The sequence below is a fragment of the Chanodichthys erythropterus genome, chromosome 13 (assembly GCF_024489055.1).
Source record: "Chanodichthys erythropterus isolate Z2021 chromosome 13, ASM2448905v1, whole genome shotgun sequence".
NCBI classification, from domain to species: domain Eukaryota; kingdom Metazoa; phylum Chordata; class Actinopteri; order Cypriniformes; family Xenocyprididae; genus Chanodichthys; species Chanodichthys erythropterus.
In genome coordinates this window covers 37,973,586-38,045,674 of record NC_090233.1, presented here as the reverse complement: position 1 = coordinate 38,045,674, position 72,089 = coordinate 37,973,586, and the positions used below count along the sequence as shown (strand labels likewise).

At 38.0% G+C, this 72,089-nt stretch overlaps 4 protein-coding genes across 6 annotated transcripts; all 4 read right to left on the bottom strand.

Moving 5' to 3' along the window:
- Positions 1 to 2,221: 2,221 nt before the first annotated feature.
- capns1a (calpain, small subunit 1 a) lies at positions 2,222 to 9,901 on the bottom strand. Its single transcript, XM_067406402.1, has 11 exons — positions 9,773 to 9,901; positions 8,989 to 9,059; positions 8,372 to 8,408; positions 6,849 to 6,941; positions 6,702 to 6,759; positions 6,307 to 6,371; positions 5,746 to 5,814; positions 5,402 to 5,480; positions 4,109 to 4,225; positions 2,861 to 2,919; positions 2,222 to 2,741 (listed from the first exon to the last, which is right to left on the bottom strand). Exons 2-11 carry the CDS (start codon positions 9,033 to 9,035, stop codon positions 2,715 to 2,717), a joined length of 651 nt encoding a protein of 216 aa, XP_067262503.1. The 5' UTR covers positions 9,036 to 9,059; positions 9,773 to 9,901; the 3' UTR covers positions 2,222 to 2,714.
- Positions 9,902 to 10,104: 203 nt separating this feature from the next.
- On the bottom strand, positions 10,105 to 13,584 carry alkbh6 (alkB homolog 6). The gene is made up of 6 exons (XM_067407813.1): positions 13,297 to 13,584; positions 13,144 to 13,212; positions 12,986 to 13,046; positions 10,912 to 11,063; positions 10,728 to 10,826; positions 10,105 to 10,653 (listed from the first exon to the last, which is right to left on the bottom strand). The coding sequence occupies exons 1-6, from the start codon at positions 13,348 to 13,350 to the stop codon at positions 10,384 to 10,386; spliced, it is 705 nt and encodes a 234-aa protein (XP_067263914.1). The 5' UTR covers positions 13,351 to 13,584; the 3' UTR covers positions 10,105 to 10,383.
- A 25,286-nt stretch (positions 13,585 to 38,870) lies between these two features.
- nova1 (NOVA alternative splicing regulator 1) lies at positions 38,871 to 58,286 on the bottom strand. 2 transcript variants are annotated; one of them, XM_067407292.1, is made up of 4 exons: positions 57,554 to 58,286; positions 50,177 to 50,320; positions 42,925 to 43,144; positions 38,871 to 42,128 (listed from the first exon to the last, which is right to left on the bottom strand). In XM_067407292.1, exons 1-4 carry the CDS (start codon positions 57,708 to 57,710, stop codon positions 41,087 to 41,089), a joined length of 1,563 nt encoding a protein of 520 aa, XP_067263393.1. In that variant the 5' UTR covers positions 57,711 to 58,286; the 3' UTR covers positions 38,871 to 41,086. The 2 variants fall into 2 exon arrangements, with proteins under 2 accessions (XP_067263393.1, XP_067263394.1); XM_067407293.1 differs by having other exon boundaries at positions 38,871 to 42,106; positions 42,978 to 43,144.
- Positions 58,287 to 58,750: 464 nt separating this feature from the next.
- On the bottom strand, positions 58,751 to 71,074 carry micu2 (mitochondrial calcium uptake 2). Of its 2 annotated transcripts, XM_067407135.1 has the most exons (13): positions 70,817 to 71,074; positions 68,460 to 68,595; positions 67,935 to 67,966; positions 67,695 to 67,770; positions 67,455 to 67,502; positions 65,800 to 65,882; positions 65,190 to 65,243; positions 64,905 to 64,999; positions 64,294 to 64,465; positions 61,364 to 61,465; positions 60,377 to 60,485; positions 60,080 to 60,237; positions 58,751 to 59,777 (listed from the first exon to the last, which is right to left on the bottom strand). In XM_067407135.1, the coding sequence occupies exons 1-13, from the start codon at positions 71,012 to 71,014 to the stop codon at positions 59,676 to 59,678; spliced, it is 1,365 nt and encodes a 454-aa protein (XP_067263236.1). In that variant the 5' UTR covers positions 71,015 to 71,074; the 3' UTR covers positions 58,751 to 59,675. The 2 variants fall into 2 exon arrangements, with proteins under 2 accessions (XP_067263236.1, XP_067263237.1); XM_067407136.1 differs by lacking the exon at positions 61,364 to 61,465 and having other exon boundaries at positions 70,817 to 71,073.
- Between the last annotated feature and the right edge of the window lie 1,015 nt (positions 71,075 to 72,089).

Genomic DNA, 72,089 nt, shown 5'->3' with positions numbered 1-72,089 from the left:
GCACCAAGGGACTGTTAGATTAACCCGTTCACACAGACATTTGGGTGAAATCTCTTTCGCTTTCATTTTCTCACAAAATGTGTAGTTCTTTGTCACTCAATATGAAGCAACCATTAGAAACAAAAATATTTTTATTATAAATATGGACAAATGTTGCATTAATTTCAATGAATGAAAGAGTTATGAATACAGAGTGGTTTCAAACTGATTTGAAGAGCAGCTATGCTAATTATTCTTTTTTGGTTTCCTGTTTCCACCTCAGGATATTACTGCCATATGGACATCACTTTGACACACTCACCTCTGGATGGTAACAGAATATATTTTCAAATTGTAACATTGAACAAGCATTTTCTGTAAAGCTGCTTTGAAACAATATATTGTGAATTTTTACCTCTATATATTAATATTAATTGTCAGATAAACAAGTGTTGAAATAACCACATATTTTTGCATATCAAAAATGTATTAATTGCAATTTATAGGGCCTGCTTAAAAAGTGAGAAATAATCTATTCTACAACCTCTTAACATTTTCTTTACAATTTGTGTGACAAAGTTGACATAACATGGCCATGACACTGAAAACATTAACTTGGGTAAAGTTGGTTTTATATTCGCACATTCAGACATCCGTATTCAATAGCCTTGTTAATCACACTACATTGGACATTCACAAGTAGATATGCCATTAAAACAATACTTGCCTATTTTGAACTACTGTTGTAATGTTGTAAGTTGACAATCGTTGGTTGTCAATATCATGTCGCTGCTTAAAATTCGCAAACATTAATTTATTGCACATTTATTGGAAAGTCTGAATTTATCAGAAGTCCGAATGTGTGAATATAAAACCAACTTTACCCAAGTAAAACATTAGTGATTGTTAAAGTACACAACACTATAAAACTCAGAATTTATGGCAAATTAAATATGAAAAGAGGCCTCAGCTTTTTATTTCTTTCAGTTAGGAAATAGTAGCAATGCTTCTTTAAAGATAGAAATTTGTGTTTTTCTTAAGATTAACACATTTTAATTAATATCAGATATTGAGTTATGTGGTCATAAGAGAGGTGGCTTTAGGGATAATTTTTGGGATGACTGCGTAATTTTGCAAAATTAAATTGTACATTCATGTTAAAGCATTCTGTTGATCACCTCTGATTAATGTCAAAGTGGAAATGTTGTAATTTTAAAAAACTAATGGCAGGTAAAGTTATGAGATAGGGGACAAACCGTGTCTCACAAGTCAGCGACCGTCACCGTGAGTGAGAAATGTTTTACATTAATTGCTCGTATCCTTAATTCACTTGATATTTTAACTACAATATGATCTTATTCTTAACACATGATTAATGTGCCGGAAGGAAGAGCAACACCGGCTCATTCATTCATTCACCCACTCGCTCCAGTCCCCGCGCACGAGCCCATGTTTCCATCGAGGTGTAGTTAGATCTGTAGTTACATAAATACATTACGATCACGCGTTCTCTCTTTGTGACGCGCGGAAGCGCCATCCTGGTAAAGCAAATGGACTAAACCAAACAAAAACATCCCCAAGCAGCACACAACTCCTGTCGAGCAAACATAATTCATGTTCCTCTACATATAATCTTATTTTTATCACAAAGAGAAACAAAACGCTTGGATGCGGAAGGACATTTCGCCCCCATTTTCTTATTACCTACATCATCACTGTCTAGCTATTCAAGCTAGCTCACGTTAGCTATTTTACACGATATGTGGGATCACGTTCACGTTATCGGTCAGTTTGTAAACTCTTTAAACGCCGTAAGCATATAAAAGTACTTTAAGACAGCAAAAGCGTGAAAAATACCTCAGACTGGTCAAACGTAATCAATATTTTGCGTTGCGCCCAGATATCCAGAAACTTCGTAGAAAGCAGCGTATGCGCTGCGCATGCGTATTTGCTAGCCTGCTCTCCGTGGCGTAGAGGGGTGGGTGCAGTTACCTGGTCTGACCACTGCTATATCAGTGGCGCTGGTGCTCACCACCTAACCCCAGCCAGTACAGTACACACGCTTTAGATAAAGCTGACGACAATGTCCCATTAGCTAAAATTTTCGCGTTTATATGAATACGTTTATGTTTTATTTATAGCAATTGGAGTTAACACGTTGGTCAGATATATAGAAACATACAAAATATTACTGCATCAAAACACATCAATAATCAAATTAATCAATAAACAAACAAACTGCTGATAAAACACAAAGGTATCACTTTCATTTTTTATTCAATATAAAATTGTATTTGACACCAGATTTTCATGATAAATTCGTGGCAATATTTTTATCCATTCGATCCCCCATTGGCTTCATGCAAAATTGGCAACTGACAACACTTAATATGCAAAACAGTTGTGCATATTTGTAACTGAAACTAGACTCTTCATAAAGGCATATTTGTTAATTTTGACACATTTTAATTTTCTTTCTTTGGTTAGTTTTCTGTTGAACAATGCTACTATTGGACTAAATGCACTAAAATGATAAAAATAAAAAACGCACAGAGAAAGAGAATGGCATAGTCGAGTGACCCACATAACCCCAGTGGTTGAAAAGCTCCATGCTGGTGTTTCTCTAGAATTAGTGCTATACTGTGTGAAAAACAAGAGATGGAGCTGTGTAAAGCATAAAGTCATTATTGCATATAATTGATAGTTTTTAGCATCATCGCAGACCTTCACATCACTCAGGAGTACATTGTCAGCTGCAGCCACTGTGAAGAGACAGAATTTCATTTATAATTATATATTACAGCAACTTTTATCCTCAGTAAATTTGATACTCTTTGTAACTTTGTGTTATTAAGTTGTAAAGATATTAAAAATCTCTTACCTCCTGAACATTGACCTTGATTGTGCCATCATTGTCTTTGTCAAGAGTCTTGAAGGCGCCTGTTGTGAACAAATATGACACAAATAAGTATCTTTAACACTTCATTAACTAAAGAATCATTTCATTTATTCTGTATAAAATACACACAGCTTAAAGGGGTCCTATAATAAAAAAAATACACAAAACCACTGTAACTTTTAGATCCAGAGTCCCAAAAAAAAAATCAAAATTGTTAGCTCTGAGACATCATATATACATACTGAAGCAATTAACAAAATGTCTGAATTTTCCAATAGCCTACAGGGGGAGCAACAAGTAACTGAACTGAGTAAATTTGATAAAATACCTTTAATCCCCCAAAAGCTGCTCATTAAGATTGCATTAAATGGACTGACGAAGAAAGTTCCCACCCTGCAAAAACTCATTCCCAGAATTTATTATATTATATCCTTTCACAAAAGCTGAGTAACATGGGTTTACAGGTTAATAAGAGAGGAAGGTCTCAGTGAAAACAGAACGCAAGTGGTCACAGGAGATGCATTTGAAACGCATCTTAGTACAAGGTGAAAACAGTAACTGACAACACTAATATGCAAAACAACTGTAGTTTTGCATCTTGATACTTGGTGGAAACAGGCCTTCTCTCTTGCTTGCTCGATTTCCGGGATATTGTGAATAATTTGCAGGTGTCAGGTAGCTGCTATCAAAATGCTGGGAGACTTCCAGAACTTCCAGGAGAGGTTGGATGTCTGTTATTGTGCTGACATGTTCCAGTCGCCTTCAGGTTACATCCCACTCATGCTATGATATTTGCTATTGCTAGTTATAGACGTGGTATTGGGGGAGGGGGAATTCTTATTATAGAAAGCATTTTATTGGACAAACATTTGTAGTGCCTGTGTGTAAGCCGAGTCATCATCCAACTCAAGCAGTACACTAGCACATGGCTTCAAAGCAGACATGGACTAAAGGACACGAAACCTATATAAAGTACCTTAAGAGTAAACATCAAATTTGCCTCATAGTGGCCATTTTAATTAACGGCTACTAAACAAGCCATCTTTCAAAATAGGAAAAACAAGGCAAAGTCAGTGTTTACATTTTCAGACCATGTTACTCCCTTGTTTCCTCCTCATTTCCTGTATTCGCTCTACTCTGTGTACTATTAGAGCTATTAAACACTGAAATAAACTATTTCACTCAGCTAAACCTATTTAAAAAGTATTTTTTCCTTTATTATCAACTTACGGCACATGGCATCAAGTCTCACAAGGCATCCGATGTAATTGTCAAAATCCATGTTTCCGCTCTCATCGCTATATCTGCGAATAATCATCTGAAAGAGTTGATCATTCAATGGGAAACCTGACAGGGGCACAAGAGAGAGAAGATGATACAGAGGATGAACATACAGTTCAAATGTGATCACCACAAGTTTGCTCATTTTTAACCAGCTTCGTATTGTTACAATGCCAGTAGTATATGTAACTGAACAATGTATACTCTTTCTCAATGTTAGCTGCAACCTACTCTCCTGGTTTATTTGTCAGCAAAAAAAGACTTTTGACAGCTCCAGGGCTATTGTTAAAATTTCAGGTCCACATTTTGTATTACCGCTCACTGATGTTCAGATCGAATTCAGTGCATTATTGGTGTACACCACTAGCCTGACGTGGTCACACTCAATTCTAGTTCGAATATGAGTCTGATACTGCTCCATTGGGCTAGATTGGATAGACCTACAACCAATCAGAGCTACAAAGTAAGTGATGTATGTTGAGCGACGCATAGTTGTCAACAGAACTCAACTGCACACATGCTGGAACTAGTAGAAGATGAGCGTAAACAATCTTTGCCGGTGTTGTAAAAAGAATAAGTATACACGGAGTACTTGCCAATTAATGTGCTGTCGATATCTTCTACAACGGACGCGATGGCAGAATCTACACATCTCAGTTCTTCAACAACAGCCATCATTGTTGTCAACTAATTCAACCCAAGCGCTCTTTGATGACGTGGCTGATTACGTTTCTGGTGATAATCTGTCAATCATCGCCCTGACAAATGTGATTGGTCCGAACAGTTTCTGTTCGGGCATAATTACTCCTCTACGGATTGAGTCCAGACCGAACTCCCCGACCTCAAAATGTTGTGGGCGGGGCTAAGTTCAGCTGGCATCCAGGCTAGTACACCACAGCCCTATTCTGTTTTCTATAGTCATGAAGCACCAGGTTTTTTTTAATTGCCTTTCTACCTGCTAGACAGCCAAGTTTTATTAAAAACCCATCTTGTCAGTGGTTAATTACCCCTTTAACATAATTGAAAACTATTGTGCTAGCCTTGTTCAGGTACCAGCTCTCACTGGACTGAAACTAGAACATGACTAATATTGTCCAAGATGATTTCTCCTCCAAACAATTCCATGCAGTGTTATAATCAATATAATATATATATCCTAAACCCCTAAAGAATCCATTAACTGGGGTTTGTTTATGATATCATTACAGATGGGGATGATGTAAATCCACAATGGGTGTTTACCTGCAGCTCTGAAGGCAGCTGGAAGCTCATCTGCTCCAATAGTTCCTGAGTGATCCCTGTCATAACTCTTATAAACTGCCTATAAGACAAACAGTGGCTTATGTTAACTTGGATCTCTTGTTTGTTTGTTTTTGTTAACTGTCTCACTGTTTCAGTATTAAGTCTATTTACTTTTAATGCAGAGTTCCGTTTCTGTACAATCATAACAAAACATGTAAATCTTGAATCGGCAACATGAATAGATCAAACACAACAATGTACAAATACACAGCTTAGTTAAACCAAATCTCTAGTTTAAAATCACAAAGACAAATCTTCAAGCTATTGTTACATCCTCTACTCACCTGCCATTTTTTGATGTTGTTCCAGAGGTGTTTAAACTCATGGAAGCCCAGTTTACCTGTGCTGTCACTCTGGATCACATTGTCAAGATCAAACACCGTCAAAAATCTCAACATTTGCCTCAAAGATTTTTTATACATTTTTGGTATTGGTTGTCAGAGTTTGAGTCCCGGCTCGTGGACCCTTCCCGCTTTCTCTGTACTCTATACTACCCTATTGCAATAACAAAACGTATTGGTTGATATTAGATATTTAGTTGCTAATTGCTTATTTTCACATTCATATTACCTTTGATGTCATCTAACGATCATTCAATCAAAATTAATATCTATCTTTCATACTGTACATTATAATGTTGTGATGCCTTAATTCACTTGTAGCATCTATGCATTTTGTGTTTTATTTTTAGTTAAGACAAAATTGTGTATCCATTTACAGCCATTATAATCATTATCATCTTATCAGTATCGGTTAGAATTATTGTAATAGATTTTCCACTCAAATCAGCGCAAAAACTTGGTTTGTATGAAAGCAAGTGTTCAGGGTCAAATGAGGAAGGATACATCCATGACAGCCACCATACTTCTACATGACTCAATAGTAAAGCCATCTGTCTTCAGATCACCATCTGCAAGAACATACAGGGCAGAGAGAATCAGCATTACACAGCAGCAGACATCAGACACACACACACACACACACACACAGGTTTGTTTTGCTATCTTAGTGGGGACTCTCCATAGGCGTAATGGTTTTTATGCTGTACAAACTGTATATTCTATCCCCCTACACTACCCCTATCCCTAAACCTAACCATCACAAGAAACATTCTGCATTTTTACATTTTCAAAAAAACATCATTTAGTATGTTTATTAATCCATTTCCCGATGTAGGTGATCTCAGGTTTTTATTACATCGTGGGGAATATAAACAAGAACACACACACACACCACTCACGTTTTGAGATGATTCTGTTAAGGATGTTCATCAGTTCATTGGGACTTACTTCCATGTCCTGAAACAAAAATACATGTTTATGACAGCCAGTGTTTATTGTACGAATCCGTGTGTATATATATGAATATTTGTTTGTGTAATACTAACATCGCCAGCGAGCTGCTGGAACACTCTACGGAACTGCTTCTCTTCCTCAGACTCATTGGCCTCAGCATAAGCCAGTGGTCTGCGGGGTGGGGGCTGGAGAGGGATGTCAATAGTATCAGCATCTCAAATACTCACACTTCCATTTTTTCTCCACAACTTACTTTATAGACACATTAACAATGCAAATGTGCTTAATATTGAACTGTCAATCATTCTTATTTTTAATAAGCTATCAGAGACATGGTGTACAGTGTCTTTATGATACAGACAATACTTTGAAGCATTTGGCAAAGAATAAATTACAGTAGATATAGCTCTTCAAAAGTCTAAATGGTGTTTCTATAGCCCAGTTTTTCAGCAAGCAATGTAAATAGGTGACACTCCATAATCTTTTGGGAAATTGATACATTAATAAATCAAGAAAATCAACAGAGAATTAAGCAGTCAACTTGTGGATAAACAGATCTTTTGATTCACAGATTTTTATTCAATTTGATATTCAAACATAATCAAAAAATGATCAAATTAAATCATACTATGAATACCAAAAATATGAATGATATGAATAATATAGAAAAAAATTAAAACAAGTAATAGCTATTTTTAATATGCGATTACAAAGTGAATGAAAAATCAATTTTCTCAATTTGTCTATTGCCCAATTATTGGTTTTTCAACAAAACATTGCATTATTTAATAATTATTTCAAAATCAGTAATTGCCAGACTGAATATATGTAATATTAATATATGTATTCTAGTATGTACTTTAAATTTTGTATCTACATTTTTTATTAAAGCTGCTGTCCGCGATTTTTGGCCCTCTAGCGGTTAATAAACAGAACTGCACGCGTCTTGCGGAGGAACATTCTAGCCGGAGCTACTTTTCTCTGTGTATGTCTATGGTGAGTCATGCAGTTACTGTGATACTCTGCGGCGAGTCCTACCAGTCTGGTCTGAAATAGTCTGAATATAAACACTTATTATAAGTGTACCATAATGATTCAGGATAAGACAAAAACACGGTTTGGAAAATGGATTCATGTTGTATATTCTTATTATATTTTTTTTTTTTGTAAATTTTTAACAAAAAAAGTTGCGGACTGCAGCTTTAACTGTTTTTTTTTTTATTATTATTTATCAGATTGCAATTTTTTAAATCTATTTATCCACATGTTGACAATTGATTGATTGATTTACTGATTTTCAATTAATTGATCTTCTTAGTTGACTGATTTATTAAATATTGATTTATTAAACTGATTTATTAATTACCCAAATGATTATTGAGTGCCACAATTGAGCCCCAAATTTAGTACTGCTTTCCATTCATAATTCAATTTTCAAAGATTTCTGTAGAAATAAAAAATATATTTTTTATTATCGGGTGTACACATCAAAAATATGGGCACTACACTACTCAACGCTGCAGGATTCTTTCCAGTGGCTTATTATTGAAACAGGTCAGAGATGACTGACAACAACCACTTCAGAATAACATCACTGAAAGCTCCTGTTACTCACAGGATCTGAAGGCACAAACTGGCCGGGGTCGATGTTGCTGTGGAAACAGGAAGAGAAGGCATAATTATGTTTTCAATTATGACGACACATACGCAAGAAATCACAGCTGTACAAGTACATGTTGTATTAGTATTTCAATCTTATTAATAAACAAATATTACTACCACCAAAGCAGTACTACTAATCCAAATTCTCAATAAATAAGATAACAGAAGCAGAACAGTCTGCGTTTATTGAATGTATATATTTTTTTCTCCCCCCGCAAGTACCTTTGATTTGAATCAAAAAGCACTAGAAAATCAGAGAAAGACAAAGTTACAAGACTTTGACCTTAAAATTTTTTATAAAAGAATGAACTACAATCCCACAAAGCACTTAAATGAATTAAAATGGCAGTGAATATAAAACCTTTGAATTATAGTCATTAGATATGTTAAACAATAATATATTTTAAGAAAGGTCAGAAACATTTAGTCTCTCTTCCATTTTTAAACATTAATGCCCTGTTTCACAGACAAGGCTTAAGCCTAATCCCAAACTAAAAGTTTCCAAAGTACTAATAGGAAAGCCTATGTACAGATGAAAGAGAGCAGTTTTGTAGTGAAATATTGTCTCACCTGACCACATCAATAATGCCTCCAAGGAGTTTCTTGGCTAGGAACATCTTGTGGCACAAATGGTTCACTCACTTTCGGAGAGGAAGAAGATATAATGTAGAATAACGTCTCTAAATTGTTATACAACATATAGTCACTAGTATAGTCATTAGTATACACATTATTAATAGCAACACAAACTACATTAAAACACGTTTGTTGAAAGGTTTAATACAGAAATATGAGCACACGGGGTTTTGTTAATGTCAATCACATAACATTGAAACAACTGCAGACACACCCACAACAAGTATGTCCCCCATCCATCCAACACCCAAACTAACTAAACCGCAAGAAAGAAAAAAACTCATACGTTTACCAAGCGAAGTTTGTATAAAGTGACGTTTAAATACTCAAAAGTTTGCAACAGAGAGAGTTTAGATACAATTCAGGGGCGTTTTCAACTTGGCAAAGCGCTTTAAATTAGGAGGATCCGGGTTTTTTTTTTCGTCAGCAGATATCTTCTCCTGGTAACAGTATTTGTAGTAACTTACTCTTTAAAAACATAATAATGCTTGGCCATTAAATAATAATCTGGGCATCAAAGCATGAGTGTGTTTTTAGATGCTCAGCTAAATTCGGAAAACATGCTAGCACGCTAAACAAGCTATCCGACATGAATCCGCATTAACAAAGTAAAACCAGCAAGCAACTTAAATTTACTGGACAATATTTTTGCTAGTACGTGTGTAAGAATATTTATAATTAACGTTAGCTGTTAAACACGTAGAAATAATACACTCACCAGTAAAGAGAGTAACGTTAGGAGGTAAATGTAAATTGTCGTTTGTCACACAGCAGTACAGTGCGTATCTGACAGGATACGCGGATTCTAAAATAAGTTACGCAACCGGCGTAGTGTCAGAGTGAAAACCACAACCCACATTCAAAAAGAGCGACACGCAAACATCGTAAAGAAAGACCATCCCATATTTCCAAGTATTTTAGGAGGGGAAGACGCAAAACCTGAGCGACTAGTTCTAGTTTGCATGGCAGACCAGTAAAGGATTATACAAAGAGTAATAAATAAATAACACAACACAACTACAACAGTCAGCAAATACAGCAATACTCTTTTATTTAGTTGTAAAATAGCTATTTATTTAACTTTTCACTGAAAATGGTCAATGTAGATGCTTTTGTACAAGATTAGGCAACACTGTAGACCTTTCAGCCTTCAGAGGACAAATATTTCAAAGGCTGCTGCATAAACGCCACCCAGTAAGGTATCCTTATAGAAATGTACAATAATATATTGTAGACACGTTTGTGCATTACATTTACACACTTTGCTTTGGGGGTGTAAACATGTATAACCTGTTTGTCTAGTTCAAAGTTCAGTCAAGTCTGAATGTGTCACTTCTTGCCAAGCAACAGATTGGCCCGGATGACTTTGGGAACGAGGCGGATGGTAAGGGAGACTCTGGTGCTGCGGGGCAGGGCGTCGCCCACTTGAGCACCCGTTGATGAGAGATTTACCACTTGCTCTGACAAAATATCCTCAGAAACCCCTTGAATACCGTGCAGATAACACTTGTACATATCATCCTGGAGAATCAGTAGACTTTTTCGTTGTACCAACAGCGATAGCATGTAGCGGCTTTCTTCTGTTTGAGGAACTTCGGACTGCAGGGAGAGGAGAACATTAAGAGACTGCTGTTTGATAGTTAGATTGTTTGTGTGAGTCTGTCTGCTGCTACCTGAGTCTGACAAACAGGCTTGTAGAAATCTAGAACTGTATGAGAACCCAAACTGATAGTCGTTACTGTGGGGTGATACAGTGGTCCATCCACATGAGGCTGAGGGAGAGAAGGTTGAAAGGGAAAGAAGGTGGTTTAAAAATGAAAACTACAGGAAATTAAAAGGAAAGGCACTTCTCCTCACCATAATTCCCTCCCCAGGCTTGTATTCATTTACAAGAACATGATTAGCCGTCTTTCCAGCAAAAGCTCCAAGAGCAGATATTTTCTCTGTGTACTTTAGCAGCCAATCAGGGAGTTTCTCAGCAAGCATTCCTTTGGGATTTGGCAATCCACCTGTAAAAGAAAAAAAAAAGAAATCAATCAATATTTTTTTTCAAATGTCCCATAATCTTTTTTAAATGTCATCAAACAGAAATAAGATAAAGTATATCTGACTATAGTGATTAACCCTATAAAGTTTATTGTATCATATTTGATACATGAATTTCTAAGGTGGTCTCTAAATTATTAAAAGGTTAATTCACCCAAAAATGAAAATAATGTCATTTATTACTCACTCTCATGTCGTTCTACACCCATCTTCGGAACACAAATTAAGATATTTTGATTAAATCCGATGGCTCAGTGAGACCTCCATAATCAGCAATGGTACTTCCTCTCTCAAGATCTATAAATGTACTAAAAACATATTTAAATCAGTTCATGTGAGTTCAGTGGTTCTACCTTAATATTATAAAGTGACGAGAATACTTTTTGTGCACCCAAAAAAAAAAAAAAAAACTGAAGCGTTATGAATCTTTTGAGTCGAATCAGGGATTCGGATCACATATAAAAAACTGCTGAAATCACTTGACTCTGGCGTTCCGATCCACTGATTTGATTAGTAAAGCTCCGAAGCTTCAAGAAGCAGTGTTATGAAGTCAGCCATCACTAGATACTGTTAAAAAGTTATTTTGGTTTTTTGGCACACAAAAAGTATTCGACACTTTATAATATTAAGATTGAACCACTGTAGTTACATGAACTGATTTAAATATGTTGTTAGTACCTTTATGGATCTTGAGAGAGGAAGTACCATTGCTGTCTATGCAGGCCTCACTGAGCCATCGGATTTAATCAAAAATATCTCAATTTGTGTTCTGAAGATGAACAAAGGCCTTACGGGTGTAGAACGACATAAGGGTGAGTAATAAATGACATTATTTTCATTTTCGGGTGAACTAACCCTTTAACATGATCAAAGCTTTGCTGAAAATGCTGGTGCGCACAATGTACTACATGCCTTCTGCCCTCTGATTGATACTTCATACTTTTTATAAAGTAAAAAGCCTATTAGTATAATTATTAAAATTTTCACTTCTAGTTCATGGTACGTGCCTTTTTGCTGTAAAATCTGCAATGATTTTGAAGTAAACATAAGAATAACGTTTATATTGTTAGTAACATTTCAAAGTGAACATTTACTAGACTGAAGCAACTTGTGTATTTGAGTGTCCATACATACTTTTTTAGAAAAATGTTAAAATGTATCAAATAGGATACAACAGGTTTTTGAGAAATGTTTGTTTGTACATCTCTCAATCATGTATTGTATTGTATTCTAGGTTTTGTCCCCAACAATTTAAACTACAGATATTTGATAATAAAAATAAGCATTTAAATATCATCTTACTAAGACATATTATTGAGAGATATTTATATGTATTTTATGTATTAGTCTATTATTCTGTTGTAAAAATCTCATTGATTTACATCACAATCAGATTTTTTTCAATATCACTTTACAATAAGGCTCATTAGTTAATTTATTAACTAAAATGAACTAACCATGAGCAATACATTTGTTACTGTATTTACTAATCTTAGTTAAAGTTAGTTAATGAAAATACAGCTGTTCATTATTTGTTCATGTTAGTTCAACGTGCATTAACTAATGTTAACAAGATTTAAATAATGTATTAGTAAATGTTGAAATAAACATCAACAAAGATTAATAAATGCTGTATAAGTGCAGTTCATTATTAGTTCATGTTAACTAATGTAGTTAACAAATGTTAAGTAATGAACCTTATTGAACCTATATTCCATTAGGGTCATAAAAGCCTGATGTATCAAATATGATACAAAACATTAAACACATAAGCACTTTTTGTTTGTTTAATATATATATATATATTAATCTCCAGGTTTAATAATAAACTGTTCCATTTTTAAGTGCTTATGTAGCGTGTCAAACATAGCCTGTTAGTACTGACCCCAGTTCTGTAGCCTCCTTCCTGACAATTGTGTCCACTTGGGCTTAGGAGCTCTGTATACCTTACAAAAGAGACACAAGCCGGAGTGTAGATTACTGATGACATGTTATGTGTAGATAGTAGGATTGCATGCAGTCCTAGCCATTTAAAAGTCCTACCTGTTGCACCAGATACTCCTCCTCAGTCTCCGTAATAAAATCTGGGATGTAATAAATAGTTGGAGGAGCCTAAGTATTAACATTAAGTACATTAGAATTAAAACAATAACATGCGTTTATTCAAACAATAAAGTGACAAATCTCAACGCTTACCTCTTTCACAATGTATTTTTCCAGGTCAGTAGCAATGTTACATGGATTTGCCATCGTTCATGTGAATATTTAACCATCACAGATTTATTGGCAATGCAAGAAACTGACTGTCATAACACTCACGAGTCTCGAAACAAACATTATTTAAAAGCAACTACGTCTATAAGATGACAAACATTAAATAAATAAATAAATAACGTAATTTATGTATACAGTGGCATCTAAGTTTTTAAATCTCTGAACTGTTGTTGAATGAGCAGGAAGGATTGTTCATTGATGTTTAGTATGCGTGAAGTGTTCCTCGTGTACCGTCTGGTAAAACACATTGAATTACCGTCGCCGTCTAGAGGTTCGGAGCGGTAGTGCGCATAACAGAGGGCGCTATGACTACTGAAACGAGTTATCAGGAATGTACGCATAAGCATAAATATCAATAGAAGACCATGATGTTTTAGTGCGGGAAGTATACGAACGCCTCCAAAACAATAAAGACGAAAAAATAATAATTTACAAAAACAAATACATTTGTTTATAAAATTAGATAGCCAAAGATGGTTTGCTTGTAAGTGGTAAAAGAATAATAAAACACTTGAATCTGTCTTTATAACTACAGGGACTACCTTTCTTCCTCATTCCAGCTGAAATACCCCCTCCTTCTCTATGTCTTTTTTTCTCTCTTTTCCATCTTTTTCTTCCAACTCCCAATTTGAGCCTGCAGCGCTGCAGCTCTGGTTTCCATAGCAACGGCAGAGCAAGAGCCACATCTTGAATCAGCCATGGTTTCCTTCATTAATAGTTATTGATCAGGTGTGATAATGCTAACAACATCAACTCCAGGAGCACAGTGCGGGACTGCATAAGCCTTCATCACTCTTGACCACTGGAAGCAGAGAGAGAAATAGAGCAGCATGTAAATGTGGAAACTGGCCACTGCAGTGTTTGTTGCATAAACTGAGCAAGACCAACAACTGTGAAACACATCATGTAAATTTGAAGCATAATAAATATCATGTACTCCTTGTCTTTAACCCATAGTCCACAGTGGATTGTGTTGCTCAGAGCTTCATGCAGCATTAGAAATGCTTACGGTACACAACTGTTCTGATGTTATGAATCATTCTGACAAAGCAGTATGATTGGGTGTTCGTGTTGTAATATGCATTTACCAGGTTGTAGTATTGCGGTTTTTAGGGAGTTTGGGTTGCCAGGGTTACGCAGAAATAGTGATGAAATCGTGACAGGAATACGCCTGTTTTCTGACACACTCTCCTCAAAGCCACGCTCCACACAAAGTTGTCGCCTTGACAACATGATTTAATGATGAGATCCTCCCCTACAACTATCTTCGAAAAACAGACACATCTATAGGAGAAAGCAGCAAACAGAGCTACAGTAATCTCACAGATTACTTCAGTATGATCAGACAAGACACTGTTCTGCCATTTGAAAAGGGGAAGAAGGCTTGATTGTATTGCGCATAACGGTCTGTTTTCATGCATTTCTGATGTCCTTGAATGTCGATGAAGGTGACAGAGCATCTCATTTGTTTAAAGAAGTCAGCCGAGCTCTCCAGATGAAACTGGACTGCTAATGGCACTAATGTTACAAATAATTTATTTCCTACGATTGTGATCACACTGCGCTTTAAATGCCAATAATCGGTGTTGCATAAGTAATGTTTTATTATTCAGATATTTAGTACTAGTAATAATGAAGTCTTTGAGATCTGAAGATGCCGTAATGCTGCACTGTGCTTTCCTGGGTTGCTGCTACAACGCACACGCTCGATATGTGTCTAATGAAGTACTGTGTGACATAATGTGACATGTTGGGTATTGACTGAGATGTGTAAGAAAAAATGTATAAATGTTTTGTACTGCCAATAATTATGTCTTATCTGCAATGCTGCCAATATTCTGAGCCCTCTGTATTTGTGTCTGTGTAAGCGTATAAAATGTGGGACAGTAGTAAATTTTAAAAACTGACACAATGCAGACAGACAAAACACTGAATTAAGGCGAGAGTGTGAGTGCATGGAAAAGTGATCATCCCTATGCTGTATAGTTTCAAAGGCTTTACCCAACAGAGCTTTGGAGGGTTAAAGTCATAAGTTGCGTCCCAAATGACGATTGTTCATGATTCCAAGATTGTTCTCCCTTTAAAAAAATGCCCTACGAAGGAATCATTTATGCTGTTTAGAATGGCTGCACAGCTCATATCTCTGGCGCTGTAAGTTACCGAAAGCGAAACCACACACAAAACACCTTAGAAAAGCTTCTCTGTATGACTTGACAGACAACTAGTTGTCCAGTCCGGTTCCGTTCACAGAGCGAGAATATTCAGAGAATGCGGTTGTGAGTCCTGAAAATGTACGGGTGTGAGTTCGGTTATAAATTGCGGTTGTCACACCCATAAATAACCGTACTGTGTGTGAATGTAACCGTATTAAGGACTCAAATACAGGACTGACAACCGTATTCTGCTGCTGTGTGAACGTAGCCTCAGTCTCAGAGTGACACAAGTACCAAAATGAGTGACTTACTGCACTTAAAAGGTCAAATACATACAAAATTATGTCAAAATGCCAGTCTTGGCAATTATTCAGATAAACACAGTCAGTTTTGAATCATTAAATAGCTAAGAAAGAGAATGCATGTTGTGTAACAGGAGTCCGTCCATAAACTCTTAAAGGGGACCTATTATGCAAAATTCACTTTTGCATGGTGTTTGGACACAAATGTGTGTTGGCAGTGTGTGTACACAATCACCCCATAGTGATAAACATCCACCCACTCCTTTTTTTTAATCCCCATAAATCATAAGCAGTGTTTAAGAACAAGCCGTTTCCAGATCCCTGGCAGTGTGGCGTCACAAAAGCCACAGGCTCCGCCCACAGTGTTTACTGACACTGATGTTTGAACATAGAACCGCCCTGAGCGCGTTCACAGCGAGTCCGCCATTGCTGCACTGACGAGAATGTGTCCAAACGTTTTAGGTGTTCTGTAGCTAGTTGGATTAATCCATATAGCGCTCTCCATTTACTCCCTAAATCCGAGCTGCTGAAAACGAGGTGGATTAACTTGGTTTTCCAGGAAAATGCTCCTCAGTTCTGTCGAAATTCGTGTATGTCTGCGCGAATCATTTCACACCGGACTGCTTTGTGAACGAATATCAGTAACTTACAAAGGGACAATACAAAACAGAAACTGTGCTAAAAATGTGCTACTCAAGGATATACAAGTGACGTAAAAACTGTTTGTGATCCAGCTTACAGTCTCCAGAATGATACTGGATACGGCAGGAAGGTAAGAGGGCACTTTATTACAGTTCATCTGAGTTTATTTACTGGTATAAAGCTTATTAAGCACCACCCGAAAGGCATAAGGTCTTTATATATTTGTTTACTGTTAACGTTAGTTGTAATGAGTGTTTCTGTGTACTTCACTATGTTGGTGATGATAATACAAGGGAAAGAGAGAGAGAGTTTATGGATAATATTTTAATGCACACTTGCAGTGTTTTATTAAGCGCTTACAGGAATTTTCTAGAGTGAAAACGGACGCTTCATCTGTATAGTTTTGGCCATCATTCGGACGGTACAATAGGCTTGTACTAATGTAGTGGATAAAAACAAGAAGACAATATAAGTTATAGCCATAATTGAACTAAACTATACCTGTTACATCTCCATGCAGCACATATTCGCGCGTCCTGACTGAATCCTGATAGGGAAGAACGAGCTCTCGAAACTCTTTCACGGCAGCTTATTTGAATTTAAAGGGACCGCACTGAAACGGCTCGCTTTTGCTTAACCACAAAAAGTGGCATATTTGACATGCTATGAAAAATATCTGTGAGGTATTTTGAGATAAAACTTCACATACACACTCTGGGGACATCAGAGACTTATTTTACATCTTGTAAAATGGGGCATAATCGATCTTTGTCAGACACGTGATTTTGTTGTGTGTGACGTCACCGCGGCGCCATATTTGTGGTATCCCTGCTGACTGTGAGAATGAAAGAGGTTACGCGAGTTGAGATAACAAGCAAATAACTCGCGAAAATGAAGAAGCACAAGAAAAAAGTTAAAATGTCATATCGCGATAAACTCACCAAAGATGCCAGGGACCGTTATTTGGAGAAATTTTCATCCATTCCTAACATAGATCAGTACGAACTGACTGCAGTAAGTTGGACTGCTGCTGACCCCGCATTGCTACCTAAATCATCATACTTAAATATTGTAAACTATCTTGTTTATGGTATAAACGCATATACTAGTGAACAATTTAAAAACTATAAATATTTCGAAACCCACAACATTTTACTAATGGCTGGGTGCAGGATTTATTTATATTCTGAAGGAAGGACTGCGATAACACAGTAGTAAACGATAATGATGATGATGTCGTGTTAACTGTATATCATAAGTGCCTGATTAAGGATGGTTTAGTGTTGTCATCAGGAAGAATTTTGAACTAATACTACCCCTTTTTTCATGCATTTTTTTCTTTATTGCATTAAGTACATAAACCAATGTATAACACGTTAAACATTGTTCCAATAAACAAGGCATCATCAGAGATGTATGTAGAATTTAAGTGTATTTTATTATAGTACATTCTGATATAGTATACCTTTTAGTGCCAAAATAATTGGTAAATTATTGTCCTCCATCTACCTCTGTGCTGTCTGGGTCAATGACATTATGGGTCTTTTTTTTTTTTTTTTTCAAAAGGCCTTCATAATAATAAAAACAAAGATATGTCGTGCAAGTTAAATATCTGGTTTACAGATTGTGTATATTAGTAATTATCCTGTTAATACTATAAGTGCATATACCTGTGAACTCGTAAAATAAATCTACAAATCAGCATGAAAAATTTAATTATGCATGCTTTATTGTTCATGCAAGACTGGATAAAGCATAAGTACATTTTTACACTACAATTCTACAAAAGATTCAAACATGCGCTGTCAGATTGGATGGTTTCTCTGTGAAAATCTCAAAGCAATCAATAATCTCTGCTACTCTGTATTTAAACAAAGGAGACATATTTCTGTGCAAATCATCTGTCTGCCCATACAGCTGAAAGCTTCAGGTTTGCATATAGATATGACACATATGAAACAACAGTTTCATTGAATGTTCTGTATACTGTCTCAGGGGAAACATGAGAAGTGTTGTGCAGGCAGATCAAATCTGAGGTACATTAAGGTTCACAGAAGCATTTGAAATTTGTATTTGTTGCATCTGGAATCAGAGGCACCAAAAAAAATAAAAAAATAACGCCATAAAGGATCCCAGGTTTGGCAGACACGTATAGTACATTAACATCATCATCTCCAAAACAAACATCAGACATCCTGTACATATCAAGTCGGTTTACTTCTGCACATGCAGATCACCATCTCCTCCAGCCTCCTGCATCTTCTCAGTGTGAAGATGATCACTTTCTCCAGCCTGATGGACCATAGTGTCAGCTGACTGACTTGGGTAAAGTTGGTTTTATATTCGCACATTCGGACATCCGTATTCAATAGCCTTGTTAATCACACTACATTGGACATTCACAAGTAAATATGCCATTAAACAATACTTGCCTATTTTGATCGACTGTGAAAAATGTTGTAAGTTGACAATCGTCGGTTGTCAATATCATGTCGCTGCTTAAAATTCGCAAACGTTAATTTATTGCATATTTATTGGAAAGTCTGAATTTATCAGAAGTCTGAATGTGCGAATATAAAACCAACTTTATCCAAGTAGCTGACTGCATTGTTTTTCCTTACTTAGTGTCTGTGTGTGCATCTCAATCAGCTCTGAGCTCTCCTGATCAGTGCCCTAACTACTGAACTAGGGAGCTGATTGAGACACAGCCTGTGTTTAATGCTGATGTGGCCTTAATGTAGGGAGGGATGGTGTCCAGTTGGGTCAGTCTCCATAATCTTTAAGCAGGCTGATCTGCTATGAAATCAGAAGGTTTTTAGCTGCATAACATAAGACCACAGCTGTAAAAAGTAGTCAGAAAATTAGAATCAGCATATGGATACAGAGCAAAAATGTCGTACCTTAAGTATATCAAATAAAAATGCCTTAGCAAAATTAAGAATAAAAAAAAAAAAATGTAGACATATTCAAGGGATTCAGTTTAAATTGACTATTGTTTCATAGCACATACAATCCAAAACAATGCATTGCTATAACGTTTGCTACTTTAGAAAACAGAAATCTCTAACTCACCTTTGTGAAAATGTAGAGAGCAAGCATACGTGAATGGAGATATCTTGACGAAAGTGATGTTTTGCATCTCACCGCGGCAACCCATGCGATCCGGCGCCTCTGTTACTGCCTCTACATACTCTCCGTACAGCCTTTTTCAAGTAGGAAACCGACTAAATCTAATCTCGTAGTAAAGTTTTTGACATTTTCTATTGTGGGACATATTATTGCAGCTTTTCACACAACAAAAGTGTGCCATTTTTACAATGAAAAGAAGCCAAAGAAGAAACAACTCTGCACTGATACAGAGATTGTTTGGATACCTCACAAATGGCGGCGACACCCATAATGCACTTCGGTTTTCACGAGTGTGACGTCACCTGACAAAGACCGATAGGTCCCCTTTAAAGGGACAGCAGTCCAATATTCCTGTTGCTGTCTGTCATGTTATTTAAAGAACAAAAGACAAAGAAAATCACTTTCTGCTCTTGACTGAATATGTTTTATAACTTTATGGTAAAAATAAATTTGTATTTAATATTTACAATAAAGAATACAGAAATTAAGGTAACCAATGTAAAATAACACTGGATATGTTATTTTCCATTTGATTACTTTAATTTCTGTAGTATTTCTTACCTGAATAAAAACTTACTTAACCTGAAAAACTTAGTTTCATAGCTCTCTATTCTATTGCATTTATTTTTGCTGTTTGCCATTTTTTTTATTTTACTTATTTTATTACTGAGTTTTACTTTTTTTTATGAAAATAAAACCTTTGCATTGAAGAAAAGTAGATTTTTGTTTGTATATGCTGTCAATTATAGTTCTAAGAAAGAAAATCGGAATCGGTAAAAATAGGTATCGGCAGATCACACTATAAAAAAATCGGAAATCTGCGCATCTCTAGTTCCAACGAAAGCCCCAGCAGAACTGCGACTCATATCAATGTTTTGTGAACGAATCTGTGGCTGTGAAAAAACCATGAGAGTCAATTATCCAATTACCCTTTCAAAAATACATCCACTTGCTTCGCTATGAATAAATGAATGACTCGATGACTCACTCATTAAGACTTACCGGCACTTACTGGTGGTTTTTTTATAAGTATCACTCGTTTTATGACATCATTGCTTATTCCTCTTTAGGACATTTCTAATTTAAAATATTATAATTTAAATATATTTAATAATTGAATTATTATTTAATTTATATTATTTATTTTATAAAGATATATATAAAGGTAAATAAAAAGCACTTTAATGCACAGTCAGTTTAATGGGGAAAATATTGTCCCTTAATGGAAAAGGTGTGACTGCAGCAGTCTAAGTGGAACAGAGAATGTTAAATACCTCAGGGGGTACGCAACTGTAAAATGTTTGGGAACCACAGCTTAAGTGAATTTAAAAACAAGCAGGCAGGTAATATGCACACTTAATTATTAGTTTATTTATCGCAAGTCATCGTCATTGCAAAAAAAAAAACACTGGTTTATTGTTTTAGTTACTTTGTAGGCCTACTATGGATTCTTTAAGACAAGTAAGAAGTTCAAGAATGGGAACGTCTTTTTTTTTAGTGACACCTGTGTTGCTTGTTATTTTTTTACATTTTCCATATAGCCCAAAATGTGATTATGATTTTCAGTTTCCCATTTTACCTATGTGGTGGTGGTAATTTTCTTACTGTGGTGGTCCACCAGTTGAAGGAATATAGAAGAAAAACTCTAGTACTTGCTATGCTGTCACACAATATGTGTGTGTATGCCAGTTAACCTTATTTGAGTGTGGACCATGTATGGCACTAAATAGAGAGTCTGAGAGACATAAAAATACTGTATATGACAGATGGTTCTGGAATCAACATATATAATGATTATTTTCTGCTGTTTCCAGTTTCCAAAAATCATCTTTACAAAAAAATAAAATATAATATCTAATACAGATATGCAGAATGTAAAGAATTAGTCTTTAAAAAAACACAGAATGAAAAGAATTAATCTTCTTTTGAAAAACAAAACATCACCACCTTGAGACCTAACCAATTAACCATCTTCCAATACAAAAGGTGTTGAAATATCATCAAGTTTAAAAATTCATGTCTGCGAAACATTACACTCTCTATTAGGCCACTTTTCTGCCACAGATAGCAGATGCCTGATTTATCGGGTGAGTAAGACATGCTTTTAATGAGGGGTTGTGTGCAGAGAAAAGATGTACTTGTCTGCTGTGGGATCTGTGAAGTCATTGTACGAGACATAGTAAAATAACACATCGGCATATGTGAGTTTTGAGCTCTCACACTTTGGCACTAGGCTACCAACCTTTTACATTCATTTTGTCTTCGTGGACATTTCTCCATATAGAAAAAGAATGACTTAACAGTGCATGTCTTATCACAAAATACATGCTACTATGAGACGAAATCCAAAAGTATTAATGAATGAAGTCTAAATTCCTGAAGTTCTAAAGGACTGGAAACACTGGGATCCTTAACTAGATTTCATCATAATAAAAGAATCCCCTCTGATCTTTTATTTTCATCATACTTTGGAATTAATAAGTTGTCATGAGCCTTGTGCAGAGAAAATGAGCCCTTGGGTCTGTTATAATGAATGTTACGCTACTAAACACCAACAAAAAAACAATTGATTTTATGACCCACAGAGTTGAGACCACTGGGCCTCTAAATTAATTTTAGTTGTCCAGAGATGTCCCACTAGATGACACCTAGGCCTATTTGGCTAGTATAACCATGAATAATAATAATTATTAAAAAATTACAGAGTTAAAGAACAGCAAAACAAACGCTAGTATAATATGTAAGTGTTTAATTATAGTACAGTAGGCCTATACTACAATATGTTTGTTTAAGCTATACAGCGTAGGCCTACCTGTGTTAGGGAGTAATTTAGTGCTAAGACTAGCAACGCTACTAAAATAAGTAGCCTAACGTTACATTTTTAAAGACTTTTTTTAATAGGCCTACGTCTGAGCTCAGGGAACAGTGAAATGCGCTCACCTTGACGGTCCTTTTCTGTAGGCTATCTCATGATGAAGTGATAGAAAGTCCGATCCTAAACGATCAACTTTCTTATATATTTTTGGGAAATCAGGTTTATTATAGTGAATCGATTTATCCTAAATGTGCCGCTTTATTGTTTCATTGTTCATTCCTCACACCCTCGCAAGTTGAACAAAGCCGGATGCATTCTATAAAAAGCGATTCCCTAATCCGAGTCCCTGAATACAGTGTACCAATTTCACCTCAGTTATGTAAATTAGGTTGTTTTTGTTGTATTTAGTGTAAGTGCAATAGCTACTCTTTATTTTTCATACATTGAATTTGTTTTGTGCCAGAAATAGGCTACTGTTTAGATTATTTTAGATAATAATTATAATTTATTAATTATATCATTGGGTATAGTTTTATTTTTTAAAAAGAGAAGATGCATTTTTTTGAGAAGAGGCTCCTCTGCTACAGGTAACAATTCTTTCAGTAGTTTAGTGGGTATTGGATCTGATAAACATGTTGTTGGTTTAGACCTAACGGCTCTGGTTTAGACGCAGTGATAAGTTTATTTAGCTCTTCCTGTCTTATAGTTGTAAAGCACTGCAACTTCTTGAGGGGTGATAATTGAGGCTGAATCATAAAACTCTGTTAAAGGTTGTACATTTACAATTGTATTTCTGATACTTTCGATTTTCTCAGTAAAGAAATTCATAAAGTCATCACTACTAAACTGCAATGAAATGTTTTGTTCTGGTGATGTCTGTTTATTTGTTAATCTAGCCACTGTACTAAACAAGAACCTTGGAACACTGGCTTCAGTGTTCTTCTACGTCAGAACTTTGATTTATTATTGGCCAGCTCCTGCATCAGCATCACTCACATGTACAGGCCAATACTGAGCCAGCGTTCAGATTTCATAAAAAAATATCTTAATTTGTGTTCCGAAGATGAACGAAGGTCTTACGGGTTTGGGACAACATGAGGGTGAGTAATTAATGACAGAAATGTCATTTTTGGGTGAACTAACCCTTTAAAGTTAGGGTAGGCAATTGCAGAAAAGCTAGTTTTGAAAGCATGAGATCCCACCCTCCCTTCAGAGCACTCTCTAAAGCCATGCATCCTTCAAAACACATGAACGCGCACAGCAGAGTCTGCAAAGCATCATGAAAGAGAGCGTTAAACGATGTCATCTCTCAAACCACATAACATTACAGTAAAAATGAATGTAAACAACTTACAGAGCTCTACTTGTACCTAGGGCTGTCACGATTATGAAATTTGGCTGACGGTTAATTGTCTAATAAATCATGGCGATTATGACGATTAATTGCCTGTTTTAGGGCTTTGACGATTATGATGATTAATTGCCTGTTTTAGGGCTATGACAATTAATTGTCTGTTTTATTGCTTTGACATTTAATTCTCATACATTTTTTGTTTGTTCATGAAATAATTTTCACACATTGTTGTGATTATTTAAATTAAATTTGATTAAATTTTAAAGTTTTTCCTAGCAGTAAATATTAATACACAATACACATAACACATATTTAAAAGTATTTTTAATGAATATATGTTATATGCGTCAGAGCACTGTATTGCGTGCAGCCAGAGATGTAGGGATGCTGCAGGTACTGCAGCGCCCTCTTGTGTTTTTTAGAGAGAGATGTGTGCATCATCTCAGACTAAAATCACCGCGATGAGGTCAAACAATCGCGGTGAGATGATTATTTAATTATTGTGACAGCCCTACTTGTACCACCTGACTGCAACAGATTCATTTCAGCATTTATAGTGTTGACATAGAAACGCATAAAATCCGAGTCTGAAGACGTGAACAGCTCCGGCTAGAACGTCACGGGATGCCATCTTGTAATAACGGTTATGACACGGTGTGAACGCAGCATAACCTCCTTGTTTTGGTTCAGGAGTAACAGTAAAAGGTGGCTGCTGTTTGTTTTTGGTGCTCGGTTTATGTCTGTCTTCAACTCTGATGCAGTGTATGCGCTGTTCTTCTTCTGCTCTTTTTACTGTTGTGGCAGTTAGTAAATAGTGTTGTATTGCCGCACACGCCCCCTTCTGGATTACAGCGCGAATCGCCCGTGAATGTATTCGTCGTCTGATCGCATGCACTGAACCATGATGTCCATATGGTGATGGTTCGGGATGAATATGTTTACCATTACATCCCTTTTATATATATATATATATATATAGCTATGGAAAAAATTAAGAGACCACTCCAAGTTCAGAAATCAATGTTAAGTGGTCTCTTAACTTTTTCCATAGCTGTATATATTAGGGGTGTAACGATACGCGTATTTGTATCGAACCGTTCGGTACGCGGTACGCATTATGTACCGAACGGTTCATTGGACTAATTAATTACATTTGGAAAATAAAAAAGTTTGTGAAATATAATGTTATGCGTTCAACAAGGTAGCCCAATAACCCAAACGACGTAACAGGCAACGCCCCTGACACCCCCGAAGAAAAAAAAACACCAACTTATACGTTTATGTTATGCTGCGTTCAAACCGAACGCGTCTGGGGCGTCTGGAGCGTCTGATTTAACGTTACATGTGGCTACTCAGGCAGGCGCTCGCTCACTCAGTACGCGCTGAAGGCTCTTTGCAAAATGGCTAATGTGTTTAACACAGACTGTAAAGGTTTAACAGACCAGAAATAGAAGATCGTCCAAATAACCAACAGGTCTGGTGTTTGGGTGCCCTTTGGATTCCATGTAAGCTATATAACATTTTCATTTTTTTATAAGGAGCTGTTTTTGTTTTATCTCTTTCGAGCGTGAGTTTAAAATATTCTAACTCTCCCCCCAGAGTGAGTTTTTTTTTAATGCAACCATTATTTTAGAACGTTTGCATTTAATGTTTCCATAGCGACGCGTCTTGCATGTCACTAGCGCTGAGCGCAGCAACAATAACACTGTATGACAGATGGATCGCTATTATTTTGTTTTTCCTTGTTTATTTAAAATATTCACAAACTTGCTTACCACGTTATCAATTATCTGATATTCCAATCCTCAAATATGTGTAAGTGAGTGTGTTTTGTCGTTTAAAAGCCTTTATAAATGATCTTTATCTTGATCTATAATGCGAGATAGGCGCCGCCATCTTAGTTTGCACTGCAGTTCACAGAGTTCTGTCAGTCGGATTTACAGCAGGTGAATTCATCATTTTCTCCCGAAATATATGCAAGTAAGTGGCTGGTGAACTGGAAGAATAATAGAGTAAACTTTATAGTTACTTAGGCCCATTATGTGTGTCTGATATGAATAAATATCGGCAAATTGTATATGAATGGATTGTTATTGCTCCTTCCACTGATGTCTGACATCAGTGTGCATTTTATAAACTCTAAATATATTGTTTTAATGGTGCTTATGCGTATATAAATGTCTGAAATCTTAAAAGAATGAACGTTAAAGAACGTTATGTGGCTGAAAACACTGCATAGCTGTGATAAAACGTACCGAACCAAACCGTGACACCAGTGTATCGTATCGAACCGAACCGTGAATTTTGTGAACCGTTACACCCCTATATATATATATATATATATATATATATATATATATATATATATATATATATATATATATATATATATATATTGTGGCAAGCTCCCAAAGCACTCGTCAGCATTGTCATGGAAATGGAGTGGATCCAATTGCCAGGAGGCGGAGTTGGGGAATGAGAGCCACCTGAGAGCCATCAGTAGAGGAGGAGGATATAAGCACAGCAGAAAGAAGCTTATGTGGAGACGAGATCTCCCAAGACCAGACCAACCCTTTCTCTGGTTCCTGCAGGCTCCAGTGACTGTTAAGAAACCCGGCTGCAGTTCGTCAGCAAATTGCCACACATTCACTTCTGCACTGAAGCACCAGTTTCCCGGCATCTGGGAAAACCTGCACTAATTTCAATCTTTGTCACTCAATAAAGGCCCCTTCGGGGTAATTTCACCACACATTGAGTCTGGCCCTCTTTTCTCCCGCAACAACTGGTGGAGAATCCGGGCAAGTGAGAATTGAGGACAGATTCTGATTAAAATTTTACCCTCTCTCTCTCGTCTTCCTACAGATCCGGCTCTCTCTCATTCTCTCCCTGATACAACGTGGAAGACATCTTGCGCCGACTGGCTGAAGTCTCACTCCACCAGCAGAGGTTTTCAGAGGAGTTAGCTGCACGTCAGGAAAGGGCAGAGAATGTGTTTGAACAGCTCTGCCTCGGGGCGGCCATGCAAACTCCACTACCCAGTCCACGAGCCACAGCTAGCCAACTACTCACCAAACTGACAGATCTTGATGATGTAAAGGCCTACCTCCACACATTTGAAGTTGTAGCCGAGCGGGAGGGATGGGACGAGACAGAGTGGGCTGGCATTGTTGCGCCCTTTCTAACTGGGGAAGTGCAGCGTGCCTATTATTCATTATCGCCCGCTTCGGCCACTGATTATGCAGCTTTAAAGCAGGAGAAATTGGCTTGTGTGGGGCTTTCAACTGTGTGGGCAGATCAACGTTTCTTTGAGTGGGCATACGACCCTCATGTCCCGGTTCGAGTACAGGCAGCCCAACTCTCCAGGTTAGCCCATCTATGGCTTCATTACCAGCCAGCCCACTGCATTGCATGTTGCTGAGAAAGTGGTGGTAGACAAGCTGCTCCGATCAATTTCCCGAGTACACCGGAAGGCTGTGGGGATGTGGAATCCAGAATCACTGGGTGAGTTGGTGCAAGCGGTGGAATTAGCAGAGGTGGCTCAAGCTCGGGACATTAGAGAGAGAGCCGGAGGATTTCCCCGGAGGAGGCCCAGTGACTGACGACCACTAGAGGGCACCTCTAGGCCAGTGAGCAGACCAGTCATGACAGGGCCCCGTGATGAGCCCATGCCCACCGATCCCAACCCAGCAGAAGTGCGGGCGTGGCTGTCAGGTTGCATTGTGCACCGTGCTATACCTTCTGGGGCACCAGAAAGGAGAGTGAGGATTAATGGATGCCCAGTGATGGCATTATTGGATTCTGGCAGTTCAGTGAGCCTGGCCGCCCAGATGTGGTACAAACGAAAAACGGAGGTAGAACAGTGATGCCCATCACTTGTGTGCATGGGGACACCCAATACGTGCCAGCCCGTATGGTTACCGTTGCCGCAGACCCTGGAAGCTGGAGGATAGATGTGGGAGTAGTACCCACACTGGCCCACACTTTGGCAGGGCATCTGGGTCCTGAGAATACCCTCCAGCGGATCAGGGATCAGTTTCACTGGCCAGGAATAAATGCAGAGGTGAGTCTGTCAACGCACATCCCCACAGAAACCACCCCCCAGCCCCCTGATCCCACTGCCCATCATAGAGGTGCCCTTTGAACGCATCGGAATGGACCTTGTGGGGCCGTTGCCGAAATCAGCTCGGGGTCATGAACACATCTTGGTCATAATGGATTATGCCACCCGGTACCCTGAGGCAGTTCCACTCTGGAAAGCCACCTCCAAGAACATTGCCAAGGAGTTGTTCCTTCTGTTTAGCTGAGTGGGCATCCCCAAGGAAATATTGACCGACCAGGGTACTCCATTTGTCTCCCGGCTTATGGTGGACTTGTGCAAGTTGTTAAAGGTAAAACGACTCCATACCTCAGTCTATCACCCCCAGACAGATGGGTTGGTTGAACGTCTCAATCAGACTCTCAAAAGAATGCTGAAACGAGTGGTAGCTGAAGATGGGCGCGATTGGGACCTCATGATTCCCTATGTGCTGTTTGGGGTCCGCGAGGTACCACAGGCCTCTACCGGATTCACCCCCTTTGAACTACTTTTTGGGCGACAACCACGAGGGCTGTTAGATGTGGCCAAAGAAGCCTGGGAGGGCCAACCATCCCCACATCAAACTCTGATTGAACATGTACAGGAGATGAAGGAGAGGATAGACAGAGTGATGCCCCTGGTAAAAGAGCATCTAACAGAGTCCCAACGCACCCAGCAGCAAGTGTACAACCGCCCCACTCAAGCTCGTGAGTTTCATCCAGGTGACAAAGTATTGTTGCTAATCCCTGGTAAATTATCGAGTTCGCCAGCCAGGACAACGACGTGGTGAACACATCTACCACATTAACCTGCTGAAGAGGTGGGTTGAGTCAGCCAACCAAGTGGTGGCACTGGTCGTAAAGGAACGGGCTGTGGTGGATCTGGGAACCCAGCTTTCAGCTGCCCAGAAGAAAGAACTGGAGGCCCTGGTAAGCAGCTTTTCAGATGTGTTTTCAGAGACCCCGGGCTGGACCAACATCCTATGCTATGAGATTCGCACCCCACCTGGAACCATCATTAGGCAGCGGCCTTACCGGGTACCAGAAGCAAGCCGACAGGCTATAGAGGAGGAAGTACAGAGGATGCTTCATTTGGGGGTTATTGAGGAATCCCGAAGTCCGTGGTCCAGCCCTATAGTTATGGTGCCCAAGAAAGATGGGACCCATCGGTTCTCTAACAACTTTCGAAAACTGAACGAGGTGTCCCAATTCGATAGCTACCCCATGCCCCGAGTGGACGAGCTGGTCGAACGACTTGGCAGAGCCCGCTACATTTCAACACTCGACCTCACTAAAGGTTATTGGCAAGTGCCATTGTCTAAGGATGCCAGAGAAAAGACTGCCTTTAGCACCCCTGGGAGGCACTGGCATTACCGGGTTCTACCCTTTGGCCTGCATGGGGCCGCAGCAACGTTCCAAAGGCTCATGGACATCGTACTACGGCCACACCGGGCTTATGCTGCAGCCTACATCGACGATGTGGTAATTCACTCGGAGCGTTGGGAGGACCGCCTTGAACGGCTAGAGAAAGTCTTAAGGGAACTACGGAAAGCGGGGCTTACCGCTAACCCAAAGAAATGTCACCTGGGCCTATCAGAGGCACAGTACCTGGGATACAGGATCGGCAGAGGCCTTATCAAGCCACAAGAACAGAAAGTTGAAGCGGTAAGGCAATACAAACCACCTACTACCAAGACCCAGGTGCATGCTTTTCTCGGGTTGGCGGGCTATTAACGGTACTTCATTCCTAACTTCTCCTCTATAGCCTGTCCTCTCACAGACCTGTCGAAGAAGGGGAAGCCAGAGAAGGTACAATGGATAAAAGAGGCAGAACAAGCATTCCAGGAACTCAAGACAGCACTCACCGCTTCGCCAGTGCTGCATGCCCCGGACTACAGCTGCCCCTTTATCTTACAGAGAGACGCATCCGACATAGGAGTGGGTGCAGTACTGTCTCAAGTCCAGGACGGAGAGGAGCATCCCATCGTTTACATCAGCCGTAAACTCTCCCCTGCTGAGTCCCGGTATGCTGCAGTGGAGAAGGAAGCCCTGGCCATAAAGTGGGCAGTCCTGGAGCTGAGGTATTACTTGGCGGGTCGTAGTTTCACTTTGGCCACAGATCATGCTCCGCTGCAGTGGATGGCTCGTGCTAAAGATTCCAATGGATTCCAAGAAACATGTTCGATAACATGTTTGTGTGTAAACAAGTGAAAAGAAGTTAGTTTATAAAGTACAGCTGTTATAAGAGATATAGATAACTTGTTTATGGGTAAACAGTGAAACAATGTGAGCGATAACTTGTATAAAAACAAACTGTTGATAAATTGGAAATTGATGTGTAAAGAGAAAGATTGTGAGTGATAACTTTTGTATAAAAACAAACTGTTGATAAATTGGAAATTGATGTGTAAAGAGAAAGATTGTGAGTGATAACTTTTGTATAAAAACAAACTGTTGATAAATTGGAAATTGATGTGTAAAGAGAAAGATTGTGAGTGATAACTTTTGTATAAAAACAAACTGTTGATAAATTGGAAATTGATGTTTAAAAAGAAAGATTGTGAGTGATAACTTTTGTATAAAAACAAACTGTTGATAAATTGGAATTTGATGTGTGGAAAAAGGAAAAGAAACCCCAACAACAGATGTTCGTATTGAAGAATGACAGACAACTGGTATTGTAACTCCTTTATTAAAGCATATATTAATTGCTTATTGAACAATGACAGACAACTGGTATTGTAAAGCCTTTATTAAAGCATGTATTAATCACTTATTAAAGAATGAAAAACAACTGCAATATCCCCATGACTTGAGTAACAAGCTGAAGTATTCAAATTTGATTTTACCCAATAACAGAGAATTTTACATATAAAGAACCAATCATATTACAGCAAAACAATGTAATGAATCATGTCACATTTGCCATGTAATTATTCTACATAAACTGTTGTACTCTTTTGGTTGGCGGATGCTCTCTGAACTTGGTCTGAGATCCTCCCGGCTGTGATTAAAGCACATTCAAAGGTATTGTTTGGAGTCCGTCAAATTACTGCTGCACAGCAGGCTAGACACTAGAGATCTTACTTCCATTCCCAAGTGATAGTGCTTAAGTGGAACACTAGAGACCTTATTCCCAAGTGATAGTATTCAAAAGGGGCGAGACATCATCTGACTTGAAGCAGGTGTCGAAGAGGAGACGCCTAGTAGAGTACAAATTTGTAAGTGTCAATTAGGAGATGCTTGAGTGTCGATTAGGAGACACCCAGGTTAACTTAAGTCAGGTCAGTTATGTAGGGGAAATCTACCACAGCATATAGATACTATCCCAAAAATTTGACATTAAGTCTGAGGATCCTAATGTGCACTTTTTTCTCAGTTTCATCTCTGTTTTATACCTTTTTACCTTTTCTTGAACAGTTGTGGATCATTACATAATTTCTTTATGACAACATAAGCACATTCTTCCAAATCAATGACAAGAACTAAGTTAAATAATTAACAAAAGTTTCCATCTTTTTAAAAAGACCTTAGGGGTTTTCACAGGGTTTATGAAACCCTGCTTTTGTGGTGTTAAACCCGCATTTCAGTGCCAAACTTGTACAATGTGAAACGATGCAGTGTCAGAATGTTACAGCTAGACACTTAGCACCTAGACTCGTGTAGCCAGACCTTTAGACTGACAGCAGAAGGTCTGGACTCTATCGCAGTTTTCATTGGCCAAAGACTGCCCAAGAGGATGTTTGACTAACATGTAACAAAACCAATCACAGTTCTCTTTGTTCCGCGTCGTTTAGGGGCATGAAAATATAATGTCGATGTCCCTACAATAACAGATCAGTGTGCTTTTTAATAAATTATTCATTCAAGGATGCTGTGCAAGTTTACTGCAACAATGGAGCTGCTAACATCACATACTTTTAAATCCAGCATTTATTTGATCCTGATAAACATTCATTGTCACAGTTGTAAACACAATGGAGTTCTTCTTCCATGAGGGGTTTGGCATCACGGCATTTGTCCCCAGGCGGACTGATAAAGAACGCGACACACATGTCTCCCGGACATCCTGTAGAATTCAACCAACCAGATGACGACTTCAAAACTCCTGAAGTGTTTTCAGTTAAGTGTGCCATATGCATCAGACGTTCATCCAGCAGTCCATGGGTGTGACGTCTGAGGTTGAGACTGCTTGGCACCAGACAACCAATCGTGTAAAAATGTCAAATGCTGACAGAAAATGCAACAATTTGTGTGAAGAAGAGAATGTTTCATTCCTGCAATTATAGTCCAAAATGTCCATTCAGTATAAACTCAATAGTACAGTCAGCAATACGAGGATGCCAGAGCCTTTATAAAACAGGCTGCATGCTGCGTTCATCCAAACATTGACACCTACACCGCAAATATGCAAATAAGAAAGTTAACCCAGGGTTTAGGAATGTACAGTGTGAAACATCAGCTTATGAATACCCAGGATTAATTGTGAACCCCTGGTAAATTATGAGCAGTGTGAAACATGAAGCAAGTTTACCAAGGATTCCATTTACCCAGGGTTTAGAATGACCGGGGTAAACTATTTCATGTGTGAAAAGCCCTCTTCTTTGCCACTCTTTTAAAGAAAACATTTCATTCTCTATCAAAAGTTTTCCACAACACTTGCGAGTTGCAAAGTGTCAAACAGTTGGAATGTACAGAGCCCCGCACATGACATGCAAGAAAAAAAATTGAATTATGCGCACGATTTACTAATTTGTTCCCATTTTAAGAGATTGCTAGCGATGTATGTTTGCACATGATGGTATGCATTCATTTATTTTATATGTGGAAACAAATAAGAGAACTCTTGGCCTATTTTTAGGGCCCTAGCACAAATGGTGCAAGGACCCTTTTGAAATTGCTTTGTTTATGTGATTATGAAATACTTTTGCCTGAAAATGTCTCTCTTTTTTTCTTTTTCTTTTTTTTTTTGCAGTTTTGTTTGCATTTTGCAAACACATTGCACGTTCTGAGCTTTTAAATGCCATACGAACTGAACAGACCAATTGTCTGCACAATATGACAAGGAATAAAAGTGTGATGAGATTTGCACGTGCTGTTCTTATCGCGACACTGATGATAAAATGTGCAAACCATTTGAATTCTATTGAGAATTCCCTTGTGAAAAAGAATTATGCTAAATTGTATTGAATGTGTAAGCTACTTAAGGTGTACTGAAAGAAAGAAGTACCCTTATTTTGTAGTGTATTGACTAATATACTAAAGCGCATGTTAAATAATTTTACATTTTAATTTCAACTTAAGTGTGTTGTCGAAAATTGCATTTGTTATATATATGTGTGTGTGTATATGTTTGTCTGTTTGTGTGTGTGTTTGTTTGCTTTTTTAATTATTTATTTGCCTCCATATTTCATTTTCAGGGTTGTGGTTCCCAGCACGTCACAAGCCATGGGTGAGCGTACAGTAAAAGATCTGTTGTTGACTCTTGCAGATGAAGTTGCCAATCAAAACACTGACTATGACATAATTTTAATATTAGTAGAAAATATCTGGGAGATGCTGGCTGAAATCAATGCTGTCAATGACAGTAATGTTGGCTTAGGTGTGTGGTGCATCCTTGATAGAATTGAGTACTATGTAGCCCAAAAAAAGCCCAATGACCGCAGATTTGTTTTACCTGCGGAAACGGTAAAAAGTGGTAAAAAGGACCATCGTATCATTAAATTTGGAACAAATGCAATTATTGGATGAACATTTTTTGGTCCTGAGACTTCCACAGAAGATATATGTACGTTTTAATATTTAGACTATTATTGATTGCTATCAGGATGTGAAGAGAGTTTCAACCAGTATAACAAAAAGTGTTTATAAAACAAATTGCCTAACCTACCTTTAAATTCAGCTAGCTCCTTTTTGTTTATAGCTTGTAGTCTATCTAACCACGTTTGCAAAACAGTAGCTTGACTGAACTGCAACTAATACAAATTGTAAGTTTGGCAAGATAGCCTACAGTTTCAACACTGCAGAATGTGCACAATCAGTATCTGAGTATCTGAGATGTGTGTTCAACATAGGCCTCTATAAGCCTTTATAGCTATCTGGCACACTTCAATACACTTTACAATCTAGGCTATAAGCACTGAGGTCTAGAATTAATGGCATTCTGGGAAACATTATTTTGATTAGTTGTTTACAGGCATAATCAAGGAAACATACCACGTATGAAGAAGATTCATACAGAACACAATTTACAGCAGTCTCACTGCCATGGCAACTGCTGGGCCAGTCGAGAACAAGAGATCACCTTAAATTCTTAACTTACGGATATCTCTTTATTGTATTAAAGATTTGGTAAAGCTCAAATAGACAAGAAAATCTAATAATAATAATAGAGAAAGGGAGGGACATGTTTAACTGGTTTATTTTGATTATCATTATATTATGTATAAAATAGAAAATCCTTTTACAAACCTAAATTTTGATATAATTTATTTTCAATATCTTACTATATATTTACTATTCAGTGTCAATAACAAGTGAGAAGATCTAGAAATAGTTAGGTTTGGCATTCAGGAGATGTGTGTGTGCTGAAGAGAAGCATTTGTTAGAGCAGGAAACAGGACATTTAAGGTATGGCTGTAAGTGGTATCCAAGGCAACCAGGTAGCCACTTCAGCTCAGCAGTACCAAAGATATATAAACACTTAAATCATTCACATAGTACCTCCTGCTACTGCGTATTGCCTAAATGTATTAAACTCAGTCTTTAACAGCCATACAGTTGTTTTCTGGGCTATAATTTGTTTGTTAGTTCATTACATAAATGTTGTTTATGCATTTCTTATTCTTTATGAGTCTCAAACACACACACTTTTTGGCTTTTAGCGACCTAACAGCATCACAGGCAGGCGTTATGATTCATACTGATCTTGCCATTCATCATAATGACACTTCAACCAAGCCGTCAAACTGCAGCACTGCAGGACCATACTGCTTCCACACAGCATCACCATTCAAACAACTGTGTGTGTGTGTGAGAGAGAGAGAGACAGAGAGAGAGGGAGAGGGAGTGGGAGAGAAGAGAGCTTCAAAATCAGTTTGTGTTGGCTCTGCTGCACATGCAATATGCTATGTGAGATTTGAATGGATAAATTATTTGTGTGTGCACTGTACAATATATTGGTGAAATATACACCCATCCTTAACACCAAAGATAATTAATACTGCTACAAAAATTCAAAATACTATATATATATATATATATATATATATATATATATATATATATATATATATATATATATATATATATATATATACAATTAAATTAAGAAACAAATCACAACTGGTAAAATTGCAAAAAATTTAAAAAAAAAACAATTTATTTAGAACAAGTATAAAATCATCTTCCTATTTTCATGAATGAAAACAAGTTTTTAAAATTTAAATATGTTACTTGGAATGGTGAGTCTATTTTTCACCCATTAATTGTTCCTTTTTTGCTTTAATAATATTAGTGACCTTAGTAAAAGGATAGTTCACCCAAAACTCTGAGGAAACGTTGACAGAGTTTACAGAGTTACATTCCAAACCTGTATTCTTTCCTCTGCAGAACACAAAGAGAAGATATTTTGAAGAATGTTTTGAAGAATTTTGGCACACTTTTGTGTTCCATAGAAGAAAGTCATTCAGGTTTGGACTGACATGAGGCATAATTTACATTTGTAGACTATACCTTTAATGATAATACTAAATGAAATCAATGATGGGGTACTTAAATCTGTGGAGTACCTGAGACAGAAAATGTTGGGAAACACCATTTTAATGAATTGAGAAGACAAACTTTTCAGAGGTTTCTGCAATTTATTTTCCATTCCTCTAAACTGAACAGAACGTACAGTTTTGAAAATCAAAAATAACACCTTTCACTTTCAAAGCAGTTCAGCTTCACACAGTTGGCAATTACAATGGTAACGAGAGTGTCTGCGTGTCATTATCTAGACACTCACAAACAAACACCCATGCAAACGCTCTCACTCGCGCTCACACACACACACACACACTCTGAAGGGAATGTAGTAGGAGAGACAGTGGAATGCAGGACAGATATCACACACACACTCTCCTTCTGACCTCTCCTCCCCAAAATGAACAGAAATACAAAAATAAACACACTTTAAAAAATTACAACTCATTTACAAACACCGAAGAAGGAAAAGAATAAAAACACAACAACAGGTAAAACAACAATATATCTGTCAAAGTTTTCCATGTTAAAAACAGGTTGCTTGGTTCAGTTTTGCATCCAGTAGAAGGTTACACTGTGTGTGTTTGTGATGGGACCTAATGCTCAGTAAAGTGCATTTGATGCATCAGCAGACAGGAAGAGAGAGAAATGAATTTGGGTGCTAATGTGGCTCTGGGCCTTCCTAACACTGACAGATATGATAGAGCTACATGAACTTTACAACCTCCGCCGTAAACATCACACCTAAAAGACATTTAACATTGAAATAACATTTTGTTTCAGTTTATGCAAATGTAAATACATTCATAAATTACATGTGGGGTTAGGAGAATCAAGCTGAGAAACTAGAGAAGTCTGAAACCGATGAACGCAACTCCTCGTATGAATAAACACGACCGTAGCCAAAAAACTCAACTCAAATGACGTTTCCATGCATTAGAGGCAGAGAGATGGAGTCTCACACGTAAGTACGTACACATTCCGCCGTCGTAAACTGGAATCCTCTCGCTTTTATGAATTCCTGATTGACTCCAGTTCCCGTGGTTATGCTGCAGTTCTTAGGCCTTTAGAAGACCACACCCATCTGACCGAGAAAAACAGAAGCGGTACAAACCAGAGAAACACAAATGAAGTGGTAGAAAGAAAAAGCGCTCTTTTGTGACACATGCAGAAGTGTGTCTCAGAGCGACGCAAGTCGTTAATTTTTTTAAAATGTTTGTCTGTTTTGATTTCCCACCCCTCAATAATTCACTTGGATATCATGCAATAGAGACGTGCAAAAAGATAACACCTAAATCCACAAAACACACTTTCATAAATGGCTGTGTTATGAATGCGTATAACATGTGTATGCCTACTCCATGCCGACCTACAGAGACAATATGACTTAAAAGCAGTGCGGAAGCCACAGGTCAAACGAATGCACAGGATGCCCCTACTGAGGGCATTAAAACCATATGGATGCATAAAACAATTCTTCTCTTAGTCTATGCAGCTATGGGGTCAAAACAATGCTAACGTTGCGCTGTCTTTTTTTTTTTTTTTTTTTTTTTGTTCCTTCGCTGATTATCTTTTCATTGGAACTAAAAGATATTGATTAATTGGCACTTGTTCAATGCTTCTAAATAAGTTATCGATATCTAATGTTTCATCACACACCTACATGTCGAGAAGCTGTGAAGGTCTAGTTTGGCACAGGTTGACTATTATTACTGCGTCTATGTAATTAATATTGATACACCTCGTTTATACCCCTGTCAAAAAAACGAGCACAATCCTAATCAACAGACCAGACGTTTTTTTCTCAACTAAAATATTTCTGTATATTTCACTTATCAAATAGCAGCATTTTTTAATTTTTTTAAACTTACGGTATTACAAAAAAGTACATGTAAACCTATTCATTCAAAATTTGTAGTAAATCCAAAGGCTCATACAACAGACATAACAAAACACAAAACTTGACAACATGCTACAATATTGCTTCCAATAGTTCTTTACATTTTAAGTCGATCTAAAATTATCAATGACGTAGATATGGACACCAGCACTCCAAAGAGAGCAACTCTAATGCACAAACAAATTGCAAAGCTAATCTTAACCAGGCTTGATTGGCACTTTCATCATCCACACGAGTATAACGGATAATCACACACTGAAACCAACAGCGCAAGACTGCATTTAGACCACAAACTAGAGGAACTACATCAAAATACACAAAGAACATGAGACGCGACGGATTCCACAGTTTCATTTTTAAAAAAAAATGAAGGAAAATGCAGAAATGATCTTCGATAGTTCTCAGAGAGAGGAAAGAGAACACAGAGCACAAACGATGATGACGTCATCGTTTGAGTTTGAGGTGGCTATCACATCCATCTCCCTTAGGTTATTGTTTTTTTTTTTGTTTGTTTGTTTTTTTTTTTTAACCAGAGTTCTTTGCTCTGGGTTTACACACCTCTACGTTCTCTCAGAGCACAGATTTAAGGTAGAATACGGAATCAATCAGGCAGAGAGCACGAGAATCTAATCACATGTATTAATGTTAGACTACTGTATGTGGTGTATTAGTCCAGAGGTATGGTGTTCACGATGCGGCAGAATACCCATCAGCCCCTGTGGAGACACGCACACCCTCTGTGATAAACACACACACACACACACAACACATCCGTGGCGACCGGCAGCCTGGAGGGGAAGAAAGTGAAAGGAGAGACAACAGAACGTGGGAAAAGTGGTAGCAGAGCAAGACATGAGGGGGTCTAAGAAAGTGGAAGAAAAAGAGGTAGTGCAAAGACAGGGAGGACACAGAGAGAGAGTGAGAGACAGAATTAACCCTAATATCATGAGCATCAACAAATTTGAACTTTTTTACTACAAATATAAATGACATCTTTGTCTGTAATCATATTACCCTCATATTGCTGCACCAAGTGCTTGTGCTTCTGAAATCAGGTACAGTTTGATCTCCAAACAGTATTGAACAACAATTTATACTTGGAGAACCTGATATCTCACGGCTGGTACTGAAATACAGTAACTAGTTTGGAAGTACATTAAGTGAGTGTATGGCATGTTATACTTTGAATGGTATTTAAACAGCAATCATGAGATATGTGGAAATGTTAATATTCCTAACAATTATGCAATGGATATAAATAGGTTACTCTCTCATCCTCTCTCTCTCCATCTCTCTCCCCCTCTCTCTCTTCCCTTCTTTTTCTACGTTTCCGCTTCGCCTCTAGCGAGTAGATTAGAGGGTTGGTAGTTGGAGGGAGATGATGAATGACTTTTAGAGTGTGTATGTAGGTCAGCAGTAGATTGGGCTGTGCAGTGTTGTTATATATAGAAGTCCAGGGTTCAAATGGAGATCTGCTAATTAATGACAGGTCTGGGTGCCGCGGGGGGAATCGGACCCTCGGCGACCTCTGCTTTTGCGAGAGAGCAAGGTAAACTACAGGTAGACGTTCCTACAGCGGAGCCTCGTGGCCCGTGTTCTTGTGCTCGCTTGGTTTCATTGCTTTATTCCATCACGCCGTGTCTCAGTGGACGCACTCTCGATGGTGTGAAATATGTACAGTACATTCCATAGTTGTGATGGCGTCAGGCCGCTGGATTCACAGTGTGGTTCAGAGACGATTGCTCGCCCTGTACGGGAGCTCCTGCTCACTCTCCATGCAAGAGCCAATTGCTGGCAAGACCGAAAATGCTGTTAGCAGCAAACGTTTTGATGCAGTGTACAACTGTGGAATTAACTAATGAGTAACTATCACCACCATTCTGTGCAACTGATGACCTGTTGATCAGTGAAAAAGGTGGAGGGCTCATGAAACTCTCCTGCAATGCTTTAGAAATGTTGGGCAAACGGAGCTGTGCGTCTGACGCTACGGCCTGCAGTTTGGTTTCTCAAAGGAAGCAGAATTACGATCAGTTAGCCTGCAAGAGTTCACCTCGCAGTGACGCCGCTTTACAGAAGAAGGCTGAAGGTCGACAGTAGTATCCTCCGGCCTTCGAATAAGTTCAGACAGGGTACAAAAGCTGTGTGTCATTTTATTCTCTCGTTCACTACCTCAACCACACCTCTGCTGCCATCCTGCCAAACGGCGACGTGAACGAGGTGGCATCTGTAATGCACCCAAGAATTTGCTGCACTGCATACAAACTGGAAATCTTTCTCCTTCTTCGCAAACATGAGGTATGACAACCTGAGCTCCTTTCAAACGAAACAGGCACGGACATTGCCTGGCTCCTCCAATCAGAGGAAGAGGAGGAGTTAAGAGGTACATCTGTCTAAACAGGTCCAATTATTTTTCAAGTTCAGGATTCTAAGGACTTCAATTCCTTGGTAGTGTGTCCAAAGGTTTTCTGTAGTAAGAGTTAAAAGTCAGTGAGACAAAACAGACGGTTTTTAAGATCCTACTGTTGTGTCTCTGCTCTAGCAGGATCTTTTGAATATCCACTCGCTCTCAGTCTCATGAGTAAATCGCAAAATGCCCCCTAATAATTCATGAGGGCTCTCGAGACACTCTCCCATAAATACTAAAATCAGTAGATATGACAACAAAATCTCTTCAAATGTGTTTTCTTATAGCACCAAAGTGGGATCCTGTGACTAAACTGCACTTGTATGTACGTGTTACATTCCAGTTCTCTAATGCCGAGTATCTGAACTTTGACAAATGATGTCTGTCTCTGTCTGTCTGTGGCTGAAGATTAGCTATCTACTTTTGACAGCATCTCAATTTGATACTCTATTTACATATAAAAAAACCCCAACAATATCAGGAAGTCTTTATACATTCAGGTCAACCTGGAATCACAGGTTTAAGTAAATCTAAAAGAGACTGAGTGTGAACTGACCATAATGGAGAATAATCACAGAGATATTAGTAATGTAATGCAGATCAAAAGCTTTCACCAGGTGTTTTGGATTAAGTCTCAGTTGAAAACAATAAGGGGGAAACCAAGAGTACCTATGGAAATGTTTCATAGGTATCTTCATTTTCATTTCAGGCCTACACTTGTGGAGACTGAATTTACTGATATCAAAAGGGGGGCCGTTTCAAACTCCCATTCTCCTTGCTCAGGGTATGGATCAGGTATGAACTAAACTGTGAGGGTTTTGCAATGGAAGCCAAAAAACAGAACATAGAATTCAAAAGACCCTGGCTAAGAGAGAGAAAGTGAAGTCTGAGCTCCTCCTCCTCTGAGTGCCTCGGGGCACGATACTCTGACCTACACAACGTAACAACTTTAAAAATACAGCAGAATTTCAATCACAAAATATCATATTTCTTCCCAAACAGGTTATCTATCCACAGTTCCATCAGATCTTTTTTTTCATTTGTTTTGTAGTTGTCCTTATTTTGTGTTTAAATATTTGGACATGTTTCTCGCTCCAACCCATCCCGTTTTTCCATCGATTTCATTCAGTCATCTATCAATTCTCTCTGGTTTCCTTCGCTTTCGTTGTTCCCCTCCCCGCTCCTGTCCATCCCTAGCCCACCTTCTGAGGGTTTGTGGCACGGACGCCTTGCTCGTACGTGATTCGCTGGCTGATGAGATACTGGGCGGCCTGCGTCGCTGCTGGCGACCCCGTAATGGTCACCTTGCGATTGCGTGTGCCTGGAATGAACTCTCCCTTTTTGGAGATCTGAATTCGAGCGCCTGTCAGCTCCTGATACTCCACCAGAGTCTTGCCGCCTTTTCCCAAGATGGCACCGACCAAGTTTTCTGGCACAGCGATCTCCACCACCTCTTTTCCACCTTCTGCCAGCTTCTCTGTGCCCAGCAGAGACGATGCCACCAGTGGTGATGAGGGATTAAGGTACCCATTAGAAGCCCCTGTGGCAGCTGCTAGAGAGCCCAGCGAGAAGCCCCCTAAACTAGGTGCGGCAGGGTGACCGCCCCCTCCAGAGGCCTCGCTGGCATATGTAGCAAGCAAATTGGCTGCTGCTGCAGCCGCTGGATTGGCGCTAGCCGCAACGGCAGCAAGCACCCCAGATGCGGCGGCCGGGTTAAGGCCAAGCCCCAGTGTATTGGTATTGTAGCCATAACTGGCCAGAGTGTTCAGGGCAGACGTAATGGCAAGCAGATCATTACCGGAAAGACTTGACATGGCCGTAGGGAACCCACCCATGCCTGCGAGACCCGCCTGGCCAAGGAGCGTGGAAGCTGTAGCTGCTGCGGCAGCATTGGGTAACACCTCTGTAGAGTTGGCGAAGGGAGATCCTGTCGGGTTGGAGTTGGCCACAGGGCCGGTGATGTTGGAGTAACTGATATTCAGACAGCTGCTGCTCTGTGGGTCCTCCTGGATCTTCTGGACAATGATCTCTACTGCCTTGCGGTTCTGCTCCGGCTCCCCGCTCACCGTCACAACGCGCTCCTGCAGATTGATGCCCTCAGGCTTCTGAGAAAGCTGTACCCAGGCTCCTGACTGCTCCATCACAGCCTTAACTGTTGCCCCACCCTTACCGATGATAAGTCCTGCTGTGCTGTTGGGCACGATCAGTTTAGCCTGTGGAGGAGGGGAAGTGTCACTTTGATTGAGGAACAGAATTACATGCATGACACTGCACACAGCCCCAAAAATAGATGCTGCAATAAGCTCAAATGTGTCTGTGCTGGTTATGTAGATGTTTGTTTTCTGTCCACACTTACATAGTAAAAAATGTTTGCATATGTTTAAAGAAAGTTGTAGCTACAATATGTAACCCTGAATGCACGTATACGTTTAAGAGTGTATAATAGTGTATGTGTGTGTGTGTGACTGTGTAAGGTCTGGCTCTTAAGTCAGTGCTTATTTCAGCCATTTGTTGATCCCTGGTCTTACATTGCAGCTGCTCTCTCTCACTCCCTCTCTGTTTCTCATTCTGCAAAGATCAAGCAGGTAAAAATAACCCACTGCTCTCACACTTTGCTGCCCCTCTCAGCCACTCTTTCCCTGGGGAACAACCACCAGCCTGCCCTGCCCTCTGCCTCCTCTGGGCTGGTATATTTTCCTGTCTTCAGTGTTGCTTATCACTGTCAGATAGCTGACAGTAAGTACATTTGCACTTTAGAAATTGATTTCTAGTCAGACTAAAACAATAATTCACCTTTTAAAATGTCATGTAAATGCTCTTGTACACATCCAAACTGCTTGAGTAATTGTAACTGCACATGTAAAAAGTGAACAAAGACTCACTGTCTTTGCTGTCATTCCATAAGCAAACTAATCACATTATTACACATATTGTGACCTAAGCTGTGGTTCAGGGGAATAACTGATTTACATGTTTAATTCCTAAACTGCAAAGTCTGATATGTTTAAGTCTTCATCACCCATTTAATAACTAGGAACGGTTTGGATTTGGTGTGGTGTAGTAGTAGCAACTTCCCAAACGAACCTGTTTAACACGGTCAGGGTTAACAGTAGTCTGGGGCTGAAGAATGCTGACTGGTTCGGTCTTCTGACTGCTCTGAGGCATCTCACGAACTTTTTCAGCGATGAAGTTATGTACTCCATTCAGAGCTTCCACTGTACCCTGAATCAAACAAACACGCTCTGTTGTACCTGATCAAACACACACACACACACAAAAAAAACATAACATTAGCATATAGACAAAATGCATATGTAAAATGAAATGAAAGGGTTAGTTCACCCAAAAATGAAAATGTAATTTATTACTCACCCTCATGTGGTTCTACACCCGTAAGGCCTTCATTCATCTTCAGAACACAAATTAAGATATTTTTGATTGAATCCGATGGCTCAGTGAGGCCTGCATTCAAAGCAATGACATTTCCTCTCTCAAGATCCATAAAGGTGGTTCTTCCTTAATATTATAAAGTGACAAGAATATTTTGTGTGGCAAAAAAACAAAAGAACAACTTTTCAACAATATAGTGATGGGCCGATTTCAAAACACTGCTTCGAAGCTTTGCGAATTTTACTGATTAGATTCGTAAAGCTCCAAAGCAGTGTTTTGAAATCGGCCTATGACTATATTGTTGAAAAGCCGTTCTTTTGTTTTTTTGGCGCACAAAAATATTCTTGTCGCTTTATAATATTAAGGAAGAACCACTGAACTCACATGAACTGTTTTAAATATGTTTTTAGTACCTTTATGGATCTTGAGAGAGGTCATTGTTGTGAATGCAGGCCTCACTGAGCCATCACATTTAATCAAAAATATCTTAATTTGTGTTCTGAAGATGAATGAAGGTCTTATGGGTGTAGCACGACATGAGGGTGAGTAATAAATGACATTATTTTCATTTTTGGTTGAACTAACCCTTTAAGGCTGGGTATTAACTCAGATTTCACGACTCATTTTCGATTCACAAGCTTGCAGTTCAATTTGATTTTGATTCATATCATGGGAAATTTTCTCAAGGGAAAAAAAACTCAACTAATTCTGTAAACCAGTGTTTCTCAATTGGTGGGTCACAACCCAATGCAAATTCACACCTGTACAATAGAGGGCCCATCTAAAACAAACCTTTCAGCTGTGCTGCCATTCTGGATTGAAGAAGAATAAAATGCAAGAGAATAAAGTTCAACACTAATTATTCAGCAAGAATAATAAAAAAAAAGAAACAAATTTGATATTTAACTAAAGTCACTTTTGCTTATTACTATGGTTGAATTGAATCATCGAAGGTCAACAGCAAAGACATTGGTTAATAAAGTAAGTTTAAATACATCAAGTATGTGTGTTATTTAATTATTGCAAAATTTGCATTTTATTCTGATTTTGCATTTTACTGTTTATTTATTTTGAGAAATACTAATCTGTTTTTGTGCAAGTGAGATGAGAAAATGCATGCTCACATTTAGTCTCTCTCTTTAATAACCATCATGTTTACACAGCGCACACAACAACTCTACTCCTTACTCCCATTTTCTCTCAACATGGTGACAGGAAAGATGTCAGTCAATAAATGGGAAAACAAAGTAACTTGCATTACTTATTTGTAACAAGTTACTAGTTACTTGGAAACAGTAATCTGATCACGTAAGTCATGTTACCACCAACACTGGTCATCAAAAAGTACCAATGAATTGCGTAACGTAATAACGTAACGTAACATTGTGTGATCTGATAAGTTATGTATTAGCTGGGAAAGAATTTGCATGCAGGTATGATTTTCATTCTATTCATCAGGATCAATGTCCATATGTTTTATTAACAATTCATGTTAGTATTGTGTATTTACCATAGTAACTGTACTTTGACTTATTTTGTTATTTTCTATATTTTTAAGGACTTTGGTGGCTCATACCAACTTTATTGTATTAACAAAAACTAGTTAGGGACTGCTATTTAATAGCTTTTCCTTATACTGTTCATTCATCAGTGTTAGTGATATTCTTACAGTTTATGTGTTAAGTACTTGTGTGTGTCAACCATTTAGTGAAATAAATTTGCTTTTTTTTAAAAGCAAATTTAATTTTAATTTGTATAATTATAATATACATGGTTCACAATGGTTTTTAAATTTGACTAAATTCCTAATAAATTTTATATATATATGTGTGTGTATATATATATATATATATATATATATATATATATATATAATGTGTGTGTGTGTGTGTGTGTGTGTGTGTGTGTATATATGTGTGTGTGTGTGTGTGTGTGTGTGTGTGTGTGTGTGTGTGTGTGTGTGTGTGTGTGTGTGTGTGTGTGTGTGTGTGTGTTTGTGTCCTTTCTTAATGACCATGGGAAAATGTGGGTCCCATGGTCAAACCAGTTGACAGTTGAGAACCACTGCTGTAGTGGTACATTTCTAATACTGAAGGTTAAAATGAACTGATTTGTATAAAAAAGAAATTACACACAAGGACGTTTTTTATGATAATACATTTATAACACTAATTTTATAATTACATATGTTTCTACTCCAATTAGTTCTTTGAAATATAAATATTTAAATGATAGCTGTCATAATTGTTTTCATGACGGGATTTATTCAAACATAGACCTACTATTAAATACTGAATAATATTAAAAAAAAAAAAAAAAATATATATATATATATATATATATATATATATATATATATATATATATATATATATATATATATATAAAATGAATATGTAATAAAGTGTATATATTTAGCAAAATGCTCAATATATAAGGATTACGGTAAATTGTACTGTATCTTTCAACGTACCTTTTGATGTTCATTCATGTTTATATGGTGCTGTAACTACTAGAAAAGAGGAAGAGTTGATCGGTTCATGAGCCGCTTGATCTGAGGGGGCAACAGCAATCTGTCATGCCATATTAAAGAGCACCAAAATGGTATTTATTGTTTGAATTTCACAATAAAATGGAGAGAATTTGAAATTTAAGACTTTGTTTCATATCAAAATTAAAGCACAAAGCTTATAGTGATTTATTGTATAGGAGGCAACAGCATAGAGTAAAAGATCTATTTTTCTTAAGAATCGATGTCTGTTCATAAAAATGAGAAATCAATATTTTTACCCAGCCGTAGAAATTATGTATATTATATCAATATATGTACAGTACACTACTCTACCATTAAAAAAATTGGGGTCAGTAATATTTTCTGATGTTTTTAACAGAAACTTCTTATACTCAGTAAGGCTGCATTTATTTGATCAGAAATAGAGTAAAACAGTATAGTGAAATAGAATTGTGAAATATTGTTACAATTAAAATAAAAAATAAAACAGTTTTATGTTCTTATTTTTTAAAATGTAATTTATTCCTGTTATGGCAAAGCTGATTTTTCTTCAGCCATTACTCCAGTCTTCAGTGTCAAATGATGAATATGCTGATTCTTATTATCAATGTTGAAAACAGTTGTGCAGCTTAATATTTTTGTGGAATCCATGAAGATTTTTTGGGATTCTGTGATGAATAGAAACTTTAAAAGCATTTGTTTGAAACAAATCTTTTTGAACGATAGTGTATATGTATCAAATATGTACATACAATATATCAATACAATACAAAAAATATGTTAATAAAGCTTAACATAAATCAAGTAATAATGGCATACAGATACATTGCTGTGTTTAAATTACATTTGAGTATTTGGCAGACACTTTTATCCAAAGCAACTTGCACTGCATTCAAGCCAAGATGTACATTTGATCAGATCATGAATTTTCCTAAGAGCTTAACCAATGACCTTGGAGTTGCAAGCACCACCATGCTCTATTGTTTGAACTATATTTTATAAGGTCATGGAAACACACATTACATTTTCAAAGAAGTATAAATGCATCCACCAGAAAGAATGATAAGGGCTGTTATAAACAGAGGGGGAAAAGACAGATGAACATATGGCTGCATGATATAATTCATTCAGAATGCATCAAATTCTGAACCTGTCCTCTCTAACCACATCACTCCTGTGGGACACACCACACAAATGCGCAGGACACACATAAAATCTCCTAATCTCACTGCCCTGAAGTGCATGGACTGTCTGAAATACTGTTGTAACTGTGAGAAACCAAAGAGCTCACATTGGACTGGACCCTGTTCACCATGAACAGAGAGATGAGTTATTGTCACACAATCGTCTGTGTATTGTGTTAACCTGAATTCAAGTTTGGATTTGTTCAGTCTTGCTGTGGAAAGTATCATTCAATGTCCTAAATATAATGTCATGATCATCATCTATTTTTTTTGGAGGGAGAGAGATGTGGGAAGCGGGGGCATGTGGTTGTTGGTAGTGTGTGTTTGTTTCCGGGCAACAGTGCAGAGATATTGCCTTGCATGTGTGTGTGTGTGTGTGTGTGTGTGTGTGTGTGTGTGTGTGTGTGTATATGAGAGAGAGAGAGAGCTCCAACACGCATGCATACCCGACCAAGTGTTTGTTCCTCGGCTGTGATGTTTCCCAGACTATTCGCATCTGAAGCACAGCACAACACACAACCAGTTTCAATATTCGCACTTCAAGATTTTGAACGCTTACAAATAAAACATGCTCCAATAAAGCACACTCTAGAGTCTGTGTGTGCAGTGTTCATATCAGTCTTGCCCTCTTTGAGGAGGTGTGGTTTGTGGTAAGAGACTGCAGTTAAATGAGTTTTAAGAAAAGACTGAATTGTAATTTACATGTGTGACAGACTACAGTGTGTGTGTTAAAGCGCTGCTGGCTGGAGTAAAACCGCTCAGCTGTAGGTGAATTCTTTTTATAGCTCTCTTGCGAGCCAGAGAGAGTTTAAATGTTTCCCTTTCAATGTCTCATAAGATAAATGAGGTCTGGAAGAGAAGCTGCTATTATATCAGAGACCAGAATGATTGAGGATGTGCTGGTGTTTGTGCCAGAGCAGCACTACTTCTTGTACTCGGGGTTTGGCAAAATTCAGAATTTTATGAATTAACTCAGTTTAAATGCATGTGTTGGAATTTGAATTGAATTGGTCACAGCACACAGGAAGTTGAATTGGAATTTGAATTTGAATTGGAATAATAGAAGAGAAATTTATTATTAATTTTGAAGAAATCAAATATCCATCCATCCATCCATCCATGGAGTATGAACTTTCAAACTTCAAAAGTTTCAAAAAGTAAAAAAACAAAACAAACAAACAAACAACAACAACAAAAAATTATAATTATATTTATAGTTATATTAGAATTATATGAACTTCTTTGAATTTCAATTCATTTTAATTTAACTTCTTTACTACTAGAACTACTAGAAAAGAGGAAGAGTTGATCGGTTCATGAGCCGCTTGATCTGAGGGGCCAACAGCAATCTGTCACGCCATATTAAAGAGCACCAAAATGGTATTTATTGTTTGAATTTCACAATCACAGAGAATTTGAAATCTAAGACTTTGTTTCATATCAAAATTAAAAAAGCACAAAGCTTTAGCAATTTATTGGATAGGAGGCAACGCTACAAAGTTCTGTTCTTCATCAACTGAAAACAGCATAGAGTAAAAGAACTATTCTGAAGAATCGATGTCTGTTCATAAAAATGAGAATCAATTAAAATCGAGAAATCAATATTTTTACCCAGCCGCAGAAATTATGTATATTATATCAATATGTACACTACTCTACCATTAAAAAATTGGGGTCAGTAAGATTTTCTGATGTTTTTGACAGAGACTTCTTATACTCAGTAAGGCTGCATTTATTTGATCAGAAATAGAGTAAACAGTATAGTTAAATAGAATTGTGAAATATTGTTACAATTAAAATAAAAAAAACTGTTTTCTGTTCTTATTTTTAAAAATGTAATTTATTCCTGTTATAGCAAAGCTGATTTTTCTTCAGCCATTACTCCAGTCTTCAGTGTCAAATGATGAATATGCTGATTCTTATTATCAATGTTGAAAACAGTTGTGCAGCTTCATATTTTTGTGGAAACCATGAAGCTTTTTTTTTTTTATTTTAATTTAACTTCTTTACATTAAATTCAATTTTCATTTCTGCACCCTGCTTGCTACCTCAGTTTTAATTTAGGATTCAATTAAAATTCAGTAATTGAAATTGAACAAAGTCATTCTCATTTAAATTCTGATTGGTGAATAACCAATATTATTATATTGTGGTGCTATGGCGTTGTGCTGTTAGAATAAACACAGTGAAAATAAATGATTTGAAATTTATAAAATATTTTAAAATTGTTGGGATGAATTTGCAGGATAAAAAAACTGTGCAAAAGCAAGTGAGAAGGCAAATGAGAGTGAGATTGTGTGTTTGTGTGTGTTAGTAGAAGGGTGAAAGGCAGAACAGGTGGTCTCAGGATAGTTTTAGTTGTAACGGGTGTGTTTAATGAATGAAAACATAGCTATTCACAGACAAATTATCCTCACAATATTCAGCTGTACGCTTCACAGCTGCGACACACACACACACACACTTTCTCACATATTTCCTCTCCCTATGGGCACATTTTCCACTGTCATTCTCTGCCGTTTTTATTTTTCACGCTACAAAATAAAGCAGCTTCTTAATGACACATGGTGGAAAAGATACTATAGTCAATGACACAAACAGGCCAACATCTGTAAACATTCTCGTACACATAAATCTACCTCCATCAGACCTTCTGCATAACATTCAGAACACTTGCAAGCTTGCCATTTTCTACAATTCTAGAAACTTCAATCTACTGGTGTTTATCAGTGAGAGTAAAGATTGTTTATTATAAAAAATGCACAACTTTTATCCTTCATTTCTATAAAAAAAAAAATACTCCAATTAATACCAAAAATTTTACAGCTTGATGCCACAGAATAACTTTAAGAACTTTTTATTCTGTAGTTCACTAGAAAACCATCCATGTGCCTGTGCTTTAAAGAACCCAAAAACCAACGTACTGATATGAAGAACCATCTGACATAACAAAAAATAGTCTCCAAGAATCTTATACAGTGAAAAATAGTTACTGATAAGGAGAAGAAAAAAACATTGAAGGATCTTTATTTTCATGAGATTTATGCATGGCACCATTAACTCCACCATCTGTTGCACAATAAATAAAATGATTTAACTGTGAGGATTTATAACACAGATCTAATAACATAAATTATAAATAGATAAAGAACTAATGTTGATCATCATTAAAGCCAGACAGAAGATGTGATGCATACCTGGGTAGAAGTCTTTAGATTTGGACAGTTTGATGGTGGCTCCAGTCTCTTTCTGAAGCTGGACGATGGTTTGACCCCCTTTACCGATGATTGAACCAGCAGCATAGCTGGGAATCAACACCTTCAGGAAATATTCACCCTCCTCTGCACACACACACACACACACACACACACAAAAACAAACACAAAGTTAGAGATAAAAGATATATGTCTAAATAAAAGATAAAAGATATCATGTCTTTTTGTTGTTATTTATGTGCAATCTGTAGTCATGTTTAATTTAGAGGATTTTTGGGAAGCGTTTTCACATTTCTGTAAAACTGTAGTAAGATTATATAACAGTTTGAAAACCTCATGAAGCCAAACAGAGACCACATGAGTGCACCTCACTAGGACTCCTCCTTGTCAAACAATATACAAACTAAACATGAAGCGAGACGCGTCTGGTTCTTATGTTCACTTCCCCTCCTTTTCCATTTATATTCCTTTCTTCACTTTTTCTCGCTCTCTTTCTCTCCCTGATGAGTTCCTACTGATTCTGCCTCTGTCCCACTTTTTCCCCATGCAGAGATAAAATGACCTGCTTTGGGTTGGTAGAGGTCTAAATTTAACCAAACTATCTCTGTGTTTTGTGTCCTTCACTATCTTTTTCGCCATCTCTCTCTCTCACACACACACACACAAAGGGTCGGACAGCCGACAAACAGCTCAAATACTCAGCATGGAGGTTCTGTGTGACAGTCAGAAGTTGATGTTTAAGTGAGAGTATGTGGCGGGTGGTGTGTAGGCAGTAGCACTTCACTATACTGAGGCCGTGGGCTTGTGGGTAATTGCCTGGAAGGCTGTTCAGGCAGGAGCATATGGATGCTAAATCCTCAGATTTGTCCAGAAGAACCCAGCCAACAGCGCATAAGTCACTCAGAGGTTCCCAGGGGGACAAGGCTTCCCTCTCCCAACACAATATTACACATCCTAAACACAACATATGGCCCAGAGTCCATTGTTAAAGCAAGGGAAGTTCCAGAAGGTGATTACATCACATCAAAAAATAAATAAATAAAAATGATACAAGAGTCATCAAATTCCCTTTGCACTAAACATGCAAATATATTCCATCATGACATCACAATGACATTTTTAATCGCTCATGCCATGTTGAATACTCGATATACCCTTCTTAATGTTATTGTTGGCACAGCTAAAATAATTCAATAACTATTTTAATTTGATTTGTAGCAGAGATAGTATTTAAGGTCATTTTTATTAATGTATTGTGTGACAAAATGGAAGCAGATACAAAAGTACATTGTTTGTGTACTATATCAGTGTCTTTCAGAGACTGTAGTAAATCCGAAAGATAAGATGGGTTTCGCAGACTCAAATGCCCCCAATCTCCAGCAGCTGACCCTTTACCACTGCAGAGAGAAGGAGAGAGAGTCAGAGATACAAGGAGAGAGAGAGAGAGACTGCAGAATAAGAGCAAACACGCAAATAATAAATGAAAAACATGCAAAGAATGAGAAAAGATATAGTAGGAGCAGCTGGGATGCAAAAGATTTGTTAGCAATAAAGAAAGGAATATTCTACCACAAGGAAAAGACCATTCCAGGGAGTGGTAGAGGAAAAAAGCAACTAGGAGGGGAGAGGACAGATGAGGAGAAGAGGAGAGGGGAGGGGCAGCAGGGAGAAGGTGAAAATATTATGGTCTCTAAGCAACTCTGATTGACTCTCCTATGGGAATGCTCGATACATTCTAAATCACACCAAAGTCCGCTACATGGCATACACGTCACCGCTTTCACCTGTACACTAATGTTGGCGTGAAGCATTTGTGCAGTTCTTCCAGAAATGCAGCACACACTCTCTCACAACTGGAAGGCCAGTCTGGTCGATATGTGATCAATCGTCCTATCCAGACAATCCCATTAATACCAGAAAATCGGGGAATCTGGGAAAGCCAGAGAAATGTAATTGTCAGCCCAGGCATATATAATCAAGCCACGAGTGGGAGGGCCAGTTAGTAGATGGCACCAGGATCAAAGCAAACATTAGCTTCAGTTGTAATACATTATCTAGTCTAACAGGAAGATGAAAGAAAGAAAGAAAGAAAGAAAGAAAGAAAGAAAGAAAGAAAGAAAGAAAGAAAGAAAGAAAGAAAGAAAGAAAGAAAGAAAGAAAGAAAGAAAGAAAGAAAGAAAGAAGCATGCTCACATGCAGTATAAGTCGCTTAAGCGCAGCTGAACGTGCAATGCACAGTTAGAAAGATACCCGAGCAGAATTTAAATTGAAAAGACAATTCGAGAAAAACACAGAGAGACCCAATCACTCACATTTTCACACATTCCTATAGAAACGCATGAAAAAGGAAAACAAAAACTGCATTCCTGTCTCACTTATACAGATCTAAAAGCTGCAGCATTGCTATTCTTTTGTTCATTCCTCTCGTTCCTCTCTCTGACTGACTGACTTTGCTCTGTGCTCAGTCACTTAAGAGAAAATAATTGGTTAAATGAATATGTGCAAATGTCAGAGGGTGAGAGATTTTTTTATTCTCTGCACTGGGACTGACATTGGGTTTCTCTATAAAACACATGCAGCGTCTGACAAATACTTCATCTTGTGACGACGTCATACACAAATGCTCACACAAGGACACCAGCTCCCTTCGTAGGGCCCTTGAGAGGGGCTAGTGGACACGACTGAGATCTGGATAGAGCAGTGCAGAGTGGTTCAATCTGTACCTGTCCTCTGCAGCGCTCCAGGTGCGCAGTGGGATATGCATTACATCATTGCCTCATCCGACTCAATGCTCTCTGCCACACACACACACACACATGACTGACAGGTAATGATGGGACTCCTGTCCATGATGTTCGCTGCAGCCGAGCAAACACACACACACACACACACACACACACACACACACACACACACACACACACACACACACACACACACACAGCTGGGCAGATCCCGGTCTTATCAATGACCGGTCTGTTGAACGGGAGGGTACGAGTGTGAATGGAATGAATGCAGACACTGTTAGAGGGACTGTTTAATGAGGGCACTTTGCAGTGAACGGAGGAAGAGGACAGGACGCAGTGGACACAAGCTCAGGAATCCATGATGGAGGTTTTTGAAGAGTGCAGCCGGAGGGGAGATAAGAAAAGAGTGAGCGCGTTCATACGAACGGAAAGGATATAGAAAGGGCAATCAGAGCTCTCGCAATCACTGAAGTACGTCGTACCAACACGCCACAGCGTCGCAGGAAAGCGAACCTCCGGCAGCAGTTTTTTAAAGAGCGGCAGTGTCAGCGTGAGGACCGTTTGACCTTGGCCAGAGAAAAACGAAACTTCACTCTCTCCATCGCGACCGCCTCACCATCGTTTCCAAGATGACTTGGAGGTGACATTCTGAAGGCACAAAGAGCCAATGGAAAGGTCTGCTGTCGCTTACCTGTGGTTAAAAGGAAAACCTAGAGAACATTCTCATGCAGCAGTGATTTGAGAATGATGAGAGCTTTGGGAGCGCTCCTCACCCTTGCGCTCCTGCTTGCGGTGATGATGTAAGGAAAGCTGGTGTAACAGGTTTTCAGCAGTGAGTGTCTGAGTAAATAATACAATCTGTTGCTGCTGTTTGCCAGTGAGCCATACTTACACAGCCGCTAACACAGTCAGACGGTTACGGGCTCAAACCTATGATTACACACAGCACATAGAGTGTGAACAGAGTGTCATGCAAACACACAGAGGGAGTGGGTCAAGAGGGATTGCATTGTTAAAACCCCCCCACCCCCAAGCAACACACACACACACACACTCTGCATGTGAAAAGGAGGGCCTGTCCTAGGCACACTGCAAGGACAAGCAAGTCTCTCCTTCCCACAGAATGAATGAAGAGACGCGGACGAAGGACGGGAGAAGAAAGGGCGAAAGAACAAAAGACGCAAAGCGAAACGGTCAACTCATCCGCACACGCGCATTCAACAAGTCAACAAAAGGGGACCGAATTTCTTACCCATTCTGCTGTAGCGTGCTGGAGGTGGGGTTCAGATAGCCATGGACGCCGTGAGGCTGGACCTGTGAGCGATGCCCGATTGCAGGCTGATCATAGAAGCTCTGCCGCCGTCAAGGAATGTGGCCAGTCAACCTTTTTCCCCAGGTTCGTATCCGAGAGGGGGACAACGTCAGCGCATCCTCCCCTCCATACCCGCAGTCAGCCCCCGTCTCTCTCTTGCTCTCTCTCCCTCAATTTCCCTCTCTCTCTTTCTCTGATTGTGTGTGATGGCAATGCAATTGCTATGTGCAGTGTGTGTATGTGTGTGCTGTGTGTGTATGTGTATGTGAGTGAGTGTTTGAAGCAGAGAGGTTTGGTATTGTTCAGGCAGAGGCGGACTGACGGGGGGAATCTTCCTACTGCATCACCCTCTGCTTTCCTTCTCATCCATATTCAGCGAGAGCTCCAGCCCTGTGCTGCATTCTACAGAGAGGCACCTAGCGTGTCCAATCACCCCGCACCCCTCCCCAGCGTCACACACACACACACACACACTCGCACACATACACACCAAGGCTTTCTTTCTCGTCGCCCCCCCACCACCACTTTGACGCAGCACTATAAAAGACGTAGCGCCTCGCTCACGTTTGGGTGAAATATGAAAAGGTAGGATTGAGGGAGGTTGCGGAGGGAGAGAAAGAGGAAACGAAAAAGAAAGAGTAAAATAGTAAAAGTGCGAGGGAGTGACCTTGCGAGAGCGGAGAGGAGGTATAGAGCGAAAGCGGGGAGGCAGTGGGCTCCTTGGACGGCCATGTTGGAAACACAGCGAGAAAGAGAGAGAGAGAGAGATTTTTGAAAATGGCAGAAAGGATCTGCCGCAGAGCGCCAAGGGGCCGGCCAACTAAATTACTGCCTATAAATCCAGCGACGCTATACCCAACCAGCGCGAGCGTGCAGGTGCGCGCACACGCGGCGGGGGGAGGGTGTCTGAGCTCAGTCCCAGGGTCATACTTCATTTGCATAGTAGCTTTTTTCAGCTGAGCTTGATAAATTCCCTACATATCCATACTAGGTATATCGACATGCTCTGCTGGGTGTCAGAGATGCAGCATGCAGAAGTATAGATGCTTCTGTTCAGGCAAACCGATCACGTTCAACACATCCACTGGACATTCTAGAATACATGAGCCCTCTCTCTCTCTCTCTCTAGCCCCTCCTTTCCCCACCACCTGCCCAATTCACAGTCAACTCACGTCACCACACACTGCAAGGGCACCTGTGTCCTTCTCTCGGCTCGCTCTCACTCTCTCTCGCTCGCACCTTTTGATCTAATACCGAACCGCACAAAAACACACCAACATAAGTAGCTCTGCCAAAAACTCCATTAGCAACATTAACATGCCATTTCAATTGCGACTGGTAAGAGGCCACACACACTCTGTGTGTGCACTGGTGAAATTAGCATCAGCAATCAATGGCTGTTTACAAAAGGGAGGGCATAAAGAACACCTCAATCACTGACTGTCCTCTTCGTCGCTCTCTTTGGGTCAAAGGTCACGTAAGGGGGAAGGGGTTGCGTCCATTGATAGGATTATGTTTTAATTAACAAAGCCAGATAGGTGGACAGAATTAACGATGGTCAGAACTGCCAGTGAACAATGAGATAATTAACTTACTGACTAAAAAGACTGTGCTTAATGAGATGCTTTGACAAAAGCTGTCAAACGCACTAGTCAAAAATGTTCAAATTTGCCACTGTCTTTTCTGTAATTTCTACTCAATTTCAGCTCAGAGTTTTAGCTTGATTTTCTACATCAGTCGTAGTTAAAAATCAATGAAGTAAAAAAATGCAATGAACTTATCACTGCAGTTTGTAACTATGATTTAAATTTCATTAAAGTTTTTCATTTTTGTGTTTTACAGTGCTTAATAGGCCTTCAGTTTGCTATATTGTATTAATACACTGAAGGCTTAGAACATTATAACATTATCATGTACAGTCTGTATCGAAAATATAGGAACAGTTTTGAATCATTTGTAAATTAATGTATCACATTATTTAACAATAATAATGATGATAATAATACAGTTAAAAAATAATAATAATAGTTAACTGTGCCATTGCATTCCTATGAATCATTTTCACTAAGCAAAGTCAGAATAAAAATCAAATATCAATGTAAATTATTCACACAAATAGTGAGTACTAATTATCAAATTCGTTAGTTAAAAACTTTTGTGTACTGTCTATCTATAGCCTAGTTTAGTTGTGTGAATAAAGATTCAGAAGTCGTTGTCTCAACGAATTAAACTTATAAACCCTTCATAACACACTCGACTCGCTTCATTAGCTCCGAACACCGAAAACCATTAGCTGTGAATAATCTGTGACATAAACGGCAGTGTGTGTGTGTGTGTGTGTGTGTGTGTGTGTGTGTGTGTGTGTGTGTGTGTGTGTGTGTGTGTGTGTGTGTGTGTGTGTGACCCTAACGCGGGGTGATGTTAGTTAAAACACACGCTGGACAGCTGCACCGGGTCTCCACAGCGGGAACTGCCGCCCCGTGAGCTAAACTCACAGAAATGTTCGCACAACGTTAGATTTTGTTTTCGCTTCCTTCCAATCCAACATATCCAAACACCCACTTATAGAGTAAAAGATCTCTGGAACAGAATTGTGTTCATCACGTGACCTTTACAGTTATTAGGCTAGTAAAGAGCAATGACTCGGACCACCGTCTGAAGAAATATGGATCAGAACCTAAATATGCTAACAAAAAAAAAAAAAAACTGAGCATACTTGTAAATCTAGGATGCTTTAAGAAGTTTTGTTGCGCGCACAAGTGATTTACATTATCAACAAAGCCTTAAGGAAACTTTTCTAAATCAAAATGGACCCTAATGCTCTTTTGAATATGTATTAAGCGCTTCAAACTAAGCTATAGAGGGGAATTCAATCTTTTGTTTCCAATGGAATCTGTTACTCCATATGAATAGGGATTAAACTCCAGCAGCATGTGCGCTTTCTCCCTTTCATTCATTTTCTGCTCAATTTAGCATCAGCCCCAGCTACACCCCACCGGGTCATACAGGGTCAGATAGGAACCCTTTTAATTTTAGTATTAATTATTTGGAGCGTTACTGCGACATTTAATTTCACATGTGCTTAAAACATGTTCTTGCCTCTTACGAATTAAAAAAACAAGGACAATTCTTACCACCTGAACTCCCATTGAGTCAAAAGCAGTTATTTATTAAAGAAAACATAAAGCTGGACTCGGCACGCGACTCAGTCAGACTCGAGTGTCTCGTTAGACATGACTTATCTAGAGCAGCAGGCCCGAGAGCTGCCTGAACACCCGCGAACTGTCGATCGGATCTCACCTCCAGTGTTGGAGCGCTTGGTGCTGCTCGCCTCGGTCGGTGTTTCCAGGGGTCTCTTTCGGGAATCGGAGAGATCCTGGTCCATGTGTGGCGACTGTGAAAGGTGCTGAGGACTGGAGAAGATCCCGTTCTGCTGAACTGCCCCGCCAGCCATCATTTTGTCACCGGCTGGAGTTTACACCGCGTTAGCGCACCGAAACCCGTTAGAAAGCATATAAAATCAGTCAGCGTCTCCTCTCCGAGCTGTCCGTGCGGTTATTGGAGCCTTAAATGTCATAAAAATGCCATGCTGCGGGGTCGCTGCGTGCGTCCGTTTTGTGTCGCGTTGTCCACTATTTCCCGTTGGGAGAAGAGGCGCATTAAAGCTCTAAATATAAAAATCAATTCAGTGAAGTCTATTCATTAGCGCGCACCCGACACTTGAGACGTCTGTGTGTTTAACGAGCCCTCACGCACACGCGCAGCGCCCTCTCCAAAAAGATTCTCGCGACCATTGCCTCGCGCTGACAAACTACTAAAAGATAAACAAGTCGAGATTCAAGCTCAAAACAAAAAGACAGTTAGTAGGCTATGTCGTTGTCGCTCGCCTTTTTCCGGTCTCAGTGCAGCGGAGCCTGGTTTTGGAAGGAGTGAGTGAGTGTATTGCTGTTGACGGTGTCAGTCCGTTTGTTTTGGAGTGTAAAAGAGAAGATTTTGTTTCAGAGATGCGAGAGTCTTGGCCAGCGCGCGGCGGCGGCTGCTGCTCGGGTGACAAGAGCTCTCGCGCAGCATCCCTGGACCAATTGTGAGCCAGAGCGCGAGAGCCCTCCTGACGTCACGGGCCGCATCCTCCGAAAGAGTTTTTCAACGACAGCAAGTTTTAGAGTCCACACTCAACTACTAGTTTAACAACTTGCCCTTTAACTAATTATACCTGCAATTATAATTGCAGGATGCCACATATGGGGATTATTAAATAATAAGTTACTTTCAAAGTGCTACAATGTGGAATAATTGTATTTTGCAGACGTCGATTTCCTAAAGCAAGATTATTTACGTGTACAAAGACAGCGAACCTATGTTGAACGCGTAAACTTATTAGTATGCAAAATATATGTATACTTTTTAGAGCATTCTAATTAATCATTGTAATATTTTAAGTAATTGATAGTCATCACATGATTTCTGTCTTTTAATAGAAAATGGTAGTATATTTTTATAAGATTGAAAATTTTATTGTGCCCTAGAAATAAAAAAACATGTTACAAAAACCAAAAACAACAGGGAAAAAAACCCACAGATTAAAGAGTTAAACAGATTGTCATCACAGATACCACACAGACACTTACAGTACATGGAGTCTTTCAATTTAAAGGAAGAAAACTGTATTTCACAGCCTTATTTCAAATTTCACAAATGAAACTCAAAAAGGACAAAACTCTTTGTAAAAAAGGTTTTACAATGAGCGTACCTAAGATGGAACTGCTCATTTGTTCAGTCACAAAACAATCCCAAAAGCAACTAAATCCAGTACAAGAGTCATCTAGACTAGAGTTTCGGGGTGATAATTGCAAAATCTGCATTAGATGCAGATTATCCACAGGATAATGTGTTATAATCTTCTATAACACAAAAGATTTACATAGAGGTTATATGTAAACAACACCACATCCCAAGTAAAATAAATGCTACATATAATTAAACATGTTTACTATTAAACAGTTATCTATCCACATAAGAAAAATCATGAACTGACAGTGTAATTTTGAGAGTACACAGGCCATTTCACAAATTCAAGGCCTAAGAGCACATCACAGATTTCCAAAAGAAAACAAAAACTGAAAACAAGCCAACCATGAAACTAATTATATATATATATATAAAAGATTGTTTATAATTTTGATTTATAAGTATTTAATATGTTTTGGGCCAATGACAATATCACTGTACAAGCAGTATTCTTTGGACCCATGTAAACATTTAAAGGAAAAGATTACAATTTAACTGACAGTACAACTGACAAGCTCTGGTGCTTGTGATTAATTAATGAATTATGTACCATTTTCCTCCTCAGAAGTATACGGAACTGCAAATATTACCACATCCGGCCAGCCACATACTCAAATGCAGACCTCTTCCTCTGTCAGACAGGGCTGCCGGATTCACGGAGTGCCTCTTGAGCTCCTTGCAGTGTCTCTCTTTTCACACATTTCCAATAACCAGAAATACCATACTGGGGCTTAACCTATGAAACACAGATGCAAACTACAGTAAGTCTACTGGTTTCTGCGCTGAGCCACTTACACACAATCATAAAGATTATCTACTGTCACAAAATTGAGCGATAGTTGCCGTTCAGATTAATGTCCATCATGTGTATTATTGTCAGCATAGACATTAGTATTTATGTCAGAATTTACTACCAATAATTCTTTTAACACTAATGATTTTTATGAAATGATTAATAGCACAACAGTATAAATTAAATAAATTAAATTATGCAAATTAATAATTAATTATCAATTAAAGGGCTAAATGGATTCTCACCCTGAGTCCACGAAGTACTCTGTCTTTCATCACTCCAAGGAACTCTTTATGACTCAGACAGTTGTCCCCATCCAGGTCAAAGATCTTAAAAACGGTGTCCAAAACATTCTCTGAAAGGTCGTGACCTGTCGCTATCTTCACCGCTCGCTTAAACTGAGCTATAGAGCAACAGAATGAGGGATATTGCTATGCATTTCAATGACATTCAACACAACTTTGACCTGAAAAATGTAGAAAAATGTTTTGATATTATGTATTATTTAAAGTTAAAACTATTGGCATCCAGATCAGTCTTACCCATTCCTATTGGCTTGTTGGCATCATTAATCATTTTTACTGAGAATGCGAAGTCCTCCAGATTGTTGGTAAAGAGACAGAACACTTTAAATTCTTCAAAGGTGATGCTCTGACAAATAAAAAAAAAAAACAGACACTGTTTTACAAACGTACAAGGTCTTTTATTGTCAAATAATGCTTCTTATGTTATAAATAACGTTAATAGTCACCATGTTTTTTCACAAGATATTTCAGCTAGTTGATGGTTTTATCATAAATGGCAGTTTCAACAGGTTCCAGAGTCCTCTAAATCAGCAGTTAAAACTTTTTGACTCAAAGGCCCCCCCACTGTCCAACACAATATTCACACTATTAGAGTTTGATGATAACAATATATTAACAAATAAATAGTTTAAAGCTGCAGTCCGCAATTTTTTTGTTTCATTATGGTACACTTATAAGTGTTTATATTCAGACTATTTCAGACCGGACTGGTAGGATTTGCCGCAGAGTATCACAGTAACTGCGTGACTCGCCATAGACTTACATGGAGAAAAGTAGCTCCGGCTAGAATGTTCCTCCGCAAGACACGTGCAGTTCTGTTTATTAACCGCTAGAGGGCCAAAAATCGCGGACAGCAGCTTTAAATACTCCCAAGTAATCCTGCAGCCCCTTTGAAAGTTTGTTGAGGCCCCCTGGTTGAGAGCCACTGCTCTAAATGTCATTTATCCAACTCTGTAAATGCCATGTCCTCAAGAATGATTTGGCAGCTCTACCACATCTAGAATCCAATCATCTCAAGACTAAAAAATTATGATGCGAGGTCAGTTTTTAACAAGTAATTTTAATTGGTACCCTTGCAGAATGTTTTGGTACCATTCTTTATTCATGGCAGTGTTTTAGGGGAGAATTGTGAGAGAGCCCACTCCCTTGGATGAGAACCCTACTCATGGATGGTCTCAGGATGCTTCACTGTTGGCACAACACAGGAATCATGGTAGTGTTTACCTTTTCTTCTATGGACATCTTCATTGCTGCCCTTCTTGATACCAGGCCATTGTCCAATAGTCTTGGCCTCAATCTGCGTGCAGATGCACTAACACCTACCTGCTGCAAATATTAAGCAAATATTGCTGGACACTCAGGGACGACCTAAAGCCTTCTTTACGGCAGTTGAACCTTTCTCCTTGAAGTTCTTGATGATCCGGTAAATGTTTCTTTTAGGTGCAATGTTCTTTGCAGCAATTTTCTTGCATGTAACTTAGGGGTGTGCAATATCACAATTTTTGATTGTGAACAATTAAAATGTCTCCACGATCTGCTTTTGAAGAAATACCATAGTATCGTGCTACAGTGCATTCTATCAATTGCAGTTCTGGTGCCTCCGTCCTAACGCGACATACATTCACATCACGTTAACGCAGAGGTAGGGTTACGCTCACGTGACACTGCAGTTATTCATAATCACAAAGGTTAATTATTTGCATGCGTTTTAAAGCCTTGTCGGTTAAACATTTTATTTGCAGGTTGTTCTGACAAGCTTTTCTGAGCACATACAACCAAAGTGCGCGCACATTTAAAGCTTTTTAAACAGCGTGTGAGTTCTAAACTAAGTTATCTTTTGTGTCTTATTGCACTTAAACTGTCAAATACATACAAGGTTTACGTAAACACATTCAGATATGTCTTAAGTGAACGTAAACAGTTGGGAGAAAACCAGATGAGGTCTTAAAGTGACAGCAGCCTAATAAACCTGCTGCCACTTGTCATTAAATGTTAATCAAACAACAAAAGACAAAGAGAAAATCACTTACTGCTCTTCACTGAAGTTTTAATAAGAATCACTGTATATATAATTCATACTAGGGCTGCACGATTTATCGCACGCGATTTGGCAAAGGCTGTGATTATTTCATGCGTAGCTTGTCAGAGTTGTATGGCTCTAATCAGTAGTAAATGCTTCTCCATCTGAAAGCCAGAGGGCGCTCTCGGGCAGAAACTGCAAATATGCCTTGCTTTCAAAGTAGAACATTGCTGCGTCCCAATTCGCATACTATCCGTCATAAATAGATCCTTGCACACTTCTAACCGGTAATATTGCCCATAACACATTGCGCTGTGGACGAGGATTCGATTAGAACTACAAAAACGAGTAAAAAGTGTTAAAAAACTACAAACATGACGGATGTGCGAGTCAGCCGGTTAAGCAGAGCGGTTAAGATAAAGGGGCTTGAATGATTAATAATCAGTATCTAACCTGACGAAAATATGTTTATTAAATGTTATCCAAATTATATTTCATTTGCAACAGCATTGTGAACTTTTATAACGATGCGTTTGTTCATTAATTTTTAAATGCATCATTATGCAAAGACGAGGAGAGTTATTGCATGAAAGACCCATGACTGGCAGATCAACGTGCGACTACATTTATCTCCGAAACGGTAGGAAATAAAATTTAAATAAATGTGGAGGATTTTAACTGTGACAAGATGATTGACAGTGTAGTTTAAACAGTTACAGGTTGCGTAACTAAGCGACAGAACGTCCGTTAATGACGCAATTATGACGAGGTAGTATGTCCCAAAGCTTGCATACTCTTCTACTACACACTCAAAAGTATGTACTTTTTCTTTACAAAAACAGTACATACTTTTAGGACGTAGTATAAGTAGGCGAATTGGGACGCAGCACATGTGTCATTCCAGGAAATCCTATACAATCGCTGTAGCTGAATAAACATAAGAATGAAACGTTTTGATTGATTAAACATGACTAATAAACACACGACTACCATATTCTGTGTAAGAAGCCACTTCATCTGACAGAAGGATGCTCAACTGTTGTTATGAAGTGAGTTTGGAGTAAAACATGTTATTAAATGTTTTCTTTTGTTGGACAAGATGTTAATAAATGCTTCTCATGTCTGGAAAGACGTTTGACGCTGTTGAAAGTGTTGTTTTTTCAAATGCACATTATAAGCAATTCAAACTTTCAGATGTTTTCAGATGGATTAGCATTTGGAGCCATAATTCATTGACAAGCCACGCATAAAAAAAAAAATAATTGTAGCTATGCGATTTCATAATCGCACTAAGACAAATCGTTTAAGCACGATTTCAATGGGTTTTTTCAAATCGTACGATTAATCGTGCAGCCCTAATTTATACAGTGATGTCTATGTAGTGTTTTATTTTTATATATGTTTATTCAAGTTCTTTTGTTCTTATTTTTAATAATTGTTTTAATAACTGTTCTTATTTTTAATAACAAAGATAAAATAATCAAATTTTCATCTTTACCCACCCCTACTTTGGCCTAAATGGCTGGTCATTCTTTTTTTCTTTAATATTTTGTTGCCTTGTAAGGCTACATTTTTAAATAGGGAAATTAGTTTGGCTGTACTGCTCAGTCACTTGCAAAATATCAACATGAGAGAAAAAAAAAAAAAAAAAATCACAATAAAACCGTGAATTGTGTTTTTCCTGAATAAAAATATTTTGCCATCTCTCCTACCCGTAATGTGAGGCTATTTTGATGCAAATTGATGGTGGCTGCAACTCTTACTTTGGAGGTAACCATTGCTAACACAAGAACAATGATTGGAAGCACTTCTTCCCTTCTTTTATAGCAATCAGTCTGCTCTTATAATCCAATCAGAATGATCGAGTACTAGTCAGGTGAAATCACTCTTTCACACTTTCCCATGTGCTGATGATATGATTAGTGAAATTATATTAGTTGGTCCTTTTGTGCCATGGCCAAAAAACAGTGAAATTTAGATGGTGATAAAGTTGTTTTTTTTTGTTTTTTTTTGGCCAATGATGCTTTTTGCAATTATTTAAAATGCATATAACCATTCTGCACAACAATCTATGGCCAAGGCTTTATAATAATACTATTCAGGACGATCAGTATTAGAGTATAAAACATGTTACTTGTCCAGTGGGGATCCTCTTCCTCATGTTGTCCCAGTATGCCTCATTGTCCTCTTCATTCGTGTAGTGAAGCAGCCATTCAGCAAAGTCCTCCCGCCTCATGGTCTTCATCCCTTTAGAAAACCTCAGGAACTCAACTTCTTGCACCTCTGCCTGCAGATCTTCCATAAACCTACAAAAAACGAAACAAAATTCTTGCAATACATCTCTCAAGGATTGTCCTATCACTTAGAGAGACTTTGAACAATGTTTGTTTCAAACTTTTAAACAGATGTTTAAATTGAACAATTTAATTAAATCGAACAAAAATGACAGTAAAAAGGCATTTATGAATATTAAAAAAGATTTCTATTTTAAATAAATGCTTGTTTGTTTCTTGATCACCAAATCAGCATATTAGACTGATTTCTGAAGGATCATGTGACACTGAAGACTAGAGTAATGATGCTGAAAATTCAACTTTGCCATCACAGGAATAAATCAAAATTTAAAATATAGTAAAATAGGAAAAGTTATTTTAAATTGTAATAATATTTTAAATATTACTGTTTTTACTGTATTTTTGATCAAATAAATGCAGCCTCTGTGAGCATAAGAGACTGCTGCTTTACCTGCAAAAATCTTTGTAGTGGAGTCTTTTCTTGCCATTTTTCCCAAAGAAGAAAACCTGTAGTGTAGTGTTGACCTCATAATCACTGTCTAAAAACTGTAGAAAAACAGTAGAGAAATGTAAAAAATTGTCTGTAAATGTAACAAATGTTTTTAAAAAGATATTCAATACAACAAAACTTTGATACTGAACAACTAGGAAGTGTTTCTAAACAGAATATAAGAATAACAAATTCTAAATCAATAACAATAACATGCAAAGTTGCTGAACTTAAACATGTACCCACCTCTGTTCCACCCTGCATTAGCAGCTCTTTCCTTGGTCGAATAACTTTCTTCAGCTTCAAAAAAGGGAGCAAAGTTAGTAGACTGCTGGTAAAAACTCATGCACATTCAAATAACTGATTTACTTATTCACACAGATATTCTCTAGTGTTTATGCATGTTTTTGTGTGTTAAGGGGTGGTAGGATGTAGATATGCTCTAGCTTTTTGAGCTTTTGTGAATCTAACCTTATGCACGTCCACATGGCACACTAATCCATGTGAATAGACTGAACACTTAAAAATCAAACTAAATTCAATTAATGTATGTATCTTTCTGATGCTCCTACCATGCACCAATCATGCATCAACCATTCCCACATACCTGGTGCACATCAGTCTCATCTCATGCCAGCATTAACAGAAACACAAAGCAGACCCTATTGACCACACTACTTACATTCCATAGTGTATAAATCTAAGTCCACAACTTTCTTAGTTCTGCATATCTTCTTATAAATAAATGCATTTACACACACACAAAAAAAAAAGGTTTTAAACAACATTTGCACTTTTCATTTTGAGTATGAGAAAACAGTGTCAAATAAATAATGTGTGAAAAGACATGTCATACCTTCTGAAATTCCTTCTTGTCCACATGCTCATTGCCATCAATATCAAGCATTTTGAAAGCAATATGAAATCCTGTTTGAGGTTCTGGAATCACAATTCGGTTTAACTGAGTTAAGCAATGGATACCGGCTTTCTGGAATAATCTGTGACCAGCAAAAGAGACCCCCCTCCCCCATACCAGACATACAAAACTAATTGCTACAAAGAGACTAAAAAGACTAACGAATATAATGCAGCTGTCCCAGTGTCAGTCAATATCACAAATACAATTGTGATGTTTTGGTAAATACATTATGCTTTCACAGCAAGCAATTGGTGAATATGCAGTATTTTTGGCTTTGCCAGCAAATTATCAAAACTTTATATCAAAAACAAACATAGGGCTCTAAACTTGAACAACTGGAATGAAACTGCTGGTACTGAACAGACTTTTTGTACACAAAATTTGCATCTAGTCAAGTACAGACCAACTGCAAACTCACCTAATCTTAGATTGTTAGATTTTTAGACAATATTCTGATTGTATTCAAGTTAAAGAACAATGGGTCTTATTCACTAATAATTGTGTTTTATTTGTATTTATATGCACAGGAGAACGTCTCAAGAAAAATTTCTGCCTAATTCACAAGTACGTATGCACATAAATTTGTTTTTAACCTTGTTCTAACGTTAAGAAATTTAGAGTATTCTAAATCAGCGACCGCATGCCTGAGGAAAGTAATTTTTATAAAACAAATCAAATATAACCCAAATCATGTCCATATAAGGGCTTTCTGCACACCCTTTCCTTTTGTCACACTCAGCAAACATGACGCTCTCACCTGAGAGCACATGCAGTAAGATCCTCAAGCAATTGCGACATCAAAACAAGTTCAAACGCAATAAACAACATTTATACAGACCCAGATCACAGACCTACGATTAGCCAGCTGTACATACGCAAATCTGCATCTGTATGCAGAGGAACCTCGCAGTTCGAGCTATAATTTTCTTACTCTTTTACTGTCTCTTTGTTAAATAAATAAATATATATATATATATGTATATATATATATATATATATATATATATATATATATATATATGTATATATATATATATATATATATATATATATATATATATATATATATGTATATATATAAATAGTTAGTGAATGAGGCCCAATAAATTCTGTTGCAGAACCAGAAAGTGATTAAATTGCTAACTTTCTACAACCATCTTCTGTGACTTTTGAGACTAGGAATGAGAATCAAAAGGAAATATTCTGGCTTTGATCCCACTTAATGGTTTTGTGTCCTTAAGATTTGTTTTTACTTGTGAGAAAGCTAGTCATTAAAATCTATCAAATTAACTTGTTCCTAAGTTGGACTATATGGTCATGCTGTATGTTTAATGCTGCATGAAACCAGCAAGGACAATGATGCATTGTCTAATTATTGTGTTTGTATTATTTCACAGAGGCTGCAAACTCAGCTAAAGTTAATTTTGCCATGATGCTGTGAATTTAGCAGCAGTGCAGGATGGTGTAGACATATTTTGATACAGTGTCAAAGAATCAGACTTCAGGAATGTCACAAAATAATTGGTTCCAGGGATGGGCACTTATGTAGCTGATATAAAACGGTTCATGAAATGAGGGTAGGAAATACTTACTTGTAAGAATAGTGAGGAGAAACAGGTACTCTGTGTATGAGATCAGCCCTGAAAATAATAGTTCAGACAAGGAGATTCAATGTTAATGTTGTTAATTAAAACACTCAATTATATAAACAGAAACAGCATGTTCAAAATTACATTTTAATGATGACATTTCCACAATGGGAGGAAGTTGGCACACAGACCCATTACTGAGCCAGGTAGACTATGTAAGGCATGCGTTCGCTTAACATATACCTTTGTCTCCGATTCCTCTGAACATGAGATTTCCTGCCTCAGCCCTGGAAGCCACCCAAACCATATCGTCCACATCCTGTGAGTGGACCAATCAGATAATAAGGCAAAGCTTTAATTGTGTCAGTGAGACTTCCAGCACAATCACACATCACATATGAATCATATAATAACGGCATTTGTTTAGAGCTAGTCTATTTGTGTTCTGAGCAACATTCATGTGAACTAACAAAATGCACTTACTGCTTTGGTCAGCACCTTTTTCTTTAGTTTGTCTATAAGAGGAAGATCAAAGATTGTTGTAACATTATTTTGCAGCATAGCGAAAATCAACAGGGGAAAAAAGCTTTGAGGTCTGTAGTGGTGTTTGGAGAGATCCTGGAGTACATTATGCTTAGTTTATGAATACAAGGCCTAACATGCAGAGGTGATTACTTCCAGATAAACAGCATTTTCACTCGGATGTACACTCAAACCAGAAACATGTTCAAATAAATGAGAGTGCAAGTGAGAGAGAGGGGAAGGCTGCATGCGTCAGCAATTTGGGGTCTTGGTGTTTTTTGATAAGAGTTTACATTTAGACAGAAATTTTAAAGTATGCACTTTTCATAAAGGTGAAAACTGTCATCAGAAAGTGCAATAAAGCTATATTTTACTTAGTCCAACAGAATATGAATGCACAATATCACATAACATATGCAATAGTGCCTTCCTAGCGCATGTCTCTTTTTCAGTGTTCGCACATGCATATGATGGTATGTCACTTACGATCCACCTTCTCCATCAAGACTGAATGGAGGAAGTCTCTGGGTGTCATGTATGGCTCCTCTTCATAGATCATGGAGGCGAACTGGTTGAACCGCTGTCGTCTCATGGACACTTGTGGTCTTGTGATCTCCTCTTTCTTTCCAGACATACAAAAATGGAAAGAAAGATGTTGCATTCATGAACTGTGCACTTGCATTCTGTCTAGAGCTTAACCTGGCCTCTAGAATGAAGACATTAAAATTATGAGCACTTATCTTTTCATTAAATAATGTTAAAAATAATGTTTAACTGGAAAGTTTTTAAACAAAAGAGCAAGTGGCATTTCAATGTCTTTTTAAGCAGGGGCAACAGGGGAGCAGTGTTGTGATTGTTAATTAAAACTAAAACTATTAAAATTGTTTTTGGCAATAGAAAAAAATAAAATAAAATATAAATATTAGATAAAAATCTTAAAAATAGAAACAAAGTTACCTTGTCAACTAACTGAAGTAAGTTTAAGCCGAAGTACTAACCTTTCTAAATCTAAAACAAATAAAAATAAAGTTAAATGGAAAAGATATAAATGCAATTAATAAAACTTAAATAAAAGTAAAATAAAAAAATATGAAACTGTAAAAAATATATAAAATAGATAATATATATTAAATACTATAATATAGTATACAAATAAAACTAAATTTATTATGACAAATTTGCACAGAGGGATAAAATATGATTTGATTTTCTTTACATGTGAAGATTTATTATTATTTTCTCCTTAACCAATGCAAACCCTTATTGTAAGATTACCCCATAACCGTTTTAACTGTTTATTGGGTTTTTATAGTAACAGGTATAGGTGTACATGAGAATTCACTTCAGTAATGAAATTGTGGCTCTGATTCTAACATTGTAGCTCCCCTAGTAGGGTAAGTTGTCACACTTTTCACACTGTCTAACATTTACTGAACACCATACACCACAATGGTATAAATGTCATACTCAATGAAAGAAGGAAGTCTAGGGCACATATGTTGTATTCATTACATTTTCATATCTTATCTCATTCCGGAGTTGTAGAATGTTGAATAGAGAATGTGCACATGTGACAATTTGCCCCATTGGCGGGTAAGTCGTCACACTAGATTATCTAAAAATAAGAACACAACTACTAAATTGTTATCATTGATTTTAATTTTTAAATTCAAACCAAAACTGGAAATATAAACAATCATGCCTAGAGAATTTGGAAAAACAATTATTTCAATCCAAACAATACACATTTCAATCAAAAACACATTAAGTGGCAAGACCACTTTACTTTGAACTTTAAACTCAAACTTTCTCTGGCTTGCACATAGATCCATGATAACTGAATGGAATGCTGCAAATAACTCGCTTAACATGTTTAATCTCTGAACGTAACTGACTTAACATGTTGAACCTCTTTTTTGAGCATGTTCCATGTGTTTATTTTTACTGGGGCAAGTTGTCACATGTGATGACTTGCCCCAAAGTCAATGAGACAACTTGCCCCAAACTGACATGTGTGCTAATGTCATCTAAATCTCAAGGTGAGCTCAACATAACACATCAGCTAAAGTATCAAAAGACATGTTACTGTCTCCTCTATGTTGTGCAAAATAATATTTTTTAACATTCATATCTAACAAAGTTGTATTGCATAAAATTTAAAGTGCAATTTTTTTTTACTTTTTAAGCCAAAAATAAGAAAATTGTGCTAACCTCAGATTAGAGCGATCTTGACCACATGTGAACAGAAAGTTGACTATAGAAGAAGTCACACAAAGTGGCTATTTGATTTTTGAGATAGAGCCTCTATTTTTGGAGTTGAGGGTGACAACTTACCCATGTGACAACTTACCCCGCTCTCCCCTACTATGTTTAAATTAATTCTGTACATTTTCCAAATGTTAATCACATAATGAGTCATTAAACAAGCATTTAGATTATGTAACCTGGCTGACACATAGTAGCAACAGTTTGCTGTGACACCATACAGACAGACCTCCACCTACAACGTGATAGCAACAGTGTTACTATCCAAACTATCCAAAATATGTATACATAAACATTTGCAACAGGAGACATATTAGCCTTGTACTGAGACTCCATATACAATTTACAAAAATGCAATAAAACACAGGTAACCCCGATTAATAATAGTAAATACCGGTTAGTCCCATTTTAATACTTAAACCTCAACAGATGATGACCGTATAATCATAGTGACTCAACGAACAAACAGACGACATGATTGTGAGCCTGTTATGTGTTTTACTTCTCGGACAACATGACATTTAAAAAAGTTAAGAGGTTATTTTAAAAGTCGTCTCTGATTAGTAAAGTTTGTTTACCTTCGCGTCTTCCTCCGCGTACACGATGTGTGGCCACAGTGTCCATCTCGGTTCATTCTTATAATGAATAAATCCGCCAGTTACAACAGAGCCCAGCAGACCGGCTCCAACAGCTCGACTATACCATACACTTCTACGAGGCAACAAACTTCTGAATGTACTCCGCCAACTAGCGCCTAACCTGGCCCAAGTCGCCATTGTTGTACGGGAAGTTTTTATCAGTCTTCTTTGGTCGATAATGGAGTTTGAGTGACAAGAGGCGGTGATTTGTCGCCCCCATCAGGCGAGCTCGTCCACAGCTGATTATAATGGAAGACGCACCTTGCAGTTGGACAAGTAAATTAAACATTGATGATGTTTTAGTCATTTTTACTAATAGTAATTTTAGCTGTCCTGTGTGCAATTTTACGAAACAGGACATGATATCTTCTCCGGTTAATTTCTGAGAAGTGATTTTATTAGACTTTTAAGATTTCTAGCCTACATAAAACTGTTCTTCCGACCAGCTTTCTTATGTTTCAGGCAAGCTGAGTTTATCAGGAATTATAACATGCTTCATTGCTCAGCTTTAATGAACACAAATATTTAAAATATTTTGTGACAATAAACTGCTGCTCTACAAATTTATGACTAGCCTATATAGCTACTGATAACCCTGCTCACTCGTTTAATAACACTTTTTTTATTATACAGTGTTTTAGTATCATGTTAGGCTACGTTAGGCAACATGTACTTATAAGCCAAATAATTACAGTAAATTATGAATAATTACAGACAACTAACCCTAAACCAAACCCCAGTCCTGACCCTATAGTAAGTACATGTGGTTAATTAATGTTACTTAGTAGGCTACTTAAAGGGATAGTTCACCCATAAGCGAAAATTCTGTCATCATTCACACACCCTCAAGTTGTTTCAAACCTGTATGAATTTCGTTCATCTGTTGAACACAAAATAAGATATCTTGAAGAATATGGGTAATATAACAGTTGATGGACCCATTGACTTCCATAGTATGAAAAAAAATGGAAGTCAATGGGGTCCATCAACTGTTTGGTTTCAGACATTCTTCAAAATATCTTCTTTTGTGTTTAGCAGAAGAAAGAAATTCATACAGGTTTTAAACAACTTGAGGGTGAGTTAATTTTCGCTTTTGGGTAAACTAGCCTTTAAAGGCCCACTGAAGAGTGGTGGAACGCGTAGCATTATTCAATGTGTTGACATAATTTCAACTAAAACAGGAAGACAGTAGGGATGGGCAGATCGATATGAA

Excerpts from the sequence above, each read along its gene's own strand:
- capns1a (XM_067406402.1), bottom strand. The coding sequence starts at position 9,035 with ATGTTCCTAGCCAAGAAACTCCTTGGAGGCATTATTGATGTGGTCAG. Across the intron at positions 4,226-5,401 it reads AGCTGCCTTCAGAGCTGCAG|GTTTCCCATTGAATGATCAA; the intron begins GTAAACACCCAT and ends TGCCCCTGTCAG. Across the intron at positions 2,742-2,860 it reads TCAAGGTCAATGTTCAGGAG|TGGCTGCAGCTGACAATGTA; the intron begins GTAAGAGATTTT and ends GTCTCTTCACAG.
- alkbh6 (XM_067407813.1), bottom strand. The coding sequence starts at position 13,350 with ATGGCAAATCCATGTAACATTGCTACTGACCTGGAAAAATACATTGTG. Across the intron at positions 13,047-13,143 it reads AGGAGTATCTGGTGCAACAG|GTATACAGAGCTCCTAAGCC; the intron begins GTAGGACTTTTA and ends CTCTTTTGTAAG. Across the intron at positions 11,064-12,985 it reads AAGGAGGCTACAGAACTGGG|GTGGATTGCCAAATCCCAAA; the intron begins GTCAGTACTAAC and ends TTTCTTTTACAG.
- nova1 (XM_067407292.1), bottom strand. The coding sequence starts at position 57,710 with ATGATGGCTGGCGGGGCAGTTCAGCAGAACGGGATCTTCTCCAGTCCT. Across the intron at positions 50,321-57,553 it reads CAAGCGCTCCAACACTGGAG|AGGAGGGTGAATATTTCCTG; the intron begins GTGAGATCCGAT and ends GTGTGTGTGCAG. Across the intron at positions 42,129-42,924 it reads CCAAATCCAAACCGTTCCTA|TGACACTTCCCCTCCTCCAC; the intron begins GTTATTAAATGG and ends CCTCAATCAAAG.
- micu2 (XM_067407135.1), bottom strand. The coding sequence starts at position 71,014 with ATGGCGACTTGGGCCAGGTTAGGCGCTAGTTGGCGGAGTACATTCAGA. Across the intron at positions 64,466-64,904 it reads CACTACAAAGATTTTTGCAG|GTTTATGGAAGATCTGCAGG; the intron begins GTAAAGCAGCAG and ends CGTTTTTTGTAG. Across the intron at positions 61,466-64,293 it reads AGAGGATCCCCACTGGACAA|CAGGTAGGTGTTAGTGCATC; the intron begins GTAACATGTTTT and ends TAATATTTGCAG.